The sequence below is a fragment of the Miscanthus floridulus genome, chromosome 5, assembly GCF_019320115.1.
Source record: "Miscanthus floridulus cultivar M001 chromosome 5, ASM1932011v1, whole genome shotgun sequence".
Taxonomy (NCBI): Eukaryota; Viridiplantae; Streptophyta; class Magnoliopsida; order Poales; family Poaceae; genus Miscanthus; species Miscanthus floridulus.
The window spans coordinates 14,364,828-14,436,084 of record NC_089584.1 but is presented as its reverse complement, the minus strand read 5'-3'; the positions used below and the strand labels follow the sequence as shown (position 1 = coordinate 14,436,084).

At 45.7% G+C, this 71,257-nt stretch overlaps 3 protein-coding genes across 5 annotated transcripts; 1 reads left to right on the top strand and 2 right to left on the bottom strand.

Annotated features, from left to right (window-relative positions):
- Window positions 1–22,505: 22,505 nt before the first annotated feature.
- LOC136454271 (aquaporin TIP4-3-like) lies at window positions 22,506–28,939 on the bottom strand. The gene is made up of 2 exons (XM_066454749.1): window positions 28,686–28,939; window positions 22,506–22,908 (listed from the first exon to the last, which is right to left on the bottom strand). Exons 1-2 carry the CDS (start codon window positions 28,937–28,939, stop codon window positions 22,506–22,508), a joined length of 657 nt encoding a protein of 218 aa, XP_066310846.1.
- Window positions 28,940–49,603: 20,664 nt separating this feature from the next.
- LOC136449563 (transcription initiation factor TFIID subunit 15b-like) lies at window positions 49,604–53,545 on the top strand. The gene is made up of 6 exons (XM_066449617.1): window positions 49,604–49,764; window positions 49,843–50,086; window positions 50,725–51,559; window positions 52,212–52,362; window positions 52,454–52,535; window positions 53,290–53,545. Exons 1-6 carry the CDS (start codon window positions 49,698–49,700, stop codon window positions 53,390–53,392), a joined length of 1,482 nt encoding a protein of 493 aa, XP_066305714.1. The 5' UTR covers window positions 49,604–49,697; the 3' UTR covers window positions 53,393–53,545.
- A 4,001-nt stretch (window positions 53,546–57,546) lies between these two features.
- On the bottom strand, window positions 57,547–61,309 carry LOC136451580 (DEAD-box ATP-dependent RNA helicase 18-like). Of its 3 annotated transcripts, none has more exons than XM_066452277.1 (10): window positions 60,948–61,309; window positions 60,664–60,831; window positions 60,225–60,488; window positions 60,045–60,124; window positions 59,839–59,944; window positions 59,284–59,397; window positions 59,100–59,198; window positions 58,875–58,964; window positions 58,452–58,702; window positions 57,547–58,081 (listed from the first exon to the last, which is right to left on the bottom strand). In XM_066452277.1, exons 1-10 carry the CDS (start codon window positions 61,305–61,307, stop codon window positions 57,667–57,669), a joined length of 1,947 nt encoding a protein of 648 aa, XP_066308374.1. In that variant the 5' UTR covers window positions 61,308–61,309; the 3' UTR covers window positions 57,547–57,666. The 3 variants fall into 3 exon arrangements, with proteins under 3 accessions (XP_066308374.1, XP_066308375.1, XP_066308376.1); XM_066452278.1 differs by having other exon boundaries at window positions 60,225–60,485; XM_066452279.1 differs by having other exon boundaries at window positions 60,225–60,485; window positions 60,691–60,831.
- Between the last annotated feature and the right edge of the window lie 9,948 nt (window positions 61,310–71,257).

The window sequence follows — 71,257 nt, the reverse complement described above, 5'->3', positions numbered from 1 at the left end:
ACAGAGTCGCAGATCCTGGTGTCGGGTGTAGCCGAGGCAGTTTTAGGGACCGAGCGAGATGGAGTCGTGGATCCTGGCATCGGGCGCAGTCGAGGCAGTTTAGGGATCAGGCGAGATAGAGTCACAGATCCTAGTGTCGGGCGTAGCCGAGGTAGTTTTTAGGGATAGGGCGAGACAGAGTCGTGGATCCTGGCGTTGGATGCAGCCGAGGCAGTTTTAGGGATCGGGCGAGATGGAGTCGCGGATCCTAGCATCGGGCGTAGCCGAGGCGTTTGGGTGTCTTGAGCCCCTAAGCCCCGTTGGGCTTGGTAGGGGTTGGTTGAGTTTCGTGCGTTACCTCGTCCATGGTTTCTTGCTACCAAAGGGGCTGAGCTAATGTCGCTTGCCTCAATGGCTCAAGTGACGCGCTCAGTGAGCTCGCTAACGGGCACGTTCAAGTGGAGTCCGGGTCCATCGTTCATGACGGGGTCGGCATAGCCCTCATGTGCCACTCCACTGCTCCTTAACCTGCAACCCGGTAGATGCCTAGGTCATTTTGGAGACTGACCTGGGTGGCCCGCTGGCCTCCCCTCAATGGAGATTCTATGGGTTTGGCTCGAGGTTAGGATCAAACGACAAGTTTGAGATGACCCTGTCTGCTTTAGGGCAGACTGGGCGAGGGTCGCTCAGGGATCATTTGTGTTTTCTCCCCTAGCTCTGTTTGATGCGAGGCAGCCTCGAGCCCATCGTGGGCCAGCCTTCGAACCCCGGCCGGTCGTTGCTCATGTTTGAATGAGGCAACTGCCGCTTCGTGACGCAACACGGATCGTTGTGATGCAGTTAACTGCATATGCGATACTTTTGGATGTATGGAATGAATGAATGCGTGCATGGATGAATGAATGTTCATATAAAGAAATAGTGGGGGTTGGTAATATTACCTTGATGACTCGAGCGATGGGGTTTGAGGAGTTCCAATCAGAAATGTTCGACCAGGATCCGTGCCCATCATTCGTGACGGAGTCAGCATGGCCCACATGGGGCGTCCCTCTACTCCTTACTTGTCTCTTGGCGTTTGCCTGAGCCATCCGATCGACTCAAGAAGCCCGTTGGTCTCTTCTAAGCGGAGATCCTGTCGTTGGGTCTTTTCGAGTCCCATCTGGGAAGGCGGAGGGCCGCCTATGTGTAGTGGCGCCTTATTTCTCACGCCCAGCGTGCGGTAGTGGTGGGCCATACCTAGGCCACGTCCTATCTGACCAAGTGCCATTTCATCAGGTAGGGTGTGTAACACCTCGGGTGTTAGCCTTGCATAACTTGACTTGCATAACATGAGCATGAGCATCAAGCATTCATAAATCATCATTTACAATTGAAACATTTGATCAAAACATATGAAACATTTCTTGTTATTTCATGTTTCTTAGAACATATGCATATGATCATGTATAAATGAATGCAAGTGGGTAATGCTAGTCACTACAACACTTTAGCCACACTTAGGTTAACAAGAGGAACCTTGTTCATGAAGGCCATATTTCATGATCAAGCACTTAAGTGATATTTCATGTGTTGAACTAAATAGCTATATGAGTGACTACTACTTGAAATGCTTAAATGACCTTGCAAATTGTTTTAACATGCTTAGAGTATCATCATGAACAACTTTGGTATTTAGTGCTAGGGCTAGTTTGGTCATTTAGCCATGGTTTGAATGTGTATCTTGATTTCAAAGTGACATGTTTGACTAAAGTTGAACTAGGTGTTAGGAACCTTGCATGGAGGAGTTCACTAAAGCAAAGTTGTAGTGTTTGACATAAGGAATAACTTTGATTTTTGGGTCTTTGACTGACTAAGCTCCTAACATGTTTGAAATTGGGTCACAAAAATCAGTAAAACACTCATTGCAACACTTAAGAAAAATTTTCTAAGTCTAGATCCCTGACAGCCTGACAAGCCCACCTTGAGCATGATTTTTCCACGTTTCTGTTGCGAATCAGAGCTTACTCTCTTAATAAAAGTTGAAGCTGGTACATAGGGCTAGGATTTTTGTTAAGATGGTTTACGCTTTGGAGCCTTGGATTAGCCGTTGTATCATCGTGAAAACTCGGCGTCAGGCTCAGCTTCGGGTGTCTGAACGAGCTGAATCAAATGTTCAGTGGCCGACCGTTCGCAGGCGTTGCCCGCCGCGTGGTGGCCGGTAATGGCCGCGCGCACCATCTGGAGGCCGCACGCCGGCGCTGGGCCCACTCGTCAGGCATCGACGGCCAGCAAGCCACCAGGGACGCGCTTAAGTCGCCACTGAGCCGGCCTTTCGCTCCCACTCGCCTACTCGCGCTCCTTTGCTCACTGCGCTCGCCATCGCCGTCGCAGCCGCCCCGTCGAGCTCGCCCGCATTCACCGCCACCCCAGCCTCCAATTGGCCGCACTCACAGCTCCGCCGCACCCTACTCCACCGTTCCCACCTTGCTGCGCCCACAGCCGCGCCATTAGTAAGCCGTGCTTCGCTTTGCGCCACCGCGGGTGTGTCTCTGCCAGAGCTCCGCCATGGCCGTCGTCATGGCCGCGCCGTGGTAGTCCACCATTCCGCGTGATAGTTGGTGCGCTAGGACCGCCGTAGTACACCAGTGCTTGTCCGAGCCTGTGATCGAGTCACCAAGGTCGTCACCGGCGTTTGCCATTGTTCCGCCCCGCCGTGCCATCGCAGCCGTCCGCCATGGTCGGCGGTGAAGTGCTTCGGTGCTCCTTCCATCCATGCGAAGGCCACCACCGGGTGCGGGTGATTGGGTAGACCACGTAGGTGTAGTCGCTACCGCCGGCGGGTTCACCGACGACGAGCTAGGGCCGTGCCGCGTCGAACGCCACCGTCTCCCCTGTTTACAGTCGATGACATGTGGGTCCGGCTGACCGGTGGGTCCCTGTTGCCAGTGACTAGTATTAGGAGGCTAGTTCATTTTTTTCAGATTTAAACCCTAATTTCAAGTGTTTTGTTATTTTTGTATATTTAGTTTGGTAGCTCCAAAAATTGTGAAATAAATTTTGTAGTGTTGCTTAGGAAGTGTAGTATTTAAGGAAAATATGTTCTTGGTTTCAACAGTAGAAATTTCAGGAGATTTAAATAGGGATTTCAAATGTGCTTTTGAATGCATTCAAATTTGTTTATTTTATATCTAGAGTTCCTGTGCTCCAAAAATTATGAAATTTTTGTGGTAGGCTATTCTTGTCATACATGAGCTTGGATAAAAATTTGAGAACCAGTGCATGTGTAGATCTATAGTTATAGATTTTTCTTTTATAAATAGTTAATCCTTGCATGAATTTTTATAAATTAATTATAAGTCCAAAATTCAGGAGATTTATTGGAGATGATACTAGTACCATATGGATGTTAGGAAAAATAAGAAATCTGTTGCTTGACACTTTTCAATAGGATTTTCCATTTATGCTATTTCAAGCCTTGCTTCCTTATCATTTTTGTATAGGATGTTCTACTTAGTAAAATGACATGAAATTTTTATAGCAGTCCTTTGATAGCATTAGTAAGGCTCTGTAAATTTTTGAGAATTTATTAAACACATCTGATATATATTTATTATTTAACCTAGATATCTAAATAAAATAATAAAGGCAATTTAATAAATGGTTTGGGCTTCACCATTATATTATCTTAACTATATTTGGTATGCTTAAACTGTTGGTAGGTTCTAGGTTGTCAAATTGTGAATGATTACATAAAGTAGAAGTATTCTTACTTTATATTGCATGTTAAATCATTTCCGGACTAATTCTAGAATATGATGAGTTACATGTTGAAACTAATGTAGACTGTAAAAATGGTTAATAACAAAGTTGTAGAAAATTTGATAAGCTTTCCAGAAAGTCCAGGATCACTAGATTTGGAATTTGTAGAACTCTAGTTATGAGTGAAACAGGTAGATACTATTTATGGCATAGTCGATGCATTGTAGGAGTAGTTAAGTAGTAAGCGAGAAGAGATATGCACCTACTCAAACAACGCGATGCACTTGTTAACATTATGCATTCGTAATACTCATACCATACTCATGCATCTAGGATCGGAGGAAGAGATCACGTTGCTGGAATTCGAAGAAGCCGAGGAAGGGAACCCGCAGGAGAATCCGCAAGTCCCCGCTCCCGAAGGCGTGGAGCAGAACCCTGAAGAGCTTCCGGAGTGCCCTGACCATTGTCCTACTTCCTTTCTGCGAGGCAAGCCCCGGAGCATTATAAGTCTCCCAGTAATTTACAAATGTTTACTTACGTATTTATGATTGATGCATTAGGTTATAAGAGTTGAATGAAACCACTTGATGCATGTACATTCCTTGTCCAGATATTAACCCTTTAACCGGTATAGGTCCAGGATCGAATTTATGCTTAGCCATGCTTAGACCGGTAGAAGTCGGGTGATGTCCTGTCACCTGCGAGATATAGGTGGATACCAGGAGCACGGTTGGCTATATCTGCTATCGTGGAACAGAACCATGTGGTAAAAGTAAATTGAGACCGGACGGGAGGTCGATAGGGAAACAACAAGGCATGGAGGTCTTGGGTGTGGACTTATCCCCGTCTGTGTCGATCAAGGACCGTACCGTTGTTGGAACTTCTGACAAGATTGAACGCATGCCTCTCACTTAGCTGGCCGGATAACTCGTTCCGACCGCGAAGCCGAGTAATTCAACTCAGGCCGGGAATCGTTCTGTTGTGCGCTCCTTCCGGGGAACGATCAGACTGAGCCCAAGGGCAGGTTTGGCCTGAGCATCCTGGCATCTGGTGTTCCAGATTGTGCGGCGCAGTACGAACCCGCGAAATGTGTACCGGAGTTGTACCAAAGGTGACCTAAGACTATCGTGGCTGATAGATCTGGGTTTGTGTTAGGAATAAATTCCCAGCTGGTTGAAATCGATTCGAATCGCCGTCTCTCCCGGATAGTGAGAAACTTGGCTAGCTCCAACATCGTAGTAACTGTGTTATGAAACATGATGGTTCAAATGAATATGGAATTACAATACTTGCTATGGTTACTATTGTATGATTCTAAATAATATACCACATGTTTGGCATAGGATAGTTGCTAACCTAGAAATGGATAGTTATAATTAACTTGATAAAAGAATCACAACTGTACAACGGTTAATTGCCTTTTCGCAAAATGTTGTCAAGTTACGCCCACTTATACAGCCGTGCATAATCCTTGGAGTCATTTTATTTCTGGTTCATGACGGGTAAGTCTAGCTGAGTACCTTCTCGTACTCAGGGTTTATTTTCCCATTGTTGCAGATGGCACTGTGTATCATGGTTATTGCAAGAGTTGCTTCTATCCCGCTGTGGATGAGGAGTAAGCCTTGGGCAGGCTTCCTTAGTAATTCCTATCCTTGCTTTTGTGGACCGTGATCTGGTTTGGCACTGTAGTAAACTATGTTGGAAAACTTTATCTCGAACTTATTTGCTTCCGCTTTGTTTATCAAACTTGTTTTGTAATAACTTTTATTCGTACTCTGATGATGAAACGTATCTGTGAACTTTATGTAATATGTGGCATGTATGTTGAATCCTGTACGATCTTGGTTGTTGTAAATCGTTTATCGAGACCCGTCGTGGTACTCGACGGACTACCGGGTTTATATGGGTTCAAGTATGACAGTGCGACCGCTTGCGGATTGCCATTATACTTGTATTCTTATAAATTGGTCGGTTCTGCGACAGCTGGCATCAGAGCAAGATTCAACGTTAATTGTCACAAGTGTATTTAAAACAAAAGTTTTTGTTTTCCAAAAACCCTTCTCTAACAACTAATAGTTATATAATAGGTATTTGAAATCTAAAGTGTGCCAATGATCACCTTCCTTATGCCCAGATTAAGGACTATTAGGTGGCTATTTAAGTACTAACATGGGGGTTTTTACTTCGTCGTCCATACGGCGTGCTATAGTATGGATGCCATTCACTTGAGTGGTAATGTATGGATCAAATGCCTCTACGCCAAGGTAAGATGAGTGTATGACCGCAAGATGTGAGCGTGCGGTCGGGAAGAGTTAGCTTTGGTACGGCTATGTATACATGCTTGCATGTGTACATGGTACGTATTTAATTGTGGGTTTAAATTATTGTTGGGTAGATTGATACGGAAGTATATGTATGGGGATACATATATGGAAGTATTTACAATTACATTCTGCATATTCTTTATGGGTTTAGGGCTGAAATGAAATTTTATGCAGGTACACTAACAACGAAACGTGTAGCTCGACTAGTTACGCTATTATGAGAGAACGTATGTATGCCACCGTGTCTACCGTTAGAAACAAATTTTTCCTAAGTTTGTGAGGACGTACGGCACGAGCATGCATCATGTTAAAATACCATTCACATAATTACAATTGTTCCTCCCCTTATAAGATTCTTACTCGGTTATGTAACTCTTATCCATTATGGCATTGTCTCACCAAAGGGTACATGTTGATGGTGCAGATGGCACGCACCAAGCAGACTGCTCGCAAGTCCACCGGAGGTAGAGCTCCTAGCCGTCAGCTTGCTCCACGTACCCGTCAACGTCACACGTTCCTTGGAGAGTTTGGGATGCCTACCCTCTTGTGGAGAGTGCTCAGCTATGTAGGCTATCCTGATGGGATGGAACCCCGCTACTTCTGGGCGAATGAGCGGTTGGGGGAAGGTCTCTTAGTTACTGTGGAGGCCGTTGTCCGTCCCCGAGGTGACGATTCTGAGTGGACAGGCTGGTGTTATGAGTCGACTGGTAGGACTGCTGAAGAAGCAGCTGGCAGGGCAGCTTTTGGGATCCTGAGGGATATCATGGATCGTTTTCCTCAGGAGCTGGCAGCCGCTTTGGTTGGAGTCTTTCCAAGAGGTAATCCCTTCACTGACTCATGGCGGCAGGCTAGAGGAAGACCCTTGGAAATTGGTGCAGCAGAAGGGCAGAACAGCGATAGCCCTGCAATGAGCGCCATGTTTCGCAATGATGAGAGTGTTGGATGGAAGTTGAAGGTAGCCTCAGACGTGTGTCTGGTGCTCTTGGTCATGCCCGCGAGGACCGACGTCAGCTTCAGAGGGAGCACGACGCCGAGATTGAAAGGCTCACCGAAGGAGATGACTAGGTTAACTCATCAGCGGAATGCAGCCTGGTCCAGGGAAGATGTCCTGAGAGCTCGACAGTTTGAGCTGGAACAACAGCTGGCCAATGCGGAGGGATACAATGATAATCTGCATGAAGAAGTTCACCTACTGCACAATCAGCTCCACCCTTATGTACCACCTGGAGCCGCAGAAATGGATCTAGAAGGGTACGAGGAAGAAGAAGAAGTGGCACCTGAAGAAGAAGTAGAACCTGGGGAAGAAGATGATTCTGCATCTGACCTCGATAGTGATCATGATGAGGATTAGATCACTTAGCGTGTAGTGGGAAGACTAATGTATCACCTTTATTTATGTAATGGACCTGTAGTTCCAAGTTGGCATTAGTAACCAGACTATCATGTAATGCTAATCGCACGTTTGGGTAAACGTTAATGCAATTTTAGTTCCTTGTCGGTCATCACGCTTTAACTTGCATGCGTTATGAGCACGATAAGTGGTCAAATTGGCGATGTCATGTTGCGAGAATGAATGATTATGCCTCTGTTTTTATTGTGCTTTCGAGAATTTTTCTCCAGTAATTTCAGTTTGGCATGAGTACCTAATTCGTCTGCAATCTCTTGGCATCGACCCATAATCGCTTATTGTTGCAACTTCGCAGATGACGCGCACCCGTGCAGGAGCTAGCAGCAGCCAGGATGGCAACCATGATGACTTGCCACCCCCACCGCCACCGTCTGCTCAGGAGTTCTTTACCCAGTTCTTGGGTAGCCAGAGGACAATGGAAGAAGCCTTGCGCCTCATCGCGCAAAACACTGCTCGTGGCCACCCACAGCAACCAGGGGCCGAGCCAAATCAGCACAGTACATTCAAGGAGTTTCTGGACACGAAGCCTCCGATCTTCAAAGTGGCTGAGGAACCACTGCAGGCCGATGAGTGGCTGAATACCATCGAGCAGAAATTTCGTCTGCTAAGGGTCACCGAGCACCTCAAAGCTGAATATGCTTCTCATCAGCTGCAAGGACCAGCAGGAATCTGGTGGACGCACTTTCTGTCGTCTCTGCCTGCTAATGCGAGAGTGACCTGGGATCAATTCAAGCTGGCTTTTAGGGGACACCATATTCCCCCGGGCCTGATGCGCATGAAAGCAGCAGAATTTATGAGGCTCACTCAGGGAACCAAGTCACTCACAGAATATATGCACGCATTCAACAACTTGTCAAGATATGCTCCAAGTTTCGTGGATACTGAAGAGAAAAAGATTGAGAGTTTCAAGCGAGGGTTGGGTACCAAACTAATGAAGACTATGGCAAATTCTCGATGTGCCACGTACAATGAGTTTATTAGTGATGCCTTGACCCAAGAAAACCACAACAACCTGCATGCAGTTGCTAAGGGTCGCAAGAGGGCATATGAGGCCAGTGCATCCGGATCTTTTCAGTCAAAAGCGCCTATCGCAGCTAGGCCACCATTTCGTCCACCTGCATCCAAGTTCAGGCCTCCACCACCGAAAGCTCAGAATAACAGGCCACAGAAACCGTTTCGTAAGGCGTTCACTATTGCCTTACCAAAAGGGAATGGTAATCAGGACAGCTCCACCGGATTCAAAAGTAATCAACCTTGTTTCAACTGCAACCAACTAGGTCATTGGTCCAAGGAGTGCCCCCACCCCAAGAGGAATGGCAACCCAAATCAGAACAATCAAAGGCAGATGAATGCCAGGGCACGTCAGGGACAAGTGCATTATACCGCTGTGGAGGAAGTGCCCGCCGGAGAAGTTGTCACGGCCGGTATGTTTCTTGTCAACAAACACCCCGCTGTTGTTTTATTTGATTCAGGAGCTTCTCATTCATTTATGAGTCAAGCATTTGCATCTAGACATGATCAAGAAATAATTGAAGTAAGTAAAGGGGGTTTTAACATAAGTTCAGCAGGGGGAACTGTTACTACCAAAAAGATAGTCAAAAATGTACTCATCTTGATACAAGGGCGGGAGTACACCACAGATTTGATAATATTGCCGGGATTGTCGATAAGTGTAATCTTAGGCATGAATTGGATGAAGTATCATGGTGCTCTTATTGACACTAGCACCCGTACTATCATGTTGAGAGAACCCACGGGAGGGAATGCTTTTCTAGTTCCACTCTCCCGCGATTTCGAACCCCAACATTTAGCCTGTGCTATCCAAGCCACCACCATATGTGATATCCCAGTGGTTTGTGAGTTTCCGGATGTATTTCCAGAGGAATTACCAGGTCTACCACCGGATAGGGATGTGGAATTTAAGATCGAATTAGTGCCAGGTACCGCACCCATATCCAGAAGGCCCTATAGAATGCCACCCAATGAGTTAGCAGAACTCAAGGTTCAATTGCAAGATCTATTGGACAAAGGTCTTATCCAGCCTAGCTCATCTCCGTGGGGATGTCCAGCATTGTTTGTGAAAAAGAAGGATAAGTCACTAAGGATGTGTGTAGATTACAGACCACTAAATGCTGTGACCATCAAGAACAAATATCCGTTACCCCGCATCGACATCTTGTTCGATCAGCTAGCGAAGGCAAAAGTATTCTCCAAAATTGACTTAAGATCAGGTTACCATCAGATAAAGATCAGACCGGAGGATATACCGAAGACTGCCTTCTCTACTAGGTACGGCTTATACGAGTATTTGGTTATGTCTTTCGGACTAACAAATGCTCCAGCCTACTTTATGTACCTAATGAACTCGGTATTCATGCCCGAACTTGATAAGTTCGTGGTCGTGTTTATCGATGACATATTGATTTATTCGGAAACTGAGTCAGATCATGAAGAGCATCTGCGGATTGTCCTATCCAGACTCAGGGAACATAAGCTTTATGCCAAGTTTAGTAAATGTGAATTCTGGATGAGCAAAGTACCTTTCTTAGGTCACATTTTATCCAGAGATGGAATCTCAGTAGACCCATCAAAGGTGCAAGAGGTCATGGATTGGAAAGCCCCAACTTCGGTGCATGAAGTTCGGAGTTTCCTAGGGTTAGCAGGATACTATCGTCGGTTTATTCCAGACTTCTCAAAGATAGCTAAGCCTATGACCAGACTACTTCAGAAAGATGAGAAATACAAGTGGACACCAGAATGTGAAACAGCTTTTCACACCCTCAGAACCTTGTTGACTACAGCACCAGTGCTAGCACAACCAGACATTGAAAAGCCTTTTGATGTATTTTGTGATGCATCAGGAATAGGTTTGGGATGTGTACTTATGCAAGAAGGGAGAGTAATTGCATATGCCTCTCGGCAACTGAGAAAACATGAAGCCAACTACCCTACACATGATTTGGAACTTGCAGCCGTTGTCCATGCACTAAAGATATGGAGACATTACTTGTTGGGCAATGTATGTCATATCTATACTGACCACAAAAGCCTCAAGTATATCTTTACCCAGCCAGAACTGAACATGAGACAACGTAGATGGTTGGAATTGATTAAGGACTATAATTTGGAAGTGCATTACCATCCGGGTAAAGCAAATGTAGTAGCTGATGCACTTAGTCGGAAGTCCCATTGCAACACTATGGAAGCACTATTGGAAGATGGATTCAACTTGTTACATCCTGCCGTACTCCACAATATCACAATCAGTTGTTCGCTTGAGAGCCGAATCATAGAGCTACAGCAGACAGATGTAGGAATAAGTCACATCAAGAGAAAAATGCAAGAGCAAGAAACAAAACACTTTAGATTGGACGAAAGAGGTGTATTATGGTTTGAGGACCGGCTAGTGGTGCCGAAAGACCGTGAGCTAAGGAATCAGATTTTAGAAGAAGCTCACTCGTCCAAATTGTCTATCCACCCGGGTAGTAGTAAAATGTATCAAGATCTAAGAAATCGTTTTTGGTGGACTAAGATGAAGAAAGAGATCGCAGCCTATGTTGCTAGATGTGATAACTGCAGCAGAGTGAAAGCCGTCCATATGAAAACCGCTGGATTACTTCAGCCATTGCCTATTCCAGGATGGAAATGGGAGGAGATCAGTATGGACTTTATCACAGGCCTTCCAACGACGCCCCAAGGTCACGATTCAATCTGGGTCATTGTTGATCGTCTCACAAAGTCAGCCCATTTTGTACCAGTTCACACAACATATCACGCGGGTAAATATTCTGAGTTATATGTTTCCCAGATCGTGAAGTTGCATGGAGTACCCCGGACCATAATATCAGATAGAGGACCGCAGTTCATAGCTCGTTTCTGGGAACACTTACACCAAGCTTTAGGGAACCAAGCTAATCAGAAGTTCAGCTTATCATCCGCAAACTTCAGGACAGACAGAGAGAGTAAACCAAATCCTAGAAGATTTACTTAGGGCTTGTGTTATATCTTCAAAAGGGTCATGGGAGAAATGGTTACCGTTAGCTGAATTCTCCTATAACAACAGTTATCAAGCGAGTATCAAGATGGCCCCATTTGAAGCCTTGTATGGCAGAAAGTGCAGAACTCCATTGAATTGGATTGAGCCCGGTGAAAGGAGATATTTTGGTATTGATTTTGTCAATGAAGCCGAAGAACAAGTACGTATCATCCAACAACACATGAAGGCAGCTCAATCAAGACAGAAGAGTTATGCCGATAGAAGAAGAAGACCACTAACTTTTGAAGTAGGTGACTATGTGTACTTAAGAGTATCACCCATGAAAGGTGTGAAGAGATTTGGGATGAAAAAGAAGCTTTCACCAAGATATGTAGGGCCATACAAAATCTTGGAACGAAAAGGAAATGTTGCGTATAAGCTACAACTACCACCAGAGATGAGTGCAATCTTTGATGTGTTCCATGTTTCTCAGCTAAAGAAATGTCTTCGAGTACCGGAAGAAGCTATTGCACCCACCAACGTGCAGCTTCAATCGGATTTGACTTATGAAGAAAAGCCAATTCGAGTATTAGAAATGATGGAGAGAGTAACAAGGAGTAAGATCATTAAGTTCTATAAGGTGGTGTGGAACAATCATAGTGAACAAGATGCTACATGGGAAAGAGAAGATTATCTGCAAGAAGTTTATCCCGCCTTTTTCCAAGAATGGTAGGTCTTGCAAATCTCGGGACGAGATTTTTATAAGGGGGAGGGGCTGTAACACCTCGGGTGTTAGCCTTGCATAACTTGACTTGCATAACATGAGCATGAGCATCAAGCATTCATAAATCATCATTTACAATTGAAACATTTGATCAAAACATATGAAACATTTCTTGTTATTTCATGTTTCTTAGAACATATGCATATGATCATGTATAAATGAATGCAAGTGGGTAATGCTAGTCACTACAACACTTTAGCCACACTTAGGTTAACAAGAGGAACCTTGTTCATGAAGGCCATATTTCATGATCAAGCACTTAAGTGATATTTCATGTGTTGAACTAAATAGCTATATGAGTGACTACTACTTGAAATGCTTAAATGACCTTGCAAATTGTTTTAACATGCTTAGAGTATCATCATGAACAACTTTGGTATTTAGTGCTAGGGCTAGTTTGGTCATTTAGCCATGGTTTGAATGTGTATCTTGATTTCAAAGTGACATGTTTGACTAAAGTTGAACTAGGTGTTAGGAACCTTGCATGGAGGAGTTCACTAAAGCAAAGTTGTAGTGTTTGACATAAGGAACAACTTTGATTTTTGGGTCTTTGACTGACTAAGCTCCTAACATGTTTGAAATTGGGTCACAAAAATCAGTAAAACACTCATTGCAACACTTAAGAAAAATTTTCTAAGTCTAGATCCCTGACAGCCTGACAAGCCCACCTTGAGCACGATTTTTCCACGTTTCTGTTGCGAATCAGAGCTTACTCTCTTAATAAAAGTTGAAGCTGGTACATAGGGCTAGGATTTTTGTTAAGATGGTTTACGCTTTGGAGCCTTGGATTAGCCGTTGTATCATCGTGAAAACTCGGCGTCAGGCTCGGCTTCGGGTGTCTGAACGAGCTGAATCAAATGTTCAGTGGCCGACCGTTCGCAGGCGCTGCCCGCCGCGTGGTGGCCGGTAATGGCCGCGCGCACCATCTGGAGGCCGCACGCCGGCGCTGGGCCCGCTCGTCAGGCATCGACGGCCAGCAAGCCACCAGGGACGCGCTTAAGTCGCCACTGAGCCGGCCTTTCGCTCCCACTCGCCTACTCGCGCTCCTTTGCTCACTGCGCTCGCCATCGCCGTCGCAGCCGCCCCGTCGAGCTCGCCCGCATTCACCGCCACCCCAGCCTCCAATTGGCCGCACTCACAGCTCCGCCGCACCCTACTCCACCGTTCCCACCTTGCTGCGCCCACAGCCGCGCCATTGGTAAGCCGTGCTTCGCTTTGCGCCACCGCGGGTGTGTCTCTGCCAGAGCTCCGCCATGGCCGTCGTCATGGCCGCGCCGTGGTAGTCCACCATTCCTGCGTGATAGTTGGTGCGCTAGGACCGCCGTAGTACACCAGTGCTTGTCCGAGCCTGTGATCGAGTCACCGAGGTCGTCACCGGCGTTTGCCATTGTTCCGCCCCGCCGTGCCATCGCAGCCGTCCGCCATGGTCGGCGGTGAAGTGCTTCGGTGCTCCTTCCATCCATGCGAAGGCCACCACCGGGTGCGGGTGATTGGGTAGACCACGTAGGTGTAGTCGCTACCGCCGGCGGGTTCACCGGCGACGAGCTAGGGCCGTGCCGCGTCGAACGCCACCGTCTCCCCTGTTTACAGTCGATGACATGTGGGTCCGGCTGACCGGTGGGTCCCTGTTGCCAGTGACTAGTATTAGGAGGCTAGTTCATTCTTTTCAGATTTAAACCCTAATTTCAAGTGTTTTGTTATTTTTGTATATTTAGTTTGGTAGCTCCAAAAATTGTGAAATAAATTTTGTAGTGTTGCTTAGGAAGTGTAGTATTTAAGGAAAATATGTTCTTGGTTTCAACAGTAGAAATTTCAGGAGATTTAAATAGGGATTTCAAATGTGCTTTTGAATGCATTCAAATTTGTTTATTTTATATCTAGAGTTCCTGTGCTCCAAAAATTATGAAATTTTTGTGGTAGGCTATTCTTGTCATACATGAGCTTGGATAAAAATTTGAGAACCAGTGCATGTGTAGATCTATAGTTATAGATTTTTCTTTTATAAATAGTTAATCCTTGCATGAATTTTTATAAATTAATTATAAGTCCAAAATTCAGGAGATTTATTGGAGATGATACTAGTACCATATGGATGTTAGGAAAAATAAGAAATCTGTTGCTTGACACTTTTCAATAGGATTTTCCATTTATGCTATTTCAAGCCTTGCTTCCTTATCATTTTTGTATAGGATGTTCTACTTAGTAAAATGACATGAAATTTTTATAGCAGTCCTTTGATAGCATTAGTAAGGCTCTGTAAATTTTTGAGAATTTATTAAACACATCTGATATATATTTATTATTTAACCTAGATATCTAAATAAAATAATAAAGGCAATTTAATAAATGGTTTGGGCTTCACCATTATATTATCTTAACTATATTTGGTATGCTTAAACTGTTGGTAGGTTCTAGGTTGTCAAATTGTGAATGATTACATAAAGTAGAAGTATTCTTACTTTATATTGCATGTTAAATCATTTCCGGACTAATTCTAGAATATGATGAGTTACATGTTGAAACTAATGTAGACTGTAAAAATGGTTAATAACAAAGTTGTAGAAAATTTGATAAGCTTTCCAGAAAGTCCAGGATCACTAGATTTTGGAATTTGTAGAACTCCAGTTATGAGTGAAACAAGGTAGATACTGTTTATGGCATAGTCGATGCATTGTAGGAGTAGTTAAGTAGTAAGCGAGAAGAGATATGCACCTACTCAAACAACGCGATGCACTTGTTAACATTATGCATTCGTAATACTCATACCATACTCATGCATCTAGGATCGGAGGAAGAGATCACGTTGCTGGAATTCGAAGAAGCCGAGGAAGGGAACCCGCAGGAGAATCCGCAAGTCCCCGCTCCCGAAGGCGTGGAGCAGAACCCTGAAGAGCTTCCGGAGTGCCCTGACCATCGTCCTACTTCCTTTCTGTGAGGCAAGCCCCGGAGCATTATAAGTCTCCCAGTAATTTACAAATGTTTACTTACGTATTTATGATTGATGCATTAGGTTATAAGAGTTGAATGAAACCACTTGATGCATGTACATTCCTTGTCCAGATATTAACCCTTTAACCGGTATAGGTCCAGGATCGAATTTATGCTTAGCCATGCTTAGACCGGTAGAAGTCGGGTGATGTCCTGTCACCTGCGAGATATAGGTGGATACCGGAGCACGGTTGGCTATATCTGCTATCGTGGAACAGAACCATGTGGTAAAAGTAAATTGAGACCAGGACGGGAGGTCGATAGGGAAACAACAAGGCATGGAGGTCTTGGGTGTGGACTTATCCCCGTCTGTGTCGATCAAGGACCGTACCGTTGTTGGAACTTCTGACAAGATTGAACGCATGCCTCTCACTTAGCTGGCCGGATAACTCGTTCCGACCGCGAAGCCGAGTAATTCAACTCAGGCCGGGAATCGTTCTGTTGTGCGCTCCTTCCGGGGAACGATCAGACTGAGCCCAAGGGCAGGTTTGGCCTGAGCATCCTGGCATCTGGTGTTCCAGATTGTGCGGCGCAGTACGAACCCGCGAAATGTGTACCGGAGTTGTACCAAAGGTGACCTAAGACTATCGTGGCTGATAGATCTGGGTTTGTGTTAGGAATAAATTCCCAGCTGGTTGAAATCGATTCGAATCGCCGTCTCTCCCGGATAGTGAGAAACTTGGCTAGCTCCAACATCGTAGTAACTGTGTTATGAAACATGATGGTTCAAATGAATATGGAATTACAATACTTGCTATGGTTACTATTGTATGATTCTAAATAATATACCACATGTTTGGCATAGGATAGTTGCTAACCTAGAAATGGATAGTTATAATTAACTTGATAAAGAATCACAACTGTACAACGGTTAATTGCCTTTTCCGCAAAATGTTGTCAAGTTACGTCCACTTATACAGCCGTGCATAATCCTTGGAGTCATTTTATTTCTAGTTCATGACGGGTAAGTCTAGCTGAGTACCTTCTCGTACTCAGGGTTTATTTTCCCATTGTTGCAGATGGCACTGTGTATCATGGTTATTGCAAGAGTTGCTTCTATCCCGCTGTGGATGAGGAGTAAGCCTTGGGCAGGCTTCCTTAGTAATTCCTATCCTTGCTTTTGTGGACCGTGATCTGGTTTGGCACTGTAGTAAACTATGTTGGAAAACTTTATCTCGAACTTATTTGCTTCCGCTTTGTTTATCAAACTTGTTTTGTAATAACTTTTATTCGTACTCTGATGATGAAACATATCTGTGAACTTTATGTAATATGTGGCATGTATGTTGAATCCTGTACGATCTTGGTTGTTGTAAATCGTTTATCGAGACCCGTCGTGGTACTCGACGGACTACCGGGTTTATATGGGTTCAAGTATGACAGTGCGACCGCTTGCGGATTGCCATTATACTTGTATTCTTATAAATTGGTCGGTTCTGCGACAGGGTGCGTTGCATCGGTCAGGGCATGTCCCTTTATATCCCATCTGCATTGAATGGGGGAAGGGAGAGGGATTCTTGCCCCAACCTTTCTCCTTTCCTCAACTGTTGCGCCTCCTCCTTAAATAGGGGAAGGGAGAGGGCTTTCGCCCTATTCCTTCACCTATTCTCCATCTGCCGCCTCTCCTCCTTCTTCCTTCTTGCCAAGAGCATTTATGTGTCATCACGGTTCCTTAGTGAGAGACAGGGTAGGTGAGTGGGAGAACTCACAGATTCATTCATGAATCCAGAGTGCAATGTTGAGCTGGAGGCCATCTGAGGTGGTGCTGGCCGCCTTTGTCGAGAAGGGGCAGCTTCCACCAAAGGAAGTGGCGCACTGGATCCCGTGTGGACTCCTTGATGAGTGGGGCCTAAAGCTGCAGCACCTCAATCCGGCTAGGGCGCTGCACATCACCGGTTTCATCATCGTCTGCGAGGCCTTCTTCAGGATTAAGCAGTACGCAGACTCTTTTCGGTGGATCTTCACTGGACGAGCCTTGTCAGAGGGAAAGTCACCCAGGACCGTGTCGGTGGAGGTTTTTGCGCCTACAGCTGCTCAGGTTGGCTAGTTCAGAGAGTTTGATGAGACATCCTCCATCCACAGCGGCCATACTTTGGTGGGTAGCGTCCCTATCTAGGAGCTGCCTCGACTGCATGAGAAGGTCTAGAGCTCCATGCTCTTCTGCTGAGCATCTATGGGTATGATGCCCTTGAGGTACCCATTGCGCTCGCCGAAGTCGAGGGAGCAGAACCGGGCAGGGCCCTTATGGTGGTGGTTATTTCTGGCAACATGTGTTGTGGCCTCACCTTTGGCATCAGCTGATGCCGTCGAGCAGCAACAGTAGCATTTGGAGTAGAAGTAGCCAGCAAATGTAATCGTTAAGTTTGTAGGGGAGCCCCCGTGTGAAGAGTTTTTGTATCAATGAATATATTAGTTCTGCTTTGTGATAGAATCACTATCCATTCCTTGTTTTTATCCTAGCATAGCTTTGTTCTTATCCTTTCTTTTTCACACCTGGTCGTTCGTTCCGTAGGCTGCAACTTTAAGAACCTGGGCGTGGCCCATGAGGCTTGGCTGCTCGTAACCATAGGTCGTGGCAGGGTGCGCTCGATCAGGAGTAAAAAACAAAGTCATGTAGGGTAATCAAAGGAATGGAATGCCCTTTCATTCGGGCAACGCCCTTTCGTTCGGGCGAAAAGTTTTTACCATGTGATAGTAAAAAAGAGAGGTGGTATTGTACCCTCATGGAGCCCCGAGCAACCGGGGCCGAAAGTGTTCGGGCTGGGGTGCTTTATAGGAGCAAGTGTTGAATAAAAGCGGTAAGACCGAATTTAGGGAGAAAATGACATAGCTGCTCAATGTTCCAAGTATTGGTGAGAACATTGCCGCTGTCGTCCTTCAGTCGGTAGGCGTCGTATAGGGACCTTCCCATGGTGGAGAGAGTTTGTGTTTCTTCTTCGTTGATTGGGTCCTCCAGAGTATGAGATCACCAACTTCGAGGATCCTTCCCCTGATCTTCCTTTTGTGGTACCTACAGAGAGTTTGCTGGTAGCGAGCGGAGCAGATGACGGTTGTTTCGTGGGCCTCCTCGAGCAGGTCGACTGTGTCTTGCTGAGCCTCCGTGGCTCGGTCACGGTCGAAAGCCTTCACTCTTGGGGCACCGTGGTTGAGGTCGGAGGGCAGTACTGCTTCAGCTCCGTAGGCCAGAAAGAAGGGTATGAACCCTGTGGATCGGTTCGGGGTCATTATCAGGCTCCAGAGGATCGCTGGGACCTCTGCACCCCATCGCTCGATGTACTTGTTGAGTCAGTCAAAGATGCGTGGCTTAAGTCCTTAGAGTACCATGCCATTGGCATGCTCGACCTGACCGTTAGTACGTGGATGTCCGACCGAGGCCCAGTCGATCCTGATGTCGTATCCATCACTAAAGTCTAGGAACTTCTTCCCAGTGAAGTTAACGCCAAACCGGTAGATGATGTTGAGGAAGAATTTGACCACCTCTTTCGAGTGAATGTTGGTGATGGGCTTGGCCTCTATCCAATTGGTGAACTTGTCAACTACTACAAGCAGGTGAGTGAAGCCGCCCGAGCCCTTTTTGGGGGGTCCTACCATGTCTAGGCCCTAGACCGTGAATGGCCAGGTGATGGGGATGGTTTGAAGCTCCTGTGCCGGCAAATAAGTTTGCCAAGCGTAGAATTGGCATCCCTCACACCTATGGACGACCTCCTCTGCATCTCGTAGTGCGGTGGCCCAGTAAAAACCTTGGCGAAAGGCTTTTTCGACCAGCGACCTCGGGGTCGCGTGATGTTCGTAGATCCTGGCATGGACCTCGAGGAGGAGTTGCTTCCTCTGGTTGGTAGGGATGCACTTCATGAGCACCCCCAATGGACTCCATTTGTAGTGTTCATCATCGAGCGCGATGAAGGTCTTGGCGTGTCGAGCGATCCATCGGGCTTTAGTCCTTTTGGGTGGGAGAACCTCCTCGAGGAGGTAGGCGAGTAGTGGCGCTCGCTAGTCGGTTTGATCGAGTGCCAACATGGCGACGTTGGCGGTCGTCGTCATGGAGGCACTGGGGTTGGAGCTCCCGAGCGCCGGCTTGGCATCGAGATCGGAGCCCTCGGGCGTTAGGTTGGTGTCGGGGTGTGTTTGGATTGAACCTTCCAAGATGCGGGCAGACGGCTCGTGGAGATCATTGACGAAGATCCCGCTCAGAGACAGCTCCTGCCTGGCGGCCAATTTTGCGAGAAATTGGCGGCATCGTTGTCCTTTCGGGGGACGTGATGTAGCTCGATCCCCTGGAATTTGTCCTCGAGCTTACGCACCTCCTAGCAGTATGCTGCCATGAGGGAATTTTTGCAAGAGGACTCCTTCATGACTTGGTCAACGACCAACTTCGAGTCGCCGCGGACGTAGAGTCGAATAGCGCCGAGCTCGATGGTGATACGCAGCCCGTTGATGAGGGCCTCATATTCTGCGGCGTTGTTTGAGGTCGAGAAATGGAGGCGGATGGCATAGCGGAGACTACTCCCATCCGGGGAGATCAGAACCACTCTAGCCCCGAGCCGGGCGCCATTATAGACCCGTCGAAGTATATTGTCTAGTACTCATGGGTGACGTTCGGGGTCGGTAGCTGGACCTCCGTCCATTCGGCGACAAAATCTATGAGTGCCTGAGACTTAATAGCGGTATGGGGGATATACCTGATGTCATGGCCCATGAGTTCGAGTGCCCACTTGGAGATCCATCCCGCGGCATCGCGGTTGCGGACGATGTCTCCGAGAGGGTATGATGTGACGACCGCGACTTCGTGGTCGATGAAGTAGTGCAGGAGCTTCCGGGTTGCCATCAGCATGGTGTATAGGAGTTTCTGCACCTAGGATTACCGGACCTTGGGGTCGGTGAGTACCTCCCCGATGAAGTATACGGGTCGTTTGACCTTAAGGTGGTGTCCCAGCTTCTCCCTTTCGACGACCAGGGCGGCGCTCACCACATGGTTGCTTGCCGCGACGTAGAGGAGGAGGGGTTCTCCCCGTTTGGGAGCGACGAGGATTGGGGCCGATGTCAGTGACGCTTTGAGGCTCTCCAGAGCCTGCTGAGCTTTCTCAGTCCAGATGAAGGCGTCCATCTTTTTGAGGAGTTTGTAGAGTGGTATCCCCCGTTCGCCTAGCCGGGAGATGAAACAACTTATGACAGCCAGACAGCCGGTGTGCCTCTGTACACCCTTGATGTTACGTATAGGTCCCATGTTGGAGATAGCCATGATCTTTTCGGGGTTTGCCTCGATGTCACGCTCGGACACAATGTATCCAAGCAGCTTCCCCTTGGAAACCCCGAAAACATATTTTTCGGGATTCAGCTTGATGTTGAACCTTCAGAGGTTCGCGAATATCGCGGCCAAGTTTGTGATCAGGTCGCAAGCTTGAGCCGTTTTGACCACTATGTCATCAACATAGACGGCGATGGTTGGTTTTGGCCGGTCGACTTGATCAGGTTGGTCGAACGGGTCGATCTGTTCGGTGAAGCATTGCTGCATGCACCGCTAATAAGTGGCGCCAGCGTTCTTCAGGCCGAAAAGCATGGTTACATAGCAGTACAAACCATACGGGGTGATGAAGGAGGTTGCGAGCTGATCGGACTCTTTCATTGTGATCTGGTGATAGCCTGAGTAGGCATCCAGAAAGGAGAGGATCTTGCATCCCGAGGTGGAGTCAACTATCTAGTCTATGCGTGGCAAAGGAAAGTGATCCTTCGGACACGTTTTGTTGAGGCCAGTATAATCAACGCACATTCTCTATTTTCCGGTCTTCTTTTTAACAAGAACAGGATTGGCAAGCCAGTCGGAGTGGAATACCTCTCTGATGAATCCGGCTGCCAGGAGTTTGGCAATTTCTTCGCCTATGGCCCTGCGCCTCTCGTCGTCGAAGCGACACAGAATGAGGCGCAACGCATGCTCGGCGACCTCCCGCGGTATGCCCGGCATGTCAGAAGGCTTCCATGTGAAGACATCGCGATTGGCGCGCAGGAAGTCGACGAGCTCGCATTCCTATTTGGCGGGGAGCTGGGTCCCGATCCGCACCGTCTTGATAGGGTCAGTGCGGTCGATTCCCACCGCCTTGGTTTCCTCGAGTGGGCGGAAGGTCGTCGAGGAGGTTGGTTTGTTGTAGTCCGGGACTACTGGGGTCAACGACTCCCCGAGCCGCGGCTGCAGCTGCAGCCTGCACTACGTGCGGATAGGCCTATCGCTCAGCGGATAGCGGATAGTCCTATCGGTCAGTGGATAGCCGACACCCCCCCGGCCAATAGGCCTTTTGCGGTACGAGTCGGCCCACTCCGGTGACTTATCGGCTCCTGGACGGCCGATAGGTGTCCGTACTAGATTTGCTGTTCTTTTTAATCAAATACTACATTTGCAACTAATCATTAAAAAAATATTATTTAAAAAAATTCCACAATAAGCTAGCTACTTGCCAGCAGCTACTGTAGCTTGTACTATGTGACTGCACTGAATCCCTCCGCGTGGCTGCGAAACTCGAATGCCTTGAGCAGGATGCAGGTCGATCGCCGGCGCCATCGCCGCCGGCCGGCTGGTCATCGCTAGCTCGGGCACTAGCACGTACTGCAGGTTAATTTCATCGCCGTGCATTCTGTGGTGTGATGCTGGCCACGGCAGCAAAAACGACAGTGTCGTCGACACGGCAGGCAGCAAGAGGCGGCGGCGATGCGGCCGACGGGCGATCGACTTGTGATTGAGAACACCATGCATGATCCATCTCGTTGTCGCGAATTAATTAATCAGCAGGTGCAGGCCTTGTACCAATGCAACAAACATTGCGGGCTGCGGCGTGAAGGCAGATAGGGGCGGGCTACGGGGGCGTCCGGTCGCGCATGTCCGTTCGGACGCTAGCCATGCTGTTTTAACTAAAACATTTGCTCTGTGTGTTTATTTTAGCTATAGCTAAAACAAAAAAAAAGGTGCTACTGTAACTAGCCTGTAAGCGTGTATTAACGTGTATGCTTGGATTCGCTCAACCATACAATTACTGGAACACAGGTATGCAGACCCACACGAAATTTTGTAGTTTTCTTCATGAGAAGAAGCCTTCTCAAACAATAGCAAAACATGTGGAAAAATCAAAGAAGAAACCCAAGCTCGCGTACGTACACTGTATATACCACGCACACTGCACACACACACACACGAATGACTGGACCGGCCGAGACAGCATGCACGCATGCAAAAGGTCGATCAATCTCAATCACAATCCGTCGGCGCCAGCTCAAATCAAGCCAAATCACCCTCCGATCGACCCAGCGCATGAATCATGCTGATCATGGGTCGTCGTCCTGGGGCAGCAGGTCGTGCGTGCGAGCGGCCGCCATGAAGCTGCACTCGTACACGACCACGGCGAGCGGGCCGACCCAGTACACCCAGTGGTGCGTCCAGACGCCCGTGGGGACGGCGGGCCCGAACGACCTGGCCGGGTTCATGGATGCACCGGATAGGACGGCGCCGGCGATGGAGTTGACCCCGACGAGGAGGCCGGTGAGCAGCGGGCCGGCGCCCAGGTGCAGCTTCCGCGCGTCGAGGATGGTGGCATAGATGACGAAGACGAGGCGGAAGGTGAAGACGGTCTCCGCCACCACGCCCTGCACGGGGCCCACGCCCTCCGCCAGCACGTGCACCGGGGTGCCCAGCCCGCCGGTGAGCCACCTGAGCAGGAAGTTAGTTGATCTCCACCACCTATTGGGCCCTTGGATCTGCGTCCTGATCGGGGGCGTCCAACCCTAATATGGTTGGTGGACCTCTGTCGCACAGTACTATAAAGAGATGTGGGGATCAGGGCTCTAAATACGAGGTTGACCTAAGCCGCCGTGAACCACCAACAGCTAAACCTAACCCGATCTAAAGAGAGTGCTGCCAGCGACAGGAAGACCCACTGACTTCGCCGTCACCACCAGACCGCGACACCTCACGTCACTGTCGCCTCTGCATCGCCACAACTACGCTAGACTCCACCGCGCCGAGCTCCCACGACACCGGCGTCCACGCGGCTGCGGTGCAACTACGCTAGGGCTAGATAGAGGAACAAATTTCTCCATCTAAGTAAGATGTTTACCGCCCGATCTACGTTTTAGAGGTACTATGATCTAACAATGGTATCGGAGCTAGGTTGTCAGTGTGTAGATCTAGTATGGGGTAGAGAATTGAAAAGAAATCGAAGAGTAACAGAGGGTTCGATCCAGTTTGGATTGAAACCCTAACCCTAACCGGGTAAAAGAAAATGAAAAGAGACCGGGGGTGGCGGGCGTCACTCAACTACCGGTCACCACCGCCACCGCGCGGCAAGAAAAGATCAGAGGGTTCAACCGAACCCAAACTGAAAAAATGAATCGGGTTAATCCTAACCCTAGCGAAACCCTAACCCCAACTGGGTGAAGGAAAGACGTAAGAAGAGGGACTCGGCTTCAAGAAGAACCCGAATCTGAGCTCAAACCCACGAAGAACTCGATGGGAAAGATGAATAGTGACTCCAGTGAGTCAAACCCTAACCCTAACTTGACGTAATCCTAACCTTAATCCCCAATCGGATGAAATCCGAGAAGAACAGAGAAGAAGATCCAAAAATAGATGAAGAAAAGGAGAAAGGGGAAAAAGGGGAAGGGGCCTACCTCGCCGTTCACCGCGCTGCTGCCTCGGCGACGCGTGGGAAGACGGCCGAGCCGTGCGAGCTCCGGCCAAGGGCACCGCCGCTAGTCCGCTCGACGATGGCGCGCTCACCCATTGGGGGGAGCGCGCGCCGGCGAGGGGGTCGGCGCTGGTGCCATACTCCACTGTGCTCTCGCTCTCGATCGCTGCGTGCTGAAGTGAGAGAAGGGGAGGGAGGAGAGTGAGGCTAGGGTTAAAGGGGGCCAGCCGCGCGGGGGAGCGAGGTCTCGCCGCCACGAACGACGGTGCCATCTCTCTCTCTCTCTCGGCTCCGGTCGCTGCTCGCTGCTGCTGCGTTGAGGGAGAAGGAGCGCGGGCGTAGAGAGAGAAGAGGGAGGGGCGAGTGAGCTAGGGTTTTGGGTGAGATGGTCGCGGCGGTGGTTTTGTTCACGCGAAAAAGAAGTTGAGCCGTCGATCTTGATCGAGCGGCCGCGAACGGCCGGGCCGGCTTTCGGCCGAGGCGGGCACGAGCACTGGGCCATTTTCCCGGCCTAGGCCCAAGTTACGGCCTGGGCACGGGGGAGCACGAGGGAGAGCGCACGCGCGGCTGTGAGCCATGGGCCGCTTTGTCGGTTGGGCCAACAACAGTGAAAGAAATGAGTCAGATTTTTTTTCTTTTTCTTTTCTAGTAAAAGTTTTATTTCCTGAAAATGGATAAATTGCTCAAAGAAAATAGAAAAGAGATTTTTCCTGTGGGTAAAATTCAATAAATTGAGATTATTTTTTAGCTGCTAAAGAAATTGTTTACTCTCTAGTTATTTTAAACCAACGTGATATTTAATTGGAGAAAAAGAGATTTTGACATGATTATGATGTTGTTATTTTCTGACCAACGTTGTTAACAACAATATCGTAATCAACCAACGTGATATTTAATTGGAGAAAAAGAGATTTTGACATGATTATGATGTTGTTATTTTCTGACCAACGTTGTTAATAACAGTATCATAATTTTAATGATTTTATGCATTATTTCTATTTCTGCCCAACGGTGATGTAGATTTAATGTATAAACAGTTGTATGTTTTAATTTTGATCAACGTTGGAATCAAGACATGCAATTGTTGTTATTATTTATGTTCTCACTCTATATGAATTGTGTTGCTAGGCGGATACAACTTGATGGGTTGTATCAAAAAGATCCCCCACTCTCAAAGGTGACAACTACATGGAGTGAAAGAAAAAGATTGATCTGGCCTTCTTCTTGGCTAAGGTGGACTGGGTAGTCACCTCACCGTGTCCCACTGAGCCTGTGGCACCGGTGAGGGTGACAAACGAGGCTAATACCGCTTGGGCAACTAGAGAGAACACGGTTGAGCATGCAGTTGTGGGCTCAATCCCAGAGTGTGACACGGTCACCGAGTACCTCGATAGAATAAAGAGTCAGTTCACTGGCTCTTCAAAGACATATGCTACCCAGCTGATAAAGCAGCTGGTGACAGAGTGGTACTATAAAAATGGTGGCATAAGAGAGCACATACTATTTGTTATCACTACGTGATGATGTGAATGTTGTATGCGATGATGGAAATGTTGCGTGTGACAATGAGAATGTATCCTCGTCTGCGGATGTAAACAGAAAATGAAAGAGAGCTCACGATGTGTCGTCGAAATTATGGCACTGTCGTTTAGGCTATATTTCGAGGGGGAGAATAGAAAGACTAGTTAAGAATGATATTCTTCCTCCATTAGAGTTCTCAGATTTAGAACAATATAGAGAATGCATAAAAGGAAAGTATATAAAGAAAATTAAGAAAGATGCTAAACGAAGCGCAAGAATTTTATAAATTATTCACACAGACATCTGTGGTCCGTTTCCTATAAAGAGTGTGGATGGTTATGATTCGTTCATAACATTCACAGATGATTACTCTCGTTATGGCTATATTTATCCAATCAAAGAAAGAACAGAAGCATTGGATAAATTTAAGATATTTAAGGCAGATCTTACCGTTGAGCCTATGGATGGAGACGTTAAAAACCACTATTCATATTCTCAATAGAGTACCAAGTAAGTCGGTGCCCAAAACACCGTATGAGTTGTGGACAGGAAGAGTACCCTCACTAAACCACTTACATATGGGGAGAGTCCTGCTAAGGCTAAAGTATTTAACTCAAACATTAGGATGCTAGATCACAAAACAGTAAGTTACCATTTCATTGGCTACCCATAAAAGTCAAAAGGTTTTTGTTTCTACTGTCCAGACAAACATACAAAGTTTGTGGAAACGAGACACGTTGTCTTCCTAGAGGATGAAATGATGAGGGAGAGCATGGTAGCTTGAGAAATTGACCTTGAAGAGAAGCGGGTGCATGCACCCACTCCGATAATTCATGAGCCATTTTTCTCACTATCTGTTGTCGCTGCACTGACAGAGCAAGATACTATGGTGCCAGCACCTATTGTTATTCTGCCTATGGCAACAATGAATGACGATGAGGAACATATTCTGCAGGAACCTATAGAACCTATTGCCACACATGAGGGGGAGCAACAACAGCCTCAAATAGAAGATGTGTCAGATATGGAGGCTCCTAGAAGGTCTTAAAGAGTTAGAAAATCAGCTATTACTGCTGACTATGAAGTATACAACACTGAGGAATTTCAAATAAAGGATGATCCCACCTCATTTGAAGAAGCCATGAGAAGTGATCATTCATCAAAGTGGCTTGAGGCCATGGAAGATGAAATGAAAATCTATGAATGCCAATAAAGTTTGGGACTTAAAAATAATTCCTAAAGGAGCCAAAACAGTAGGTTATAAATGAGTCTATAAAATAAAACTTAACTCTCAAGGAAATATAGAAAGATATAAAGAGCGACTTGTGGCAAAAGGCTTTACGCAAAGAGAAGTGATTGATTACAATGAGACCTTTTCTCCAGTCTCATGTAAGAATTTCTTCAGAATCATAATAACATTAGTGGCACATTACGATTTAGAATTACATCAGATGAATGTAAAGATGACATTTCTCAACGGGGACTTGGAGGAAAATATTTACATGGCACAACCGAAAGGTTTTGTCATGAAAGGAAAAGAACGAATGGGATGCCGCCTAAAGAAAACCATTTATGGATTAAAACAAGCTTCAAGACAGTGGTACTTGAAGTTTAATCAGACAATAAGAAATTTTGGGTTTAAAGAGAATGTAGAGGACAATTGTGTCTATGCAAAGTTTAAGAATGGAAAGTTTATCTTCCTTGTCCTGTATGTGGATGATATCTTATTTGCTTGTAGTGATGTCAGTCTACTACCAGAGACAAAGAAGTTTTTGTCCTCAAAATTTGATAGGAAAGATCTTGGTGAAGATTCGTTCGTTCTAGGGATCGAGATTCACCGAGATAGAAGTAAAGGGGTATTAGGACTATCACAAAAGACATATATAGAAAAGATCTTAAAGAAATTTAGTATACACAAATGTAGTCCCTCACCTACTCCTATAGTCAAGGGCGACAGATATGGAGATTTTCAATGCCCTAGAAATCAGTATGAGATCGATCAAATGAAAACGGTTCCATATGCTTCAGCTGTCGGAAGCTTGCAATATACTCAAGTATGTACGCGCCCTGACTTGGCATTTGTTACTGGGTTACTTGGTAGATTCTAGAGCAATCCTGGAACAGAACACTGGAAATTAGTAAAGAAAGTCTTGCTTTATTTGCAAGGAACGAAAAGCCTCATGATGGCGTATAGAAGATTAGATTCACTCCATATAGTAAGATATTCAGATTCTAATTATGCGGGAGATGATAGAAAATCCATATTTGAATATGTATTCACTCTCGTAGGGGGGGCTATTTCATGGAAAAGCTCAAAGCAAACCGTCACTATATCGTCCACAATATATGCCGAGTTTGTAGCGTGTTATAAGGCAACGGGGCAGGTGAACTGGCTAAAAAAGTTCATATCCGGTTTAAAGGTGGTTGACGACATCTATAGACCACTTAAGTTATACTGTGATAATAATCCGGCAGTACAGTATGCTCACAACAATAAGTCAAGTGATGCTGTCAAACACATTGACATAAAGTATTATGTTGTGAAAGATAAAGTCCGGAATCATGTCATAAGTCTTGAGCATATAAGTACCGAAAAGATGCTCGTGGGTCCGCTTACAAAAGGCTTACCACCCAACGTGTTCAGAGAACATGTAGCCGGCATTGGTTTAAGGGAAAGCCAAAAAAATCCTAGATAAAAGAAGGCCCAAAGTAAAGTATCTATTTTAGAACAAAGTGGTGTGTTGTAGCTGTTAAATCTATCGATAATTGACCGTGACGATGAAACATGCTTTATGCGCTAATCTGTAATGGAATGAACAAAAGTAAATGATATGAAATTGAAAGATGGTAGTGAGATCAAGGGGAAGAATGTTAGTTGATCTCCACGGCCTATTGGGTCCTTGGATCTGCGCCCTGATCGGGGGCGCCCAACCCTAATGTGGTTGGTGGACCCCTATCGCACAGCACTATAAAGAGAGATGGGGATCAGAACTCTAACTACGAGGTTGACCTGAGCCGCCATGAACCACCAACAGCTAAACCCAACCCGATCTAAAGAGAGTGCTGCCAGCGATGGGAAGACCCACTGACTTCGCCATCACCACCAGACCGCGGCACCTCGCGTCATCATCGCCTCTGCATCGCCACCACTATGCTGGACTCCACCGCGCCGAGCTCCCACGACACCGGCGTCCACGCGGCTGCGGCGCAACTACGCCAGGGCTAGGTAGAGAAACAAATTTCTCCATCTAAGTAAGATGTTTACCCCATGATCTACATTTTAGAGGTACCATGATCTAACAGGAAGCACGCCGCGGAGGAGCACAGCATTTGGGTGGCGATGTACAGGGAGGAATGGAACAGCGTGATGTGGCCGCCGACGGCCAGCGACAGCGTCACGGCCGGGTTGACGTGGCCGCCGGAGATGTGGAGCCCCGCCGTCGCGATCACTGACACCACCAGCGCCACCGCCGTCAGGGCGCCTCCGGCATTGCTACCCTTCGTCGTCCCTCCTGTATCACATGCATGTCCGTATGTATGGATTGGACCGGCCATCCAGCAACTAATGAACCGGCCATCCAGCAACTAATGAACGGCAGTACAACAGGTAATTGAAGGCACATGGATGCAGCACTTCTCAAAAAAAAGCACATGGATGCATGCAGCGGATCCATGAGTTTGTTCTGCATGTGTACAGTTAGCGGCGATAGGCCTATCGGTCAGCAGATAGCCAACACCCTCCGTCTGTCCACTTCGGTGATTTGTCGGCTCCTGGAAAGCCGATAGGTGTTCTTTTTAATCAAATACTACATCTACAACTAATCATTAAAAAATCATTATTTATTAAAAATTCCACAATAAGGTAGGTACGTGCCAGCAACTACTGTAGCACTTGTACTAGGTGACGGCACTGAATCCCTGCTGGGTCACAATAAGCTAGGCTACTTGCCAGCAGCTACTATGGACTGTGTAGAATGCTTTTGCATCAATTAGCATGCTTAACCATGCTGGGTCACATTTCTATCCAATTTGCTCCTACTCCAGTGCGCGTTAATATGTTTTTTTATTCCAAAAGGACGGCAAAAGTTTTGATATGATTTTATTAGAAGCAGAAAATAAAACAAATGCTGGTCTAATTTTTTGAGTGCAAATCGGACCAAAAAGTGCCGCTAAAATGCAGCTGAAGTGTTTCTCAGGCCACTAACCATAGATGCTAAAATATGGCTAAAGTACGTGTTAGCACCTATCACCTATGTGTCATATTTTCACATTTTAACTACGATACCCGTCCGGATGCGGCTCATTCTCATCCACTCATGCGCTCTCTCTTGAAAACATATATCCACTGCGCTTATCCGCTCATCCGCCCGTCACGGCGTGAGTGCGTGGACACACATCCGTCCTCCCCACTCCGCCGTGCCACGCCCCCTTCCACCACCGCGCGCTCGCCGGCTATCGCGCCGTGCCCCGCGCCCATCACCGGCAGCGCCACATCCCGTCCCAGACACTCCACTCGGTCCATCGTCGTCCGTCCGCACTACCACACAAATGATTTTACAAGACGGTGCCTTTTTATTAACGAAGGCGGTCACAAAATCCAACCGCCGCGGTTAATGTCTACGATTAACGTAGGCGGGCATTTTTTATTTACCGAGATGGGCACTTTTAGCCGCCTCCTAAAATTGATTTACGGAGGCAGGGGTCTTAAGGCAACCGCCTCCAAAAATCCTCTATTTTTTGAGGCGGTCATCTTAAAGAAATCGCCTCCAAAAATCCATTTTCGGAGGCGGGCACACTGTAAAGCCCGCCTCCAAAAATAGTGGCCCAGTTCCCTGCTGAAGCAAAAGCCCACATCTATCCTCCACCAGGCTCATATATAAGCGACACCTAGGGTTACGGTCTCCCAGAGCCGCTCCCCTCCCGCACTTTGTCTCCCTCGGCGCCGCGCCTGAACCCTCCCTCTCCGTCTCCACACTCGGCCCTCACTCTCCCTCTCCTCTCGTCGCCCTCACTCTCCCTCTCCCTATCTTCGACCCTCACAGCGGCGTTCCTCTCCCTCCCTCCCGAAGGCGGCACCTCTCGTGCGCCCCTACAGAGGGAGTACGTACTTGTACCTTGTAGTACGTGATAGAGACATGTTTAATTAGATTCTTTGTGTGTAGGCCCGGCAGGTAACGCGGAGGTGTACCTAGGTAGCCCACTGTACAAATCCTAGCATGCAGTAAGTAAATAAATAAATGGAATTAAAGGGGGAGATGGATGAAGCTAAACGACAGTGAACGGCTAGTGGTTTGGCTTCAGTGCTTCACTGTGCCGCTGTTAAAACCTCTGCTCTGCTCTTCTTCACTGAAGAAATAAAGGCCAAGGCAATCTACCACTACCAGTACACACTCCAGTGTCCTGTAGATGACGACATGTAGTACGGAGTACACGAGCATCCATGTGCTGCTGTTGCAGCCTACAATGCATGCGGAATGGCCTATCGGTCAGCGGATAGCCGACACTCCCCGCCGATGGGCCTTTTGCGGTACGAGTCGACCCACTCCAGTGACTTCTCGGCTCCTCGACGACCGATAGGTGTCCGTACTAGGTTCACTGTCCTTTTTTAATCAAATACCACATTTCCAACTAATCATTAAAAAAATATTATTTATTAAAAATTCCACAATAAGGTAGGTACGTGTCAGCAGCTACTGTAGCACTTGTACTAGGTGACGGCACTGAATCCCTGCTGGGTCACAATAAGCTAGGCTACTTGCCAGCAGCTACTGTGGACTGTGTAGAATGCTTTTGCATCAATTAGCATGCTTGACCATGCTGGGTCACATTTCTATCCAATTTGCTCCTACTCCAGTGCGCTGTTAAAATGTTTTTTATTCCAAAAGGACGGCAAAAGTTTTGCCATGATTTTATTAGAAGCAGAAAATAAAACAAATGCTGGTCTAATTTTTTGAGTGCAAATCAGACCAAAAAGTGCCGCTAAAATGCGGCTGAAGTGTTTCTCAGGCCACTAACCATAGATGCTAAAATATAGCTGAAGTACGTGTTAGCACCTATCACCTATGTGTCATATTTTCACATTTTAACTACGATACCCGTCCGGATGCGACTCATTCTCATCCACTCATGCGCTCTCTCTCTCTCGAAAAACATATATCCACTGCGCTTATCCGCTCATCCGCCCGTCACGGCGTGAGTGCGTGGACACACATCCGTCCTCCCCACTCCGCCCTGCCACGCCCCCTTCCACCACCACACGCTCGTCGGCTGTCACGTCGTGCCCCGCGCGCCCATCGCCGGTAGCGCCGCATCCTGTCCCAGACACTCCGCTCGCTCCATCGTCATCCGTCCGCACTACTACACAAAATGATTTTACAAGATGGTGTCTTTTTATTAACGGAGGCGGTCATAAAATCCAACTGCCATGGTTAATGCCTACGATTAACGTAGGCGGGCATTTTTTATTTACCGAGACGGGCACTTTTAGCCGCCTCTTAAAATCGATTTACGGAGGCGGGGGTCTTAAGGCAACCGCCTCAAAAAATCCTCTATTTTCGGAGGCAGTCATCTTAAAGAAACCGCCTCCAAAAATCCATTTTCGGAGGCGGGCACACTATAAAGCCCGCCTCCAAAAATAGTGGCCCAGTTCCCAGCCCAAGCAAAACCCCACATCTATCCTCCCCCAGGCTCATATATAAGCAACACCTAGGGTTACGCTCCCCTCCCGCACTCCGTCTCCCTCGGCGCCGCGCCTAACCCCTCCCTCTCCATCTCCACACTCGGCCCTCACTCCCCCTCTCCTCTCGGCGCCCTCACTCTCCCTCTCTCCGACCCTCACAGCGGCGCTCCTCTCCCTCCCTCCCTCCCTCCCTCCCTCCCTCCCGAAGGCGGCACCTCTCATGCGGCCCCTGTGGAGGGAGTACATACTTGTACCTTGTAGTATGTGATAGAGACATGTTTAATTAGATTCTTTGTGTGTAGGCCTGGTAGGTAACACAGAGGTGTATCTAGGTAGCCCACTGTACAAATCCTATCACGTAGTAAGAAAATAAATAAATGGATTTAAAGGGCGAGATGGATGAAGCTAAACGACAGTCAACGGCTAGTGGTTTGAGCTTCAGTGCTTCACTGTGCCGCTGTTAAAACCTCTGCTCTGCTCTTCTTCACTGAAGAAATAAAGGCCAAGGCAATCTACCACTACCAGTACACACTCCAGTGTCCTGTAGATGACGACATGTAGTACGGAGTACACGACAGCGATGGCATGCATGCATCCATGTGCTGCAGCTGCAGCCTGCACTGTGTGCGGATAGGCCTATCGGTCAGCGGATAGCCGATAGTCCTATTGGTCAGCGGATAGCCGACACCCCCCGCCGATAGGCCTTTTGTGGTACGAGTCGGCCCACTCCGGTGACTTGTCAGCTCCTGGACGGCCGATAGGTGTCCGTACTAGATTTGCTGTTCTTTTTAATCAAATACTACATTTGCAACTAATCATTAAAAAATATTATTTAAAAAAAATCCCACTATAAGCGAGCTCGGATGAGTTGATGACGGCGGTGGCGAGCTCAAAATGCTCGCGGTCGTACGTGAAGGCGTGCGAGAAGACGCTGCCCACGGTGATGACGTCGTTCGGTCCCGGCATCTTCATCTTGAGGTAGGTGTAGTTGGGGATCGCTATGAATTTAGCGTAGCATGGCCACCCCAAGATGGCGTGGTAGGACCATGGGAAGTCCACCACTTCAAAGGTGAGGACCTCCGAGCGGAAGTTGTCTCGGTTGCCAAACGTGACAGGCAGGTCGATCTACTCGAGCGGGTACGCCTGTGCTCCCGGGATCACGCCATGGAAGGGAGAGCCCGCTGGGCGGAGTTCCGACCGGGGGATGCGCATGGCGTCGAGGGTGTCGACATAGAGGATGTTGAGGCCACAGCCTCCGTCCATCAGCACCTTGGTGAGGCGCTTCTTGCGGATGATGGGGTCAATGATGAGCAGGTAGCGTCTTGGTCTGGCGACGTGGGAGGGATGGTCCCTCTAATCGAAGGTGATCGGAGATTCTGACCAGCTAAGGAAGGAGGGGACGGCCGTCTCGGCGGCGCATGCCTCTCTATAGCGTACCTTGTGCTGGCGCTTGAAGCAGATGGTGTCAGATCCCCCAAAGATCATGATCCATTCCTTGGGGGTGGGGAAGCTATCCCCGTCCTTGCCCGCCGCGCCTCCATTCTCTGCCGCCTCTTTGCCATCTCCTTCTTTTGGCCCGCCGGCCTGTCACAGGAAATGTTTGAGGAGCTCACAGTCCTTGTAGAGGTGTTTGATGGGGTAGGCATGGTTGGTGCACAGTCTATCCATGAGCTTGTTGAAGTGGTCAGGCAGGCCCTGCTGGGGCTGCTTGCCCACGCGATCAGCTACGACGACCAACGCGGTGTTGGCCGATCGACGCCGATCCTTTTTGTTCTTCTTGCCCCTCAGTGTGGAGGGGCCCCCGTCTTGGTCCTCGCGCTTGGCCTTATGTTTGGCTCAGCCTCTGTTGAAGACCACTCCGACCACCTCCTCGTCGGAGGCATGGTTTGTGGCAACATCGAGCAGGTCGTGGGTGGTACGGGGCTTCAGACACCTAAGCTTGTGGATCAGGGACTCGCAGGTTGTCCTAGAGAGGAATGCATTGATGACGTCCGCGTCGATGACATTAGGAAGGGAGTTGCATTGTTTGGAGAACCTATGGATGTAATCCCACAAGGACTCGCTGGGCTCCTACTAGCAGCTCTTAAGGTCCTAGGAGTTACCAGGGCGGACATACATCCCCTAGAAATTTCTGATGAAGACCCTCTTGAGGTTCGCCCAGTCGCGGATGCTATCGTGCGGGAGGAATTCAAGCCATGCTCAAACATGTTCCCCAACGTAGATAGGGAGATATTGAATGATGAAATAGTCATCATCCACCCCTTTGGCTTGGTAGGCGAGCCAGAAATCTTCGAGCCATATACCGGGGTTCGTCTTCCCGGTGTACTTGGCGATGTTGGTGGGCGATCAAAAGTACTGTGGGAACGGCGCTCTCTGGATGCGTTGGCCAAAGGCCCATGGTCCCGGGTCATCCGAGCTAGGACTCTGATCGTTTAGCCGACGACCATGCCTAAGGCGCATTTCACCACTACCCTCGATGGTCCAGCCAGGGCCCGTGTCGCCTACCCTCACTGCTGCCCGATGGACGTCATCATCATACCGGGCCTGATGTTGGTTGCTGATGACGCTGTGAGCATTTTGGTTCAGACCAAGCCGTTCGCGTACCGGCGGTCGATGTGGAGCAGGTGCCAGGTCGAACCATGGTGTAGTTGTGGCCTCCTATGCCGCTCTTGGTGTCTATAGCGGTGAGAGGATGGAGCGATCCGTCTAGTGCATCCCCACTACCCTGGTGGGGAGAGAGGCCACGAGTCGAAGTCGCGATGCAAAGCTTTCCGCCTATTGAACAATGGCGGCTTCCACCAATGTCCAAAGGTTCCGATGGACCGCCCGCACCTAGGGGTCGACAGGCTCGGGAATACTGCGCAGAAGCATTGCCACAGCGGCGATGTTTTGGCTAGCCCGAGCAAACCATGGGGGGTCATTCCCCTCATCCATGATGTCACGCTGGACCTAGCAGGCGTGACCCCGGGCACTGCTCATCGGGTTACACGCATGGGGCGCAATGTGCTGCATCAAGCGTGCTGTTGTCGTAGCTCCTGGGCGTGCTCTTATGCGAGCACGAGGGCCCCCGCATGAGGGTCTAGAGGGGTATGAGTCTGCAAGGACTTTGCTACCACCAACGGCTATCCTGGAGCATCCGCCATAGCGCACTCCTGGGACAGACGGTGGCTAGGTGCCACATCATCGATCCTGGAGCCATCGCTCTTAACCTCATCATCTACAAGTTCGTAGAAATAGGTGGGAGCGTAGCTCACCATCCCCACGAATTTGGATATGAGAGGAGGCGACGTCAACATCTTTCGGAGCCCTTGGGCATACGCATCCGTGGGGGATACTAGGCCATAGTGGGACCGGCCGAATGGCGGTTGCGGTAGAGATAGCGGGGTCCCTCTAGAGAATTGGCAGAAGATAACAAATAGTGAGTAAATAACAGCATGTACATTATTCACAGTGGGGTTTCAGTAGAGCGTTTGCTCGGAATGAAGCGTAGATGCCTCATTGTCGAAGTCATCGGGAGTCCCAGAGCCGATGAAGGGCATCCCCCAGACAGGCGCCGGGATGGGTGCCTCCTCGTAGAGGTGCAGCACGTAGAGCTGGTCGACGATGAAGTCCAGGCTTCCAAAGAGGAAGGCCTGGGACGGCTCGAAGACGGGTGAAAGCTCTAGTTTGGTTTTGGTTAATTGATGAAACCCTAAGTGCTAACCTAGTTTATCAAAGTGATTATGAGATAGGTAGCACTACTCCAAGTGATAAAGCTATGACGAAGATCATGACAATGGTGATGGCAAGGTGATGATCAAATGCTCAAACTTGGAAAAGAAGAAAGAGAAAAACAAAAGGCTCAAGGCAAAGGTATAAAATGTAGGAGCCATTTTGTTTTAGTGATCAAGACACTTAGTGAGTGTGATTACATTTAAGATAGATAGCCGTACTATTAAGAGGAGTGAAACTCGTATCGAAATGTGGTTATCAAAGTACCACTAGATGCTCTAATTCATTGCATGTGCATTTAGGATCTAGTGGAATACGAACATCCTTGAAAATGTTTGTGAAAATATGCTAACATATGTGCACAAGGTGATACACTTGGTGGTTGGCACATTTAAGCAAGGGTGGAGAAGTTAGAAGTGAAATGGAGTTGGTCGCAATGACGCTGGCGTCGGTCAACTGACCGGACGCTAGGTCGCTCTACGACCGGGCGCTAAAAGGCTGCGTCCGGTCGTGTTGTCGGTCGACACAATGATTAGGGTTAAGCACCGGACGCTGGGCTATGTCCGGTCAAGCATGACCGGACGTGTCCGGTCGACAAAAACTCGGTTTGGACCCTTACTGTAAATGACCAGACGCTGAGGGTTCAGCATTCGGTCAACTCTGTCGAAGCGTCCAGTCAACATATCGACCATTGAGATCAAACGTTCATAGTTGAACGCAAGAGACACGTGGCCACCACCGGGCGACCGAACACTGAGGAGCAGCGTCCGGTCAGTTAGACCGGAGCATCCGGTCAGCCCGTGTTATGCCCTGTGAAGGGGTATAACGGCTCTATTTCATGGGGGCTTCTATTTAAGCCCCATGGCTGGCTGTAGCTCACCAATCTTGCACATTTTTATTGACATAGCAACCTTGTGAGCTTAGCCAAAGCACTCCCACTCATCTCCATCATTGATCCATCATCATTGTGAGATTGGGAGAGAATCCAAGTGCATTGCTTGAGTGATTGCATCTAGAGGCACTTGGTATTCGTGTTGCGCTACGGATTTCGCTTATTTCTCTTGGTGGTTGCCACCACCTAGATAGTTGGAGCAGCGGTGGAGGATCGGCATGAGTTGGTGATTGTTCGTGGCCGCCTTCGGTGATTGTGAGGGGAGTTGTACCTTCCCCGGCGGAGTGCCGAAAGGTAACTATAGTAAATTGCTCGTGTCATTGAGTTACCTCACTTGTGGGTCGGTTCTTGCGGTGTCCTATCGTATGGACGAGGTTTGTGAAACACCTCTTAGCTGCCGAACCACCAAGTGTTGGCCGACACAACAGGGACATAGTGTGTTGGCAAGCATGTGAACCTTGGGAGAAAATCGATTGTCTCTTGTCTTTGGCATTCTCCCGGTGATTGGCTATATATTCATCTTGTGATTGGTTCATCCCCTATACGGCGGTATAATCACCCTACTCACTTATTTACATTTTTGTAAACTAGTTAATACAAGCTCTTTAGTGTAATTAGAATTGAGAACTTGCTTTATTATTTACATTCATCTAGTTGAGCTCTTTAGAGTAGCAAGTTTGTGTGCCTAAGTAATCATTGCAACTAGAATTGTTGGATAGGTGGCTTACAACCCTTGTAGAGCTAGAACAAGTTTGCATTATGCTATTTATCATACTAATCAAATTTCTCTAGTTGATTTGTAGAATTTTAAATAGGCTATTCACCCCCCTCTAGCCATATTAGGACCTTTCAAGTGATATCAGAGCCATGGTCACCGTTTGATTGAAGGCTTAACAACCTCGGTGTCAAATTATGGCTCAAGTTATGTTCAACCATGTGGGGGGCAAACCACCATTCTTTGATGGCACATGCTATGGTTATTGGAAGAGAAAGATGAGGATGTATCTTGGTTCAATCAATGATCAAGTATGGGAAGTGACTGAGAATGACTATGCTATCATTGATCTCGATGATCCAACCAATCAAGATAAGATCAATAAGCAATGCAATACAATGGCTCTCAACACCATATACAATGCCATTGATTCCAAGGTGTTTGAGCAAATCAAAGATTGTGATAGAGCAAATGAGGTGTGGAAGAGATTGGAGGAAACATATGAGGGCACACCGATGGTGAAGAGTGCCAAGTTATACATCCTCAAGGACAAGTTGACAAGTTTCAAGATGAAGGATAATGAGAGCATTCCAGAGATGTTTCATCGATTGCAAGTCATTGTCAACAACTTGAAGGTATTAGGAGAGAAGATCAAGGATGATGATGTCTCCCATCGATTCTTGATGTGCTTACCTCCAAGATTTGAGATGTTAAGATTGCTCATCATAAAAGGAGGATTGAAGGACATTACCCCCAATCAAGTACTAGGTGATGTCATGACACAAGAGACATACTGTGTGGAAAGGGAAGGGGATGACAAGGATGACAAGAAGGAAGAAGAGGACAAGAAGAAGAAGAAGAGTATATCATTCAAGGCTAGCTCATCATCATCAAAGAACAAGGGCAAGTCCAAGAAAGAATCAAGTGACGATGAAGCCATGGCCCTATTTGTGCGCAAGATGGGCAAATTCATGAAGAAGAAGGGCTATGGTGCAAGAAAGAGAAGAGATCACACCAAGAGCAAAGAATATGTGAGAAGATGCTATAATTGCAAGAGCCCTGATCATGTTGTAGCAAATTGTCCTTACAATAGTGACAATGATGAAGATAAGAAGAACAAACACAAGAAGGACAAGAAAGAAAAGAAAGAGAAAAAGGAGAAGAGAATGACCTTTCAAAAGAAGAAGAAGGGTGGAGGCTATGTGGTCACATGGGATAGTGATGGCTCATCAGATAGTGATGACTCTAGTGATGATGGCAATAAGTCTATCAAGAGAGCACTAGCAAGCATCGCCATCAACAACAAGCCCTCCATCTTTGACACTCCATCAACATGCCTCATGGCAAAGTCTACCAAGGTAAAATATGATGAGAGTGATGATGATGAATGTGAAAGTGACTCTTGTAGGAATGATAATGATGATGATGAGGAGGAGTACTCCAAGGAGGAGCTCTTGGACATGTGTGAGCAAGTGCACGCTTGCAATGAGATGAAGAGAAAGGAGTGCAAAGAATTGCGCAAGAAAGTAAAATTTCTTGAGCAATCCTTTGATGAGCTCAATGCCACTCATGAGGGGCTAATGGATGCCCATCAGAAGCTTGGCAAAGCTCACTCTAAGCTTGAAAAGGCTCACTCCTCTCTCATTAAGCAAGTCAAGAAGGAGGAAGCCAAGAAGGAGCAAGTGATAGTAACATGTGATGTGGCACTAACATGTGATCTTATTGATGAATCTTTTCATGAACCCATTATTGTTGCTCCTACTAACACTTCTTGTAGCACAACCATTACCACTCCACCTATGAATGATACATCACTAATGGTGGAAAATGAAACCCTCAAGAAGGAGGTGAATGAGCTCACTCATGCCTTAGGCAATGCCTATGGTGGAGATGCCTGCTTGCTAAAGTGCTTGGGTAGCCAAAGGTTTTCTCTCAATAAAGAGGGATTAGGCTATACCCCCAAGAAAGGTAAGGCGGCCTTTGTCACTCCCAAAGCTAGCTTTGTGAAGGGCAATGGTCGGTTTTGCAATAGATGCAAGCAAGTTAGGCATATAGAGCAAAATTGCAAGACTAACAAGAATAAGCTACCTAATGTATTCTCAATCAAATTTGATTCTTGTTACATGCTTTATAAGGGTACCAATGGTGTGAAGGCTAAGTTTATTGGTACACCAATTGTGGGCCCAAAGAAGAAGGCCATTTGGGTACCAAAGATCTTGGTGACTAACCTACAAGGACCCAAGCAAGTTTGAGTACCTAAAAAGAACTGATCTTCTTTTGTAGGTAAATTATAAAGCCGGAGGAAGGCATTGTGTGCTTGATAGTGGGTGCACACAACACATGACCGATGATCCAAGAATATTCAATTTAATAAATGAAAGCAAGGGCAATGGGATTGATAGTATCACATTTAGTGACAATGGCAAAGGCAAGGTCAAAGGGCTTGGTAAGATTGCAATATCCAATGATTTGAGCATTTCCAATATGCTACTAGTAGAGAGCTTGAACTTCAACCTATTGTCGGTAGCTCAATTGTGTGATCTTGGTTTCAAGTGCATATTTGGTGTGGATGATGTAGAGATCATAAGTGTAGATGGCTCTAACTTGATATTCAAAGGATTTAGATATGAGAATCTATACTTGGTTGATTTCAATGCTAGAGAAGCTCAATTGTCAACATGTTTGATCACTAAGTCTAGCATGGGTTGGTTATGGCATAGAAGGCTTGGTTATGTTGGAATGAAACAATTGAACAAATTGATTAAGCATGACTTAGTTAGAGGCTTGAAAAATGTCACATTTGAGAAGGATAAGTTGTGTAGTGCATGTCAAGCCGGAAAGCAAGTTGGTAACACACATCCTAAGAAGAGCATGATGAGCACATCTAAGGCATTTGATTTGATGCATATGGACTTGTTTGGACCAACCACATACACTAGCATTGGAGGAAATAAATATGGATTTGTGATTGTGGATGATTTCACTAGATACACATGGGTATTCTTTCTTGTTGACAAAAGTGATGTGTTTGCAACATTCAAATCATTTGTCAAAGGCATTCACAATGAGTTTGAAACAACAATCAAGAAAGTTAGAAGTGATAATGAAAGTAAGTTCAAGAACACTAGAATTGATGAGTTATGTGCTGAATTTGGAATTAGACATCAATTCTCAGCTAAGTATACTCCTCAATCAAATAGGCTAGTTGAAAGAAAGAATAGAACCTTGATTGATATGGCAAGATCAATATTGAGTGAGTACAATGTGAGTCATTCATTTTGGGCTGAAGCAATCAACATGGCTTGCTACTATAGCAACCAACTCTATTGTCACCCCATGATGGAAAAGACACCTTATGAGCTATTGAATGGAAGAAAGCCCAACATAGCATACTTCCGGGGTTTTAGTTGTAAATGCTATATATTGAAGAAAGGCACTAGATTGAGCAAGTTTGAAAAGAAATGTGATGAAGGTTTCTTGCTTGGTTACTCTACTACTAGCAAGGCTTATAGAGTTTGGAATTTGGCTAGTGGTACTCTTGAGGAGGTTAATGATGTGGAGTTTGATGAAACAAATGGTTTCCAAGAGGAAGATGAGAATCTAGATTATGTAAGAGGCACTCAATTGGTCAATGCAATGAAGAATATGGACATTGGTGAGTTAAGACCTAGAGAGGTGATTGATATTGAAGATGACAAGAATCAAGTGCTCTCTAACTCAAATATGCAAGCTAATGGTTCTCATGATCAAGTCCAAGCAAGCACTAGTGATGGCAATGTGCAAGATCAACAAATGGCTAGTTCATCATCTCAACCAAGTGATCAATCAAATGCTAGCAATCAAGTGCAAGTGCTTCAACCAATCAATGTTGCAAGAGATCATCCTTTAGACACTATCATTGGTGATATTTCAAGAGGTGTGCAAACAAGATCAAGATTGGCCTCATTTTGTGAGCATTTCTCATTTGTGTCATCTATTGAACCTAAGAAGATAGATGAAGCTTTGAGGGATATTAATTGGATCAATGCTATGCATGAAGAGCTAAACAACTTCACAAGAAACCATGTATGGGATTTAGTTGAGAGGCCTAAGGATCATAATGTGATTGGAACTAAGTGGGTCTTTCGGAACAAGAAAGATCAAGATGGGATAGTAATAAGGAACAAAGCAAGATTAGTAGCTCAAGGTTACACTCAAGTTAAAGGTCTTGACTTTGGAGAAACATATGCCCCGGTTGCAAGATTGGAAGCAATTAGGATCTTGCTAGCTTATGCTTGTGCCCACAACATCAAGTTATACCAAATGGATGTGAAAAGTGTATTTCTCAATGGGTACATCAATGAGCTTGTGTATGTTGAGCAACCTCCCGGTTTTGAAGATGAAAAGAAACCCAACCATGTGTTCAAGTTGAGAAAGGCTTTGTATGAATTGAAACAAGCACCTAGAGCATGGTATGAGAGATTGAGGGATTTCCTACTCTCTAAGGAATTCAAGATGGGAAAGGTTGACACCACTCTCTTCACCAAGAAGCTTGGAAATGACTTGTTTATAATACAAATCTATATTGATGATATCATCTTTGGATCAACAAATCAAGAATTTTGTAAGGAGTTTGGCAAGATGATGGCAAGTGAGTTTGAGATGTCTATGATTGGAGAGCTTAGTTACTTCCTTGGTCTTCAAATCAAGCAAATGAAGAATGGCACATTTGTGAGTCAAGGCAAGTATATCAAAGACATGCTTAAGAAGTTTAAAATGGATGAGAGTAAAGCTATTAGTACACCAATGGGGATAAGTGGAAGCTTGAATAGTGATGCTAGTGGCAATATGGTGGATCAAAAGATGTATCGGTCTATGATTAAAAGTCTACTCTATGTGACCGCATCAAGACTGGATGTGATGTTTAGTGTATGCATGTGTGCAAGATTTCAAGCCTCACCAAGAGAAAGTCATTTGAAGGCAATAAAGAGAATATTGAGGTACTTGAAGCATACACAACATGTTGGATTATGGTATCCCAAAGGAGCAAGATTTGAGTTGATTGGATATTCGGATTCCGATTATGTGGGATGTAAAGTTGAGAGAAAGAGCACATCGGGCACATGTCAACTATTGGGAAGATCACTTGTGTCTTGGTCATCAAAGAAGCAAAATAGTGTGGCACTTTCAACCGCTGAAGCGGAGTACATTTCGGCCGATAGTTGTTGTGCTCAATTACTTTGGATGAAGGCTACTTTGAGTGACTTTGGAATCAAGTTCAACCAAGTGCCATTGCTATGTGACAATGAAAGTGCCGTGAAGCTCACCAACAATCCGGTTCAACACTCAAGAACAAAGCATATAGATGTCCGTCATCACTTCATAAGAGGTCACTAACAAAAAGGGGACATTTACATAGAGAGTGTGGGTACCGAAGATCAACTTGCCAACATATTCACCAAGCCACTTGATGAGAAGAGGTTTTGCAAGCTAAGGAATGAATTGAACATACTTGATTTCTCCAATATGTGTTGATGCACCCCCATTATATGGCATGCCTCTCCTTCGAGCAAAGCAAGGTAAAGTTGTTTGACATGTTATCCATCCATTGCTAAGGACTTGTTTAGTGCATCTAGTCATTCCTATCATGTCTTAGGCTCATTCATGAAAATCAAATGAATTTGATGCTTGTATGGTACCGCTATTGCTTGTTTATTAGAAATGATCTAGTGGTAGCATATGACATGTTTGTGGGCTTGTAAACCTAGTGTTTGATTTAGAAAATGGGCTATAAGTGTTTAACTCAACATGGTACAAGATAACCCTTATTTGGAGGTGTGAAGAAGCTTGTCCTTGGATCAAACCGAGTTAAATATCTTTTGCAAGTAATCTAGATTGAACCAAATTGGGAAAATGATCCTCATTTCACATGGTTTCACTCCAACCTATCTATAATTTGAGCTCACCTTTTGTGCTAATTGTTGACAAAGGGGGAGAGAAACAAAGATATGAGTGATAGGGGAGGAAAGGGATCAATTAAAATTTTAAGCACACAAGTAGGGGGAGCAAGCTCAAAAACTTGTATGATGCATTTGAATGAACATTTCATATATTTGCTTGCATGTTACAAGTTCTTAATTTCAAAATCCATGCTTGTGTGGTGTATGCTAGTTATAGGTTTGAATGATGAAATGAAAAACTAGCATGCATAGGCTAAAGTAACTAGACTCATGCTCACATTATGAAAACTAGACTCTTGCTTTTAAATGTTGATCTCATGGGGTATTCTAGTTTTTGTGTATGTCTAGTTCCTAATGGTGCTAAGGATGGTATATTGGTGCACTCCAATTGGTATCACGCTTCAAAGGTCCATCTCTTATACCTTAGCATCATTTGATAGAAATTGACTCCTATATTTCCTATTTAAGCATATGTGCAAAGCTACAATCCAAATTCTTAGCACATATGTAGGGGGAGCAATTGCTACCATTTGGAGTTCATGAAACTTGTCCATATCCTTTACACATGGTAAATATGCTTGGGCAAGCAACATGGATTCAAATGAACTTAAATTCATATCTTTGTAAAAGGGTTGTCATCAATTACCAAAAAGGGGGAGATTGAAAGCTCTAGTTTGGTTTTGGTTAATTGATAAAACCCTAAGTGCTAACCTAGTTTATCAAAGTGATTATGAGATAGGTAGCACTACTCCAAGTGATGAAGCTATGACGAAGATCATGACAATGGTGATGGCAAGGTGATGATCAAATGCTCAAACTTGGAAAAGAAGAAAGAGAAAAACAAAAGGCTCAAGGCAAAGGTATAAAATGTAGGAGCTATTTTGTTTTAGTGATCAAGACACTTAGTGAGTGTGATCATATTTAAGATAGATAGCCGTACTATTAAGATAAGTGAAACTCGTATCGAAATGCGGTTATCAAAGTGCCACTAGATGCTCTAATTCATTGCATATGCATTTAGGATCTAGTGGAATACGAATATCCTTGAAAAATGTTTGTGAAAATATACTAACACATGTGCACAAGGTGATACACTTGGTGGTTGGCACATTTAAGCAAGGGTGGAGAAGTTAGAAGTGAAATAGAGTTGGTCGCAATGACGTTGGCATCGGTCAACTGACCAGACGCTGGGTCGCTCTACGACCGGACGCTAAAAGGCTACGTCCGGTCGTGTTGTCGGTCGACACAGTGATTAGGGTTAAGCACCGGACACTGGGCTGTGTCCGGTCAAGCATGACCGGACGCGTCCAGTCGACAAAAACTCAGTTTGGACCCTTACTGTAAATGACCGGACGCTGAGGGTTCAGCGTCCGGTCCAACTCTGTCGGAGCGTCCAATCAACATATCGACCATTGAGATCAAACGTTCATAGTTGAACGCAAGAAACACGTGGCCGCCACCGGGCGACCGAACGTTGATGAGCAGCGTCCGGTCAGTTAGACCAGAGCATCCGGTCGGCCCGTGTTATGCCCTATGAAGGGGTATAACGGCTCTATTTCGTGGGGGCTTCTATTTAAGCCCCATGGCCGGCTGTAGCTCACCAATCTTGCACATTTTCATTGACATAGCAACCTTGTGAGCTTAGCCAAAGCACTCCCACTCATCTCCATCATTGATCCATCATTATTGTGAGATTGGGAGAGAATCCAAGTGCATTGCTTGAGTGATTGCATCTAGAGGCACTTGGTATTCGTGTTGCGCTATGGATTTCGCTTGTTTCTCTTGGTGGTTGCCACCACCTAGACGGTTGGAGCAGCGGTGGAGGATCGGCATGAGTTGGTGATTGTTCGTGGCCACCTTCGGTGATTGTGAGGGGAGTTGTACCTTCTCTGGCGGAGTGCCGAAAGGTAACTATAGTAAATTGCTCATGTCATTGAGTTACCTCACTTGTGGATCGGTTCTTGCGGTGTCCTATCGTGTGGACGAGGTTTGTGAAACACCTCTTAGCCGCCGAACCACCAAGTGTTGGTCGACACAATGGGGACGTAGCGTGTTGGCAAGCACATGAACCTCAGGAGAAGATCGATTGTCTCTTGTCTTTGGCATTCTCCCGGTGATTGGCTATATATTCATCTTGTGATTGGTTCATCCCCTACATGGCGGTATAATCACCCTACTCACTTATTTATATTCTTGCAAACTAGTTGATACAAGCTCTTTAGTGTAATTAGAATTGAGAACTTGCTTTATTATTTACATTCATCTAGTTGAGGTCTTTAGAGTAGCAAGTTTGTGTGCCTAAGTAATCATTGCAACTAGAATTGTTGGATATGTGGCTTGCAACCCTTGTAGAGCTAGAGCAAGTTTGCATTATGCTATTTGTCATACTAATCAAATTGCTCTAGTTGATTTGTAGAATTTTAAATAGGCTATTCACCCCCCTCTAGCCATATTAGGACCTTTCAATGGGAGGCCCCCACATCCCAACAGGTGGGAGTGTGGGGAACTCTAGTGAGCCGAGGCGAGTCATATCGCTCGAGCCCACCATGGCAAAGGTGGAGGAAAGGTGGGCCATCCGATGACCAAAAGTGTGAACATGCAGCGTCTTCCCCACGGACGACGCCAACTGTCGGTGCAGAAAGTGACCAACACATAAATATTTGTAGTTTTACCATACGTTGTGATCGGATGTGGCCTAACACTCAATGATACAGGGTTTATACTGGTTCAGGCAACGTGACCTACGTCTAGTTTGAGTCGGTTTGTGACTTTATTCCTGAGCCCAGGTGCTCGAAGTTTGCTGTGGGGTTACCAACTGAAGGGAGAAAGATGGGGGGTGCAAGACTCTAGTCTGAAGGACCGAGAGTGACGGGAGCTCCGCTATGTGCTAAGTGTTCGAGTGTGCGCTCTGTGTAGCTTTAGAGTGTCTAAAGCTATAGAGGGTGAATCGATGTAAGTGAACTGATGGATCTATCTATTGGGAGAGAGCACATCCCCTTTTATAGGTGAAGGGGACGGCCTTACAAGCGAGAGAGAGAGTGTGCATGCTACTAAGTCTTGTTGCCCACGTCGTCGGGTACAAGATGATGCTAGGCGCCCATAACATTGTTGTTGTCAGGCGCATGTGGGAGGTTTTACCATATTCACCATGTATGGTAGATGACGACGCCCACAACACTGTTGATGTACAGAGGCATATGAGGGGAGCCTTACCATGTTTGTCTAGTATGGGAGTTAATGGCGCCCACAACACTATAGGGCAAATGTCGGCGCCCACAATACTGCTTGGGTTTTGGCATGCCTGAAAGGTTACAGGGCACCCTTTTGAGATGTCCTGTCAGAAACTATTCTATAGGTGTGCTGGGTATGGTCTTCGATATCACGGTCGACTTGAGTGCCCTGCCTTACTGGCTCCATCTGTTTCCTGGTCCTCACCGAGCGAGCGTCCTCGGTCGGTTGGTTTTAGTCAGCTCTGACTGCGCCAGTCGGAGAAGAGCTGTAAGTAGGGGTTCGGTACATCCCTAGTCGGAGTTGAAGGCGGTGTTTGACCAGGCCTTCTGGTCGGAGAGGCGGGCTAGAGTCGAAAGCGAGCGCTGTTCCTCCTTAGCGAGGCCTTCCGGTCGGAGATTGGATCGCCCTTCTGGCCTATCGTTTAGGTGTTTGGGCCGGCCCAGGAGTTGCGCGTCGTTCGCAACATCGTCTGCTGGGCGAGCCTTTGCTGGGAAGCCAGTCCATAAGGGACCCCGGGTTTATGAACCCGACATGGCTTTTCTATCTAAAAAACAAGATGTCAATTTCCTATTCTGGTGCTGCTGCTCGTGCTCTCCCTAGCCTCGCTCTCCTACTTGCTCCTGCTCCTGCTCATGTCCCTTCCTCTACCTCTGCTCTTTGTCGTTGCCTCCCGCTCTCGCCATCCCTCCTTCTTCCCCGCCACCAACGGAGGAGAGGCAACATCAGCAGCAGGCTCCTAAGGTTGCGTGCCCGCTGCCACCCCTTCTCTAGCACACTGTGGGGGTGCGTCGCCGTAGGGACCGCGCCCGCCTGTCCTATCGCTGGTGCGGCACAGCCGCTCATCGTCGGGGCTGCGCCCAGCCGCCCGCCCACTGGCATCCCTCCTCCCTCGCAACTCCATGGCATCGAGCTCCAAGCCGACGTCAAGTTCCATGTCGACGAGCCTCCATTCGTCTAAGCAGCAAGTAGATGTTGCGCTTGAAAGCGCATGTTGCAAGTGTATGTTTCAAGTGTTTTAGATGTTTTAGAGGTATGTTGCAATTATTTCATATTGATGTTGCAAAACTAGATCGAGATGTTGCATATTTTACAATGGCTTTTTTCAAACGTTTTCAGGTGTTTTTACTAGTGTTTCACACATATATTGCAAGTGTTTTAACCGCTTCGAACATATGTTGCAAATATTTTCATTTGGATGTTTTAAAAGTAGATCAGGTGTTACATCTCCCTCGCCTTCTGCTGCCTCGCCTCGATGTCTCCTCCTCTTTCTCGATGCTAGTGATGTTCGGGCGGTGTGGACCCACGTGGGGGCGGACGGCGTGGGTGAGGCGAGTCGTTCAAGTGGCACGAAATCTGACCGGGTAGGACATGTAGCATGAAGCAGGTGCGAGGTGGGGAGCTATGTCCGAACGCGGACCGACTAGTCTGGGCGCTAACCAGACCGGGGCTAAAAACACGAGCATACGAGCAATGTAACTGCCGCAGTCTCACCATGCCCTGTTCGCTTGGCTGATAAGCCATGCCTGAAAGTACTGTTGGCTGATTTGTTGTGAAAGAAAAATATTGTTCGTTGGCTGAAAAAGTACCGCTTATAAGCCAAACGAACAATGATACTGGTATATATTCCAAGAAGCCAATCGGCCCACTTTCGGTCACCCAAACCGCCATATAACAGCCCACCACTGCTAAGCACAGTATGATTTATCCCGGTTGCAACTTGGAAACACGGCTTCTTTTTGGAGCCTTTTACCTATGTGCCATTATAAAAGATTAAAATTACCTGTATACCATTGAAATTTTCAAAAGTTCTCATGTACCCTTGCACGAAATTTCTTTTCCCTACATGCCACTTCCGTCTATTTTGCCGGTAACAACAGCTAACGGCCAACCGAAAAGACGATTTTGCCCTTAGTGGTAGAATGCATCAAAATTTTGATTTTTCCCCTGGTGCCACTGTAACCGTTTGTGTTACAAAAAAAACTTCACTTTTTCCTCTATACCGCTATAAAAAATTCACTGTAATAACTTGTATATGTGCACATAAAAATTCTAATAAATACAGTAAATTTGCGATACATCCAAAAAATTTGACAATTGCGACAGCCAAAATAAGTATTTAAATTAAGTACATTCAGACATAAAAGAGGTCCAAATTTATCATCGATATGCATTTTTCATTTTAGCAAAACTAGATTTCCATTTTTCAACAAAACTGGATTTTCCATTTTAGCATTTTTCTACGCTTTGCTATGGATTTTCTAAATTTCAGCCGATTATTATATGTAATAAATAAAAGAAAAAGAAAAACCAGAAACATGCACTTTGCACTAGGCACCGTGGACCTTTCACTAATCAACCCATAGTCAACTAGCATTGTTCACACCTGTTCATATGAGTCACGAGTTTCGCATCTGGACTCAGCTAAAGTTTCTATTTCTTTTCCCACTCCCTCTTCTTCTTCCTCTCGACGCAGGAAACAGAGGAGGCGGCGGGAATCGTCGATTGCGGCGGCTTGGAGGTCGCCGGTGGCAGGGAATGGCGCGAGAGCTTGGCGGCGGCGGGCCTCACCCGCGCCTTGCCCTGGCCCGACCAGCCTTGGCACATGGCGGCCTGTCCACGACAGCCGAGGGCGGCGGCAGAAGCTGCCCCGGCGCGTATCTCCTGCGCCCGCCCTGATGCCCCGTGCGCGACGCTTCGAGGCCCGAGCGGATGCTCCCTCGCGCTCGCGGTCGCGCCTCCTTCCGCACACGCTCGGCCGCCCGCGCCTCCCTATTCCACGAGCTCTAGGGTTTCTCTTCAGGTGGTGAACGAAAAGCTCGGAATGAACCAGAAGCCACGGAGACGTGGATTGACTAGAAATAGTGATGGGTAAAAGAGTCATTTAGCATTTAGTTGGCATCTAGCTCTGTTAAAATTAAACGGTAGAGTGACGGGAGTGGTACTGAGGGAAAAGAAATTTCATTTGATGGTAGTGAAGAACTTTTGAAAATTTCGATGGCACACAGATCTTTTATAATGGTATACAGGTAAAAGACTCGTCTTTTTGCCCTAATCCAACATACCTCCCTGTCCGCATCACGAGCGCTCTATTCCGCCGTGTCTTCTCGAACGGTCCCAAACCCTAGGCCTAGGCGCGACCTGAGCCCATGTCAGGGTCTTACGGATCCGACGACTACCGCGGCGGTGGCGGCGGCGGCGGATACGGTGGCCGAGGTCGCGTTTGGATCCCCCGACCTGCGTGCGTGTGTCTGTCCCCCTGGATCTGATTCTGAGCGATTCGTGCTTGTGCAGGTGGCGGCGGCGGCGGCGGCCGTGGGCGCGGAGGCGGTGGAGAAGGGTATGGAGGTGGCGGCGCGGGAGGAGGATATGGAGGTGGTGGTGGTGGAGGCTACGGCGGTGGCGGCGGAGGCGGCCGAGGCGGCGGCGGCGGCGGGTTCGGTGGCGGAGGACGAGGTGGCGGTGGTGGTGGAGGTGGCCGAGGCGGTGGCGGGCGCGGGGGTGGACGCGAAGGCGACTGGGTTTGCCCTGACGCAAGGTGCGTTTTCAATAGCTTGTTCGTCGATTGTCTGTTGGGACTAGATTCGTTGAATCGTGTTATTCCATACTGTGATGAGAATTCTGGCGTGTAGAGTCAAGTAAAACTGTTTTGAGATGTTTTTTTGCGGTGTTTGGGTGATTGAATCATTATGCTGTCGGATAATGATTTGCATGCGGCATGGTGTGCAGGACCTAGCTCCCTGTTCCTTTAGCTTGATTTGCATCCATGTAGCTGGATGGTATATAGCTACCTGTTGTTTGCGTTGTCTTATTTACAGGACTTTAATAAGCTTCTATGGATTGAAACATTGGGTGTCTTGATTTCGTTATAATTCCAAAAGATTTGGGGGCTAGATGGCTAGTGATGACAATTTAAAGCTGAGTTTCATGGTTTTAAAATTTATTTGATATTTGACTTTGAGATGCAATTCAGGACAACTGTAATAGATGTATACATTTGATTAGGATTATAGGAAAGGGTTATGGTTTGTTTTTTTGGGTATAGTTTCGTATATGTGTTCTTTTCTTTGTATGTAGTAGCTTTAGTTCTTCCATGATGCAGAAAGCTTAATCGTTTTATTATAACTGATTTCTTGATGTATCTCTTTCCTGAAAAATTTACGAATCTTGATGTAGTTGTGGCAATGTGAACTTCGCAAGGAGGACTGAATGCAATAAGTGTGGAGCACCATGCCCAAGTGGAGGTGGCGGCAGTGGGGGTGGGGGCTATAATAGGTCTGGTGGAGGTGGTGGGGGCTACAACAACCGTGGCAGTGGTGATTATGGTTCTGGAGGAGGTGGTGGTTTCGACAGAGATGGCGGAGACTACAATTCTGGTGGGCGTGGTGGTGGAGGTGGGGGCAGAGGAGGATACAATCGAAGTGGTGGTAGTGACCGTGGTTTTGATGACCACCGTGGTGACAGAGGTGGCACCTATGGGGGACGAGATCAGGAGAACAAAAGGGGTAGTGAAGGTGGCTACAATGCCGGTGGCTATGGACAAGCTCCTCCACAAGGTCCTCCTTCCTATGGTGGTCCTGTGGGTGACTATGCAGCGCCTCCTAGCTCCTATGGAGGCAACAATGCTTATGGTTCAGATTCTGCAGTGCCGCCTCCTAATAGCTACAGTGGTGGCCCGGGCTCATACCCACCAAGCTATGGTGCCCCGCCTCCACACCAATATGGTGGTGCCCCAGGGGGGCAAGGGGGTCTGCCTCCTACATATGATGGTGGATATGGTGGTCGGTCCATGCCTGGGGGTGGAGGATCTGGGGGTGCACCGCCACCTTATCATGGCGGCGGTGGCGGCGGCGGTTATACTGGTAGTGCTGACCCTGAACCAGCTGGAAAAGTTAAGCAGTGTGATGAAAATTGTGACGAGACATGTGACAATGCAAGGATTTACATCTCAAATTTGCCTCCTGATGTCACTGTTGAGGAATTACAGGAGCTATTTGGAGGAATCGGCCAGGTATAATTCAATTTACATCACTTCCTTTTGTGCGATCGTAATTGTATGCTTTACAAGATTATCATTTTCTCTAATGGTATATATATTTCATAATTCTGTAACAGAATTCATTACTTCTCTTTTACTAGTTTGCTAGTTAGATTTGTATGCCAGTAATTGTGCTCACTATAATTGTGCATTTTATAGCCAAAATTTCTACTGCTGAATAGGTAGAACAACCTTTAGTAGTAAACTAATTATTCTGTGTAATTATATTCATGCAATCTTCTAATGTGACTTCTGGTGATGGAAAATGTTATGGCTTACATCAAATCTAGTGTTTCACTGCATCCTTGGTTGTTATTATGCTTCTAAGAATTTTAGCTTATTTGTTTAGGATATCTGTATGGAACTGATTTTTCTCGCCTTTCTATATTTAATAGTGTACAGTTGGTTTCACATTATGTTGAGTCTGTGATTAACTAACACTTTTTTAGAGTTTCATTTTTAGATTCTTATTATCAATCATCACTTTTTTTAGAGTTTCATCTTGTTTTTGCATGAGCTATCATGCTGTTGAAACCAATTCATTTATTTAATGTGTTGCCGTTCATCTTCGTGTTATCTTTGCATCGGATGATTCTGCAATGCTTGCGGCTATTTTTTTTTAAAGGTTGGAAGGATCAAGCAAAAACGTGGTTACAAAGATCAGTGGCCCTGGAACATAAAAATATATACTGATGACTCTGGAAAAGCCAAAGGAGACGCTTGCCTTGCTTATGAAGATCCTTCTGCTGCTCACTCAGCTGGTGGATTTTACAATAGTAAGATTTCTGTCGAGTTTTCAATGTTAGTGATATCAATTTCTCCAATGCATAGTTCAGTTCAGTTTCTAATGCATCTATTCTGTTCTAGATTATGACATGAGAGGCTACAAAATCAGCGTTGTGATGGCTGAGAAATCAGCACCCAGAGCAGCACCCTCTTATGGGCATGGGTAAGTAGTTTTTATCTGTTATTATCTGCTAGATGCGAAGTGTGGATTGCCATATCAAATTGAATCAATTAGTACTGGTATTGGAATTCCATAGTCTATGGAATTTCATTTGCATGACACTTTTAGCTACAAATGATAATTCCCGCCAGAAACAAAAACACATGATCAACTTTTATATGACGTGCACTGTTAACACTTCATTTTGATCTAGGCTTTGAATTAGCTTCATTTATAGGCTGATGGCTAATAGATAGTCCAACCAAACTGAGTTTGTAAATTGTTCTATCATACATAAGATCCTAATGGTTGATCAGAAACACAGCCCAAAGGTCATGATTTGTGCTTTCATTCAGGCCCTTTTATGATATACTTCAAAATAAGTAATACATGGGTGGTGAATGGTTACGTTTTCAGCTTTTGTTGGCTTGAACTCTCCTATAACTTCACAGAAGCTAATTAGTTGAACAAAGTAATATTGTGCTGATTGCAATACCATATATTATTAAAAATTCACTGATGGGAGGGGAAATAGTTAGAATGTGGCAACAGACGAAATAATTACATTTTTGTGTGCTATATTGTCATGTGCTAATGTTTATGAATTGAAATTATGTTTGTTTGTCATCTGTGAACCATGAGTGATTTCATCAAGGTTATTACACAAGCGGAAAAGGAAGCGCTTCAAATTTGTGTGCTAAATCATGATTCATGTGGATGCCCCTTTTATGTAATTTGGACTGTGTGATGTGTGCAGTGGTGGCCGCGGTGGTGGTGGACGCAGGGATAATTACAGAGATGGTGGGGGCCATGGACCCAATAGAAACCAGGGTGGTGGTTCGCGGTCACGGCCATACTGAAAATAATTAATATTGTTACTGTGATTTTCGTCTGTGAGAAACCATTTCTATTCCTGTTCTACGGATTTGTACTCATACAGGCGCATAAGGTAGGTTGTCTGCTTTCCTTATTGGACTTATGTTAAATTGTCATACACCAGTCTTGGTCGGACTTATGTTTGTCCAAAAGTGATTGATCTATGTTGTATGAATTTTTGCATAGAGGCAGATGGATATAAGCTCCAAATGCTGGTAGGTTTGTGATGTTTTTCAGGTGAGTGCCGATCCGTTATGATTGCTTATATTTCTTCGTTCTCTCTTTATTATTAATCTAATGCTTACATTCCACATGGTACCTCAGCCGGTGGATCACTCCTGTAAGCTTTGGATTTTGCTGTGAAGAACAGGCAGGGCAGTTTTGTTCTGTGATAGATTTATTAGATTTCGTGTATATTAGACGACATATCAACCAACATTCATAGAATGTTCGACATCCATTTGCATGACACTTTATCAACCAACATTCATAGAATGTTCGACATCCATTTTTGTTTGAATGGATGGAGGGGTTTTAACTTAGACTGTAGGATGTACTTAGCTTACGTTGCCACAAACATCCGGCTTCATATAGATGGTGACTTGTAGCTTATTTTGGTTAAGAACCTATTCTTGGATCAAGGCTGCCCTATCTCATCATCCTCAGCAACACGATATGACGTTTTGTGTTAAAGTGGTGATTTATATATAAATAGAAGAGCAGATTGCGTGAATTGGTTAATTGACCTGGAGGTGTTTGACAACTTTTTCCTTGAAGTACCCATTCCTTGCACTGATCAGACATATCGGTCGCGTGGGCATGCAGATGGTGAACTAGGATTGGTATTTTCGTGGCTGAGGCTTCTTATTTGGGTTTTATTGTATTTGACTTCTTATTTGTTTGACATTTGTTGATTGAATTTTCATGAAGTGTGTGAATGATTGTACTGCTTGAGCAGTAGCCAATTAATACGCGACGGGCTTGTGACATGAAGCTACTGGACGTTGCAGAGTTGATTCAGTGCAAATCCGTTGTTGGCTGTTGCCGTGTTGATTCAGTGCAAAGCCAGTTGTGAAGTATTACAATCGGGAGAACTCGTCGGCCTAGTCATGTGCGCAAGAGCAAGTGTATTATAGCCAAACATTGCGGAGATTGGGAATCGAAAAGTTCAATCTCACTGGCAACGTAATACTACCTTGTTCCTAAATAAACTAAATGTCAATTGTTTTTTTAAGTTTGATCAAATCTATAGAAAATAACATGATTGTTTATGACACTAAATTATATTTCTATAGCGTGAGTCTTAAACATTGATGTTTTTTTTTCTACAATAATAAATTTGGTCAAATGTAAAAAAGTTTGACGTAAACAAAATCTAGAAATTGATTTATATAGGGACGAAACAAGTAATTTGAAGCATTTTTTGCGAAACTGTACAAACATTTATACGTACGCACACTCGTCCTTGAACGTGCCTCACTATCCTAAGAATGTCCATGCAAGATTGGACGAGCTGAGCTCCATTTTGAGCAGGTCGTACACTTCTTACTCCCTACTACAGTACTACGTTCGAAATACAAGGCATGCTTCTGTTTTAAATTTAAACTTTTTATCTTTGACCAACGATTACTCTAATTTTATGAGAAGTTTATAGTAACAAAGTGCTACAAACATCTTCCTTCGGCAAAGGATGGGGATTCCAATTCAATAAAACCAAGAGGGACAGACAGATTAACCCACAAAATCCCAAATTTTGTACAAAGATTCAACCGAGCCTATACCTTGCACTTTTATGGATCCTGAGTTTTTTCATATTCATGAGCTATTGTTATATGTGTTGTACTATTATATATCTTCTAATCATAATATCTTTTGTAGTAAAAACATAAATGGAACATCTAAAGTATGCACATTATTTGCAATAACAAAACAACAGCTGACAAGTTTAAGGCATTCACCCGTAGCAACCTAGGGGACTTTACTAATGTTGAAGTATGGTACGTTTTCATCCTTCACTCTCTCAACTTGTATTTGTATAGACGTACTATAGAGTGAAAGCTGTGTATCTAGACATGAGTCGGAGTCCGATTATAAGAGAACTCGTACACATATGAGTTAGAGGAGCACACATATATGCACTACATGAAATTCGATTTCAAGACAGATTATAACAGATGACGTGATCACTGTGCGGAGTTCAATCCTAAGACACTCGTGCTTATACGAGTTAGTGCATGCAGCGCACATGGTACGGAGTACGATTCAAAGGCGAATTGGAACGGATGATACGACTGTTGACTAATGCTTGAAGCATCAAGTTGTCCAAGTAAACGTGCAACATGTTGTACATCCTGTTGCAGCGCGCGAGCATGTTCGCTATATCTCTACTATATATGTAATGCTAAAAATATGAAGTGATTCTTTCGTCTGTCTTTTTTTATTTCTCATAATCCCCTCGTATCTCTCCTTGTCTCATCTATGACCCAGACTCTCTACATGCACTCATACGTGTTATGGTATGGAGTCTCCTTGTGCACGTTTGTATGTGCAGTGATGGTATGGAGTCTGATTCTAATATGTTTTAGAACAAATAACACGACCGTTCCATAAATTACCGAGCTAGGTAACCGCACGACAGCACAACAACGTATATGTTTCGTTGGAACGAGCGGACACGTTTACTATTTAATATGAAGGTCATGTTTGGATCTCTTAAGAAAAATGAGAATAAGATATAAACACTTAGATTTTTAGAATGAGATTTTAGAATTCAACTATCTACTTGAAACCTATTCCCCAAATTCCAAAATATAAGTCGCTTTGACTTTTTTAGTTCATTCATTTTGTTATGTATCTAGACATATTATTATATCTTGATGCATATCAAAATGGATATACCAAAAAAGTCAGAGCGACTTATAATTTGGAACGGAGGGAGTACGATTTGGTGTTCTTTACTATACAAAGACTATAATCACTATAAAAATGAGATCCAAGCCTCCTAGGCCCCATTCGGCTTACCCCATATTCGCTTGTTCGGCTTCTTTTTTCAGTCGAAACAGTATTTGTCTCTCACAACAATTCAGCCAGAATAGTGTTTTTCAGCCAGTTCCAGTCAAAATTCTGCCAGCTGAACAGGGCCTTATTTTTTTTATTCAAAATCTAGATTCTACATGGAATATTTAGAATCCATAATCTCACTGTGAGGATGAGATTCAAATAGACCCTAAAAAGAGAAGGGATTCTTTCATCCGTTTTTTTACTTACCACAATGTCCTCATATCTCTCCATGTCTTGTATGTGATCCGATCTGATGTCCCATGCTCATACAAGTTGCTCATACAAGTTATAACAAAGAGCGTCCAGCGATGGTCAGAGTTCGATTTCAAAACGTATTGAAACATATAACTTGATTGTTGAATAAATTTCTGAGCTGCAAATAGTGCAGGTAACCTCGCAACATATAACGCACGGACAATTTACCATATATAGGGCGCGTTTGGCCGGGCTCCCGCCGGCTCTGGCTCCCACACTGTAGCGTGCAGGAGCTAGAGCCGGAGGAGCAAAAAAAAAAAAAAACGAGCTTCTCCGGCTCCAGCGCTGTCAGTGAGAGAGGAAAGGAGGAGAGAGAAAAACAACTCCGGTGAACAGTGCCACTACAGGAGATGAACAAGGGAGGAGTCAGAGGAGCCGGAGCCGCTCGGAGCCCGGCCAAACGGGTTCATAATAAGGGAAATTAGTGATCAAATTGTGACCTCAAAGACCACACCAAATCAAATCGTATCAAGAAAATATTCAGCAAAACATGAGCAAAAATTACTTCAAAAATACTTGTTTTTGACTTTGTATGCTTTTTTTAGAATATTTTCTTAGGAACATTTGAATTTATGAGATTTTGTGAGTATTTTCAATACAATTCTACGCGTATATAACTTACATATTTTAAACTAAACAATTTGAAGTTATTGTTGTTTGTAGTTGTTAATATTATATGACCAATGAGTCAATGACCGGAGGTGATAGTAATCCTTTCTTTCGGCCTTTAGCTGAACTGAAGGATTCAGATAAGCAAGGCCCATTGGACATATCATAGGCCCCATCCAGTTCCCGCTCAGCACCCATCATCAATCATCAAACCAAAGAAAAAGGCCCTAGCTTAGCCGTGGGGCATGCATAGCTTCTGTGCAAAATCCCAACTGCTGTAAAATTGGATCAGGATTTTCAAAAATATATTTATCCAACAACATTCTACGCTTTCCTATCTCCTTTTGCTCCTCATTTTAGTCCTCCCTTCAAACTTCTTAGACCCACCTTTGCATTTTCCTCTCTGCTTGAGCTTCTTCTGCGTCTTGTTGCCCTTCTCCTTCCTCTCGTCCAAGTTGCTCGCATCCCCATCGGAAGCATCACCATCAGAATCTCCAAACCCAGTGAGCTTCTCGTACTCCTCTTCATCAATGTCTCCACGTTTAAGCTTCTTCAAAAGCTGGTACTCATGCGCCAGCTCATCCAGGTCCTCCTTGGTTTGGATTGACTGACGCTGCTTGCCTGTCTTCTTCCGTTTTGGTTTCTCCGGCTTCTCTGGAGCTCTCTTCCTCTCTGGCTTTGGATTTTGAGCTTCCTCTTCTGCTTTCCTTTTCAGTGCCTTCTTGCGTTGTTTCTCTCGAGCTTTATCCCTGCAGTGAAGCAAGACAGAAAATCATGTAAACTCCAATGTGATACTACCACGCAAAAAGCACCATCTTTTGACTATGAATTGTTGGGTGGGTTTTGGAAAAAAAGGAAAAACAGCCTCAATGCAGACTTGATCACTTGAAATCACAAAAAACTGATGGAAGATATTTGAGTTTTACTTTGTCAGGACACAGGACAGAGGAAGAATTCATATTTCAAACATTATCATTCAAATGTGGACGATCCACAGATTTTCATTCAAATATAGATATTTCATTTTCTACAAGATCCAACACAACAAATTAGCTGTTACTTAAAAACAGGACAGCAAAAAAAAGCAAAATACGTTATGTTTGGGGATAGAGTTCTTACTTGTACTTGATTTGTGTAATATCAACATCATCAACAGGAATAAATCCCTCCAGTGAAAGAGAATGATGCTTCACTTCTGGCATGGATGGGATCTGGAGTAAACCATACTCCATAGCTAGTTTTCCAATCTCAAGATCTTTCCACCTAAAAATGTAAGAGCAGTGGTGCTCCTTGTATGCTCGAACAAACGAGACAAACGCTCTAAGTCCTTTCTCCATGACATTACGATCTTCGAGCGCAGCACTTCTAATCTGCAGCCCAAAGTGGCATATTGGTTATAATTAATAATTAGAATTGGTCTCCTAAGCAGGGTAACCTTTCTGCGTTACCGTAGCATGATATCACTGACATTTCAAGTGGTATCCGGACCAAAACCTAAGGTACCTCTCTATCTCTAAACGATATTTGTACAAGAGAACCCACCTGCGGTATGACATCATCTGTGTATGCGGGGCATTCCCTTTCTGTGAGAGGAACACCTCGAAGTTTCAAGAACTCAACATAAGTATCCTCCTGCAGTGCAAGTAACCTTATGTTCTTTTTTTGCTAAACAAGAACTGCACAGACATGCGCATATAGCAAATAAATACAAGAACTACTTTCACTTCTAGAATGAACAATGAGAAAACTCATCACAGAACAAAATACCTTTGGTAAGAGAAACACAATAGCATCCCCTTCTTGATCATAACGTGCTGTACGGCCAGCTCTATGTATGAAAACGTTGGGATCTTGAGGTGGATCATACTGGATGAACAAACATGCATCCTTACTATCAGCTGATGCCTGGACATGAATATTCAAATTTAGGGAGGAAAGAGCAGAATATAACCTGAACAATCAGGTCAACACTTGGTATGTCAAGACCCCTTGCTGCAACATCAGTGCAGACTAGAACGCCACTTGAAAGAGCAGAAAATGATGCCAAAGCTTTCTCTCGAAGGCCCTACATATTAGGAAAAAAAGGATAGATGAAATCAGTATGAAGAAACCACTGGGAAGCAAGTCATTTGAATACCACTTGTATCACAATCCAAATGCTGTAATGTGACTTGGTCTTCGCTTTGGTAAGACAAAGACTATGCCCTATTACTCTAAAAAAATATTAAATAGTAAAAATTACTCACTCCGTCCAGAAATGTAAGGCATGTTTTGACTGTCCAAATCCATGTTTGACCAACAAATTAATATAAGAATAAATATGTGATTGAAAATTGATACAATTGGATTCATATTCAACCGTACATTCTTACTGTTGTGATTGTAAAACTATTACTAAAATATTCAAAGAGAAATCTCTGGTCAAAACTCACTTCTAGACGGTCAAAATGTGCCTCATATTTTTGGACAGGGGGAGCATGAAAACAAAGTGCTTTGCTCTACCAACCTGTTTCATCTTCCCATGGTAAGCAATTATTGGAGAACCTTTAAGCGAGTTAATCAGTGGAAGAACAACAGCCCAATAATCTACACAAGCACATGTTGCAAAATACCTGCAATCAATTGGGATAGGAGGGTTCAAAAGTTAGCACAATGCTACACACAACTAAGAATAAGTAGCTAAACATAAATTTCAGTTCATCATGTACTTACACCATTATCTTCTTCCCACTATTCTGCACAAGGAAATCAACAAGCTGAGATGACTTCTTTGATGCTTCACATATCATATACTGCACCAAAACAAGCTTATGATTTTGTAGGGAACAGCTAGAATTCATCAAGAAAACCAGAACACATGATCATGACAAAAACAAAGTATATTGAATGCACCTCTAACCGAAGCCCCAATGGTGTTTTGGATGGACCAAGCTCTTGCTGACCAGCATCTTTGCTTGTGGACTTTGCCTCTGTCTTAACCTCAACCCTTATAGGATTTCTCAACCCTGCTTTGGATAGGTCCGCAACAGCTTTCGTCTGGGTAGCTGAGTAAAGGCCAGTCCTCCTCAGCTTCGGTAACATTGAAAGTATGAAGTTAATATGCTTCTGGAATCCCATATCCAAGAGTCTATCAGCCTCATCTAGGATCAAAATCTGCTTCCCATGCATACACAAAAACGAATGGAGATAACATCAATGCCACAGCATTTCCACCAAATTCAGAAGAAAAGAATCACACGAAGAGTTCCCATGTCTCTGAAATCGCCTCAAGATTCTTGTACTCTAGAGCGTCCGTGTGCATTATATCACACAACTTCCCGGGAGTGCCCACCAGTATGTTTGCGCCCTCTTCCTCTACCTTCTTGAGCTCTGCTTTGATATCCAGCCCACCCACCAGGAGCATGGACGACACGCCATTCAGGGTCGCGAAGAAGGGCTGGGCCACATTGAATATCTGCGAGGACAATTCTCTCGTGGGAGAGATAATGAGAGCAAGAACCTGCAAATACCGATTCATTTATTGATCAGAAAGTGAGAAAAAGGGTGCAGATTTTTGTCAGAGGTAGCAGAAGATCAGAGCAGAGGATGTGTGGGGGTCAGGAGCGGTGAGGCGACCTCGTGGGACTTGGGCCGGGAGGAGCGGCGCCGGAGGATCTCAACGACGGGGACGATGAAGGCAAGGGTCTTCCCGGAGCCTGTGGCAGCGTCGACGGCGACGTCCTTGTGGGATAGCAGGTGCGGGATGGCCGCCGCCTGCACGGGCGTGCACCGCTGGAAGCCTCCGCGGTCCAGGGCCTCCACCACCTCCGGGGACAGCGCGGGGGACAGCTCCGAGAACCTCTGATCCGTCAACGCGCCCTTCCGCGCGGCAGCCGCCGCCGCCGACGACGACGTGGATGCGGCCATGGAAGCGCTGTGCTTAGGGTTCGGGCCTTCGTGGGGTTTTAGCGATTGAGCCTTTTCCATGCCTACCATGAAGGATGCTCCATTCCTCGCCTCACGGTGCCGTGAGGCGCCACGACGCTAAACTCACGTTATTCCATCTCCATTCTTTTTTATTTTGATGGTTTGGCAGCTCTTACATATGGGACCGGACAGAAAAAATGTTCATGTTACCCTTTTAGTCACGGACATATGTGGAGGCTGTGTTGACAGATATTGATCGCCATCTCCCTCAGTCTCTCACTCTCTCTTCTCGCTCGACTCCCTCAGCTCCTTAACCCTAGTGGCCGAGAAACCCTAGCGGCGGCGGATCCGGCAACGGAGGCTGTAGCGCCGGCTAGGAAAGAAAACGATGAATCCCCTGTGCTTGTGGCGGTGCATGGGGTAGTGGAGCGTGGATTCGACCGTGGATCCAGAGGATAGGTGTGGCATGGCGGGGAACAAGGGCGTGGGCGAGCGACCGGATTGGCTTCCGGACGAGTGAGTTCACTACTTCCCCTCTTGGTTTCATGGTGCCCCGTGTTTGTAGTGTTGATTGGTATTTAGTGCCCTGCATTTGTGCCCCGTGTTTGTAGTGTTGATTGCGTACTCCTTGTTCATCTGTAGGATGGACGCAGAAAGTAGCTACAACTTAGAAATCTGGATTGTTGCTCCCAGTTCTCGTGCGCGGTGGTTTTCGTTGAACAAAGTCGTGGATGCTGACTGCACTAACTTCACAGACCTGGTTGCTGAAGTTGTCGACAAGTATCCTCATAACTATGGTGACATAGTGAGATTGTTTTATTTCTGCATGGATAGTAAAGTGAACATCCAAGTCTGCACTGACCAAGATTTGGTTGAAAATGTTTGCAAAACATAAGGCTTCCAAATGCTGCTTGTTGACCGTTGCATATCATAGCCCAAGTAGTGAGCCCCCTATGATTTCTGATTGGGATTCTGGTAGCACTGTGAACTCCGTTGAACCCCCATTCACCCCTTCAATTGCTTGTCCAAGCTTAGCAGAACCAAGCCATGCCACACACACTCAATCTACTGAACCTAAATACCTGGCTAACCCAAACCCAATGAATGAACATGTGGGTGTTGATGAGGAAGGGTTGTATATTGACCTTGGTCCCCAATACTCCCACCTCCTCCTAATCCTCAGAGCCAAGGTGGGAGTAAAGAATAGGAAGGTGAGAGTTCTAGTGCTGATGAATCCTCTGAGACAGACTCTAATGATGAATCATCTGATGATGAAGTAGAAGACATAGATGATATGGTTAAAGATAGAGAGCCTGAACATATGTCTGATGTTGATTATGACAAGAAGGACCATCCTATGTTAGTAGGAACAATGTATTTAGACATGGATGCTTTTAAGATTGCTTTAGCTACTCATGCTGTTAAACATGAGTTCAACTATGACAATGAGAAGAGTGATACAGGGAGGTATAGGATGAACTGCTCACAGTAGAGTGAGGACTGCAGGTGGAGACTTCATGCCTCAACTCTAAGGGATGGGCACACTATTAAGGTAATGTGTTACTACATTGTTTTTATTGACTGCTCCCTGTTTTTCTTGCATTGTGTGACTTGTAATAAGTGCATTACTTGACTATTTTGTAGGTGAAAAGGAACCCCTACCCTCATGTGTGTCAGAGCACTAGGAGGCAAGGAATCTGTGTAGGGGTAACATAGTTCTAGGTATGCAGTCAGGTGATTGATTGGCTGAAGGAAGATGGAACTCTAGGTGCAACAGAACTGCAAAGGAGGTTGAAGGATACATACAAAATTATGGTGCCCTACAAGAGAGTGTATAAAGGTAAAAATCTTACCATGGATAAGATTTATGGGCCTTGGGGCAAAAGTTTTGATAACCTATATAGGCTTAAGGCCTAGTTAGAAGAATCAAATCCTGGATCATTTGTTGTCATTGATAATCACACCATCAACAATAAGATCAGGTTCAATAGGCTATTCTTTGCACTAAAATCATGTGTTGATGGATTTCTTAGAGGCTGTAGACCATGTCTTCCATGTTTCCTAGTTAAAGAAATATTTGCGGGTCCCCAATGAAGCTGTGGAAATTGAAAGACTTTCCCTCTAGCCCGACTAGTCTTATATTGAGCATCCCGTCAAGATCTTAAATGAAAAAGAAGAGTGACTAGAAATAATGTGGTGAAGTTTTATAAAGTTTAGTGGTAAAATCACTCGGATGACGAAGCAACGTGGAAGCAAGAAAGCTATATCTTGAAGCATTATCCCCACCTTCTTTCTAGTTCACCGAGGTAATTGTTTAAATCAAAATTTATTCTTATATCTTTTCCTACACTAGGCGCTCACATAAAATCTCGGGGTAAGATTTTGTTTAAGGGAGGTAGAGCTGTAACACCCTCGGTGTTATCCCATTAATCATCTACTAAAACTTGTCATGAGTATCATACTTATGTGTTAATACATATGGTGAAGTGTATAGATCAATTTCTGTAACTCAAAATGATCAATAAAAATGCTAAACGAAAGTTGGTTCGATGGTTCATGCATATCAAGTAGGGTTTAAAATCAATTTTTATTAAGCAAAAATATTATAGAACATGTGTGTGATACTTAAATAAAGTTGGAAGTGCAAACTTTGTAGATGACAATGAAATACTTGCAGGTAAAAAAGAATATTGCTAAGTAATATTTTCAGTAGCTTAGAAATGCAATATGAAATTAAGATTAGCTTAAACGCTTAGAAAATTTCTAAGTCCGTGGACAGCTAGACGCTGCTATGTTTAGCAATTTATTTGGAGAGATTGGGTTAAGGAGTGGTGTAGTGCTATGATTCGATTTAGTAGTTTCATATGCCATCTTGAGTGTAGTGAAGCCAGTTTAGGTTTAGGAGCAACGGTTTGGTCGTGCTCAGCGCTTTAAAATTCGTGCACGTCACAGCTTTGTGCTGTCTGCGCCGTGCGCGTGGTCACCACGCGTGGCTGACCCACGTAGCCACGCGGTTGTGCCGTGACCGTGCGTGTGGCCACGCACCAGCTGGCCGTGACCGCCTTGGCCTTGTCGTGGCTTGGCCGCTCTAGTCGCACCGCTAGGCCTCCGGTCCGCTCTATGCTCGACCGCCCCCGCCACCGTAGCTGCCACTAGTGCTGATGTTGTCTCTGCGCCCACGCCGCGATGTTGCTGCTACCATCACCATCGCATCACCATGCTACGCGCCAGCAGCTGCACTGCGTCGCTAGCCCGCCTTGATGCTGCGCGCATGTGGCCGTGTCGTCGTCGTCGTGCCATTGATGGCACTGCGGCGTGCGGGCCACGCCGGTCGTGAGCTACGAGGGGTCACCTCTCATCAATACCTCTTGTCCGTGCCTCTGCCCTCATGTACCCTCTCCAGCCACCCCCACCCCGCTTTGATTGCTGCTCAGCCGAGCCTCAATTTTGGAGCTTCGCCCCGCCATCGCGCCGTTATGACCCGTCACGGCCCGCGCCATGGCCAGCCTGCACCACTTCACCCCGCGCAAATTCCTCTGCACCACTAGCTCATCTTGGCTCCCTCTCCACTGTGCGCATGCTAGTGGGAGCGCTACCGCCTCCCCACCGCCGCTGACGTGCCCGTGCCCGCTGTGGCTCATCGCCGTGCTCGTCGCGCGCACATGGCCATCCCTGCTCAGGTAGTCGCCGGTCGAACCACCACTTTGGCCGGGTTCACAGTGTGCCCCTGGTGCTTATCCCCTATATCTACCATCTTGTTAGCGTTGTAGCTCGTCGGGATGACCGCGGCGCCGTCGTGGGCGACCACACGTGGTGGCAGCTCGCTCCAGTGCGCCCTGTTGCTATGTATCGTCGCTTAGGGTAGGCATTAGGGTCGTAGATGGGGTTCGGCTCGTTAGTTGGGTCGGTGCGAGCCTCGAGTGGCCGGCGTACCGCCTAGTGCCACCGTCCGCTGTGCCGGTGAGCGCGGGGCGTCTTGGGGACCTCTCCGGTGCGAAAGTGAAAAGATATGAAGGCTCCATTGCAAAGTCGTTGTCGATAGAAATAGTACGTGTCATTTTTGTAAGAGTGCCAGCGCGGGGGGGGGGGGGGGGGGCTCCCCGCCGCGGGCCGCCTCCACGCGTGGGCCGCGTTGGGCTGAAATCGGTTTATTTTTTTAGTGAAAAATAGAAATAGCTTTTTATTTTAATTCTGAGATGAACTTTGGTAATTAATATAAAATAATATAGATATCCAAAAATTATGAAACTAATTTTGTTAGGTTCCCAAAAACATTATCTACATGTTAGTATAGTTAGTTCTTACATATTTGTGTGGTTGCTAAGGAGCATTAAAATAGTTGAGATGCTTAGTATTATTTTGATTAATAATTGTAGGAATTTTTGTGGTAGATTAGTGATAGCAAAAACCCTGAAAATTTTATAGTAGCTTCATTGTATTATTATGTGCTTATTGTAATTTTTGTAGCCCTACAATAGACTACTTAATATCGTAGCTAAATATCTATTAAGGCTAAAGGAATAATAGCATGATATTGGTTTATAAAAGTTAAGCACTTGTAGGGTGAGCTTAAAATCTATTTGGTAGAGATAACGATTAGCTTAGTATCTTAGTCATTAGAGCTAGCTTAGTAGCTTAGCATGTGTATTCTTATTTTAAGAGTTGTTGTTGCCAAAATACTAAGTGTCGCATCATCATTGCATGCATGTAGAGAATGAGTTGGTGGAGTTCGTGATCGTCGGAGAGCAGGAATACGAGGAGGTGATTGAGGAGTACGAGGAGGAGGTTCTCGTATAGGAGGAAGCCCCACAGCCACCGACGACTAACTTAGCTGACAATCCGTCTACCCAAGGCAAGCCCTGGTGCATAACCCTTATTTTGAATAATCATTGGATATATATATGTGATGTGTATTTATGTTACAGGATTTATATTGAACTACATTCATAGATAAATCTATCTATGAGTTCTACTAGCATAGGTCGAGTAGCTGCTATGCTTAGGCTATTGGTAACGTGAATAACATGTCGTTCCTCACAATAGGTGATTATTATTATTACTCTCATGATAAAATGGTGAAAGGAAATGGAGACCGGGTAGGGATATGGTACGAGTATTGATGGGTGTAATAGGTTGTGTCCCACGACCAACGAGGCATAGCTTGGTTATACTGTTTTCCCTGTCCATGTTGGTTAAGGACCGTCCGTTGTTGTGGATGGTAATCAGGTCACAGACTTATTATCCTGAGCACATACTTGCTTATGGGAGTGGGAAGGCTCGTTGCCCTCTTGTCATGGGTTCCAGCTCTTTCTGGACCGACTGATTGGAGGCGGGGATGGTGAAGGTCTAAGCACTACATTGAGTCTGGGACTCAGGAGTGGGGGCTAAGAGTCCAAGTTTGGACGGGGACCTAGACCCCTTGATAGGAGAGTGGTGGGTTGGTGTTGCTTGTGCCTAGGGTACAAGCGAGGCGTGTGTTTTGGGGTACCTAGCTGTGATACATTGGTTCATGAATCGTCGTGTGATACGATATGACTTGGCTATGGTCTAGCACCATAGTAAGAACTGAAAGATGAAAGTGGATGAATGGATCTGATTGCTCAACTCTTGCTTGAAAGTAGAACAGGTGCTTACATAGAATGGTTAGCTAATGAACTAATCATGACTGCTAATAAAACACATACATAAGGATTCACTATTAGTAATGCTTTTCGCAAAAAGGAAACCCAGCAAACCATAAAGTTTATCATATCCTTTGGAGTCAGGAAATTATTCCCACTAGTCAGGTAAGTCCTACGAGTACATTGTGTACTCAGTGTTTATTTACCTCTGTTGCAGGTGCAGCTTGAGGAGTGGCTGTTATGTGGAGGATTTTTCTGGTGGGCATAGATAGATCCTTGTATCTTATCGTTAGATGTTTATTTCAATTCCGTTGTTTAAATTTTGCACTCTGAACTTGGTATTGTAATAATGTATTTCTGAGAACTCTTGTTGTATGAAGTGGACTAAGTATTGTAAACTCGTTCTCATTATTGGATTCTAGATGAAAAACGAGGATTGTTCGAGTTCTCCCTTGGGGTGTGCTCAACGGAACCGTCTAGTGTAGCTTACTTTTAGGGTGCTTAGTGTCTAGTGGAAGACAAGCGCCTCTGAAGGTGTGTTATTTCGGGCGGTTCTGCCACAATGGATCCCTTACATGTTTGAGAAGCACTATCAAGCAATGGTTGCAGCCAAACCTGAGGCAATGAAGTATCTGTAAGAAACTCACAAAAAACTTTGGACCAGGAGCCAGTACAGGACATTGTCAAAGGTTGATTATGTGACTAATAATTTGGCTGAGTCATTCAATAATTGGATCAAGCCTGAGAAGATAAAGCACCTGGATGACTTGCTGGACACTATAAGACAAAAGATTTTGATAAAATGGAACCATAGGAAGAAGGTAGCCAAGAACTTAGAAGGAAAGATTCTGCCTCACATCTTGTAGAAGCTAAGGGAAGATAGTTACAACCTGGACATTGAAGTGATCACAGCCTCCCCTGATGGTGTGGCAGAACTTGTGCTAAGGGAGGTAGTGGCTTTAGGTTTGTGGTCAGCCTACCTGACAGAACCTGTTCCTGTAGAGTTTGGCAGGGGTCAGGAATCCCATGCAAGCATGCAATAGCCTACATTACTTCAATTTCTGGTGAAAAACTAGAAGACAATGTGGATGATTACTTCTCTGTCAATAAATTCAGAGCTGCATATGAGGGTTCCATCCTTTGTATTCCTAACAAAAGCATGTGGCCCAAAGCTACTCATGGCTTTTTCATACACCCTCCCTGTCTTAGGTCCACAGGAGGTAGAAGGAAGAATAGGATGAAATCATCACTTGAGGGCGGCAACAGCAAGAAGAGGGCAAAGAAACATGAGTGCCCCATCTGCCATGAGTTAGGGCATCATTGGTACACTTGTAAGAATGGAAATCCAGAAGATATAGCCGCAATGGAGGCTGAAAGGTAAACTATGTAACTAAATTACTTTGCAGATACATGTACAGCTTCAATAACTTAGTTAACTAATGTAACTTTTCCTATGTAGGGGTCTTCCAAAGAAAAGGCTGAAAAAAGCAGCAAGCTGTAACACAAAGACTAGCATTGTGGTTGCTACTCCATCCCAGATGGTGTTCCCATACAATGAGGCAGTGGTTAATGCTACACATAAGAAAAGGAAGAGGAAATCTTCTTCTTCTGGTGCCAAGAAGAGCAAGGGGGTAGCTACCACTAGTACTTCATGCTCAGGTCCAAACAGTGTGTCTAACAGATATGTTTACCAGTTCTTCAATTTATCACATCACTTCTATTATGACTGCTAATGCTAAAGCACACTTTGCCTTTTTGCCACAAGGTCTGGAACTGGTTCCAATGACCCAGTTCCAATCCAAACTATGCACCTGGCCCCTTTCCAGGAAGACTCCATTACAATAGAGACAGAGCCACCGGAGACTGTGCTGCCCCAGGCTTCACCAAGGAGGAAGATAGGGATCAAGAAGAAGCTTACACCAAAGAAGCTCCATGTTACAGCAGCCAGCCCAGCCAGCCCTGCTTCAAATACCAGAAGCTAGAAGAAGCTCTAGCTGCAGTGAAAGGTGCCTGCTCAATGTTCTTTTGGTGATGTGGTTCTGGAAAAATACCTGCTATGTGATGGCACGACTATTCTTTTGCTCTGTGATGAATGTTTTGTGATGGCATGATAGTACTTAGCTGTAGATGAAAACCAATAACTTAGCTGCTATAACACCACAGGTGTTTGCCACCAGTTAAGCAATGGGTTTGAGCTCAAACATGGCATATTAAGTGATGATGAAGATGTCAAGGTCAACCTATGGAATTGAGCCCCAACCTAAACTTGGATATTACACCTTTGCTTGTATATTGGCCCTTTTCATATATATATACCTAAGTAATGTTGAAGGTGCTTCTTTCATGTGTCTCACATCAATATCCATCTATATTGATCACTAGAAAAGTTTCAGGAAGTTTGGAATCAAAAAGTCACATGAAATGATAAGTTATATCCTTATTGGAATGACTTTGCTAAGTGCTTAAATTGCACTATTAAGTGAATGAGAACATGAGATGTCAACCAAATCTTGCAACCATGCCCAAATAACTCTAGATGAACTCTACAACAAAAGTCATGAAAGGTTCATGTCGGGCAAATGCCAAGAAATGCTCCAATGGATCAAAAAGGATAATTTAAGCTTCATCGTAATCCTACTTTGGTCAAAGTAGGACAGTAGGTTCTATACCAGTTTTGAGGTTGGACCTTAAATGAAAGTTGTAGTCCATATCATGTAGAACAAACTTTGTTTTTTGGACTAAGAGCTAGATCAGCTTGAAAGTAAGTCAAATCGAGGTCACAAGATCGAATTTGCTGTTGTTTTCAGCACTTAGAAATATTCTAAGTTTGGAGTTTCGCTAAGCAACGACGTTGGCATTCCGCGTTCTCCGAAATTCGTTAAGCAACTTGAGTTGGTCTAAAAATAAAAGTTGAAGGTTATATTATGGAGAAGAGCATGCAAAAAGTTGCACTGAGTTTGACCGAGTTTTGACCTCCGAAAGTGAATTTCCGTGACCATTATCAAGGCGCTGACACTGACAGTTTGTGGCCTAATTACCCGCTGTTGAAGAGCTCTAATGACCTTGGTCTCTTAATGAAAAATGTAGAGCAGGCCAAGGTGAACAAACTTCATTTTTGGCCCATGGACTGATTCGGCCTGGAAGTGGCCCAAATTGGCTCCCCACGTCGCCCTCACCGACGCCCGCCACGTGCTCGGGGAAATGCCCGAACGGCGACACGTGTTGTGAACGTGGCCGCCATGCGCCTCCGCCGCTGCCGCGCGTCCCATCTTCGGCCACGCGCCCTGCGCCCTGCTGCCGATGAGGAGGCGCACCAGCATGCCCTCTCCTTCCCCCTCTCCACTCCCTGCTCGCTCCCTCTCGCGCTCTCCTCGCTCCCGTGCAGCTATCCGCCATGGCCGGCGACACTCAAGCTCGTTGCCGCCGCGTTTCCTTGCCCGTGGCCTCCCTCCACCCAAATGGACCGCAGGACCACCTTCCTCTCACCACGCCGCGCCTCTGGACCTCCTTTACCGGCGCCTTTGGCCGCTGATGCTCCCCGCCGTCGGAGCAGCTGCCGTTGCCGCCGCGGCTACTGTGGCCGCGCCACCACAGGCCGCGTCGGGCCAAGCTGGGTAGCCCAGCGTGCGCGCGCGGGACCCCTGGTCCTCCCCCACCACTCCACCGCCGCCATCGACGCCCACAGCCGGCCGGAGCCGCGAGCCGGCCGCTCCTCTGCTCTGTTTTCCAACCAGGGGCTTCATGCTAGAATTCGAGAAAAGAGAAGGGCCTTTCTGCAGAACCTGTGACTCATGTGAATAGTGCCGTAAGGACTGGTTTGTAATTATTTCGTAGGAACTTTGGAAATTCATAGTAAATCGTAGAAAATTCGTAAAATAGTAAATGAGGACTTTTTGGAATCCTTGTGAAATTGTCTATGCAGTGGATCTATAATATGGCATGTTTTAGTTTAAATATTTTTTGCGGTAAAAATAGATTTGTGCAGTAAGGTTGTAATGTTAGTTGAATTTATTATTTTTCATAACTGTAGATCTAGGGCTCCAAATGAAGTGAAATTTTTGTGGCATGCTACTCATATGATAGTTGATGTGTGGTAAAAATTTCATGAGTATTGAGTGAAGTATGAGTGAGTTATTGGTTTATCTCGCTCTCACATGAATTCTTGCTTTAGCAACTTGTCCTTTTCATAGAGGTTGCTATACATATCCAAATGGAGTAAAATTTGTACATTAGACTATTGAGAGTATATGTGAGCTACTGTAATTTTTGTAGAAGTTATTGTGCACTTTTGGTATATGTTCATTAAGTCACTTTGTTATCTAAAATAAATTAAGAAATGCATTAAAAGAAATTATTTGGTCATGGACACTAGGTTTTCTGGTGTTCTTTAGTCATGTG

Excerpts from the sequence above, each read along its gene's own strand:
- LOC136454271 (XM_066454749.1), bottom strand. The coding sequence starts at position 28,939 with ATGGCCGGTCCAATCCATACATACGGACATGCATGTGATACAGGAGGG. Across the intron at positions 22,909-28,685 it reads TCCTCCGCGGCGTGCTTCCT|ATCAACTAACTTCCTGCTCA; the intron begins GTTAGATCATGG and ends TAGGTGGTGGAG.
- LOC136449563 (XM_066449617.1), top strand. The coding sequence starts at position 49,698 with ATGTCAGGGTCTTACGGATCCGACGACTACCGCGGCGGTGGCGGCGGC. Across the intron at positions 50,087-50,724 it reads TGGGTTTGCCCTGACGCAAG|TTGTGGCAATGTGAACTTCG; the intron begins GTGCGTTTTCAA and ends ATCTTGATGTAG. Across the intron at positions 52,363-52,453 it reads AGCTGGTGGATTTTACAATA|ATTATGACATGAGAGGCTAC; the intron begins GTAAGATTTCTG and ends ATTCTGTTCTAG.
- LOC136451580 (XM_066452277.1), bottom strand. The coding sequence starts at position 61,307 with ATGGTAGGCATGGAAAAGGCTCAATCGCTAAAACCCCACGAAGGCCCG. Across the intron at positions 59,945-60,044 it reads AGTGGGAAGAAGATAATGGT|GTATTTTGCAACATGTGCTT; the intron begins GTAAGTACATGA and ends AATTGATTGCAG. Across the intron at positions 58,703-58,874 it reads CAGATGATGTCATACCGCAG|ATTAGAAGTGCTGCGCTCGA; the intron begins GTGGGTTCTCTT and ends TTTGGGCTGCAG.